General features: G+C 47.9%; 1 protein-coding gene across 2 annotated transcripts; it reads left to right on the top strand.

Moving 5' to 3' along the window:
• The first annotated feature begins 26,723 nt into the window (after positions 1–26,723).
• Positions 26,724–57,179, top strand: GRHL3 (grainyhead like transcription factor 3). 2 transcript variants are annotated; one of them, XM_075721921.1, is made up of 19 exons: positions 26,724–26,814; positions 27,905–27,972; positions 28,008–28,050; positions 28,736–28,814; positions 39,146–39,332; positions 40,039–40,100; positions 41,730–42,066; positions 42,367–42,446; positions 44,308–44,461; positions 45,259–45,370; positions 46,117–46,211; positions 47,885–48,043; positions 48,749–48,827; positions 49,242–49,375; positions 50,256–50,290; positions 51,005–51,093; positions 51,238–51,323; positions 52,471–52,535; positions 57,065–57,179. In XM_075721921.1, exons 4-19 carry the CDS (start codon positions 28,798–28,800, stop codon positions 57,177–57,179), a joined length of 1,806 nt encoding a protein of 601 aa, XP_075578036.1. In that variant the 5' UTR covers positions 26,724–26,814; positions 27,905–27,972; positions 28,008–28,050; positions 28,736–28,797. The 2 variants fall into 2 exon arrangements, with proteins under 2 accessions (XP_075578036.1, XP_009486302.2); XM_009488027.2 differs by lacking the exons at positions 26,724–26,814; positions 27,905–27,972; positions 28,008–28,050; positions 28,736–28,814 and adding exons at positions 38,408–38,505; positions 38,986–38,990.
• The last annotated feature ends 13,167 nt before the right edge of the window (positions 57,180–70,346 follow it).

Raw genomic sequence — 70,346 nt, 5'->3', positions numbered from 1 at the left:
CCAGTAACCCAAAAGCCAGGTCATTTCTCCCTCATAGTGCCCTTCTCAGCGGGTGGCTCCCTTGCAGGTACACTTAATGGAAACAGGCAGATGCAATCAGCCAAGTCATATATGTTTAACACGCTTCAAGGTGCGTTGGCAGTTCCAGATGATCAAAGCCTCTCTTGTGATGCAGTGGCATTGCCAGGGTGTTTTCTTTTAACTCTATCAGATAAGTTGAAAGAAAGTCAGTAGTCGGTTTTGATGTTGTAAGAAACCAATTTGGGAATGGTCAGAGACAGAAAATTGCTCCAGAGTTCAGTTAACTGAAAGGATGGGCATTGCCAAGGCTGAGAAGGGACTTGCACGTATTTCTGGTTCTTTTGGTGCTAATGTGGCCTGGTTTCACTTTCTTCAGTGATTTTACAAGTTCGCAGCTGAACTGGAAATGTCAAGTGTCAGTGATTTGAAATGGAAAGTCTTAATCCCTGAGAATCACCCTAAAATCTCCTCTGATGACCTAGCGCTATGATAAGCCTCCACCCAAGAGGATGGGTCTTCCCAGGCTCTTGTTATTTCTCTTTAGTGCTAATGGCAATTGGGCACACGCACCCAGCAATGAGGAAGTGTCTTCACCAGGTGCCTTTGTGCTCTTAGGAATGTGTTTGCATTAAAAATATATGTTTCTTACACAGATTTTTCTGTGCAGGATGGTGCAGGCTGTGTCTAGTGTTTAACTACCAGGTGAGGCAGGTGTGGTAACACGTAATCTTTATAACCCGGCTTGAGGAAAAACAGTGTAGACGTTAACTTCGGTCCAGCGAAGGTCCGGTGAAGTCCTGGTATGGTTATGACAGAGCAGAGGAGGTGCACTGAGAGCGAAGAAATGAGGCTGTTCATCCCATGAATCCAAGAAAAAGGCAGTCTGGTTTAGCAGAAAGGGCATCAGTCTCGGGTTTGAGCTGAGTTCTGCTCGTGGCTCTCTTGTGTGACTTTGAGCAAGAGGTGTACCCTTTCTGAGCACAGCTTGCCTTCCCTCTTGCCTCTTGTTTCTTAAGATTAAAACCAGCGTGGGTGGGATGTGTGCCACAGGCTGTGTGGTGGAGCTCTCGCGTTTGCTGGCATTGCTAATAAATGAGCAAAAGTGATGGTGGCAACAAGCACGGGGCGTAGCACAGCAGCTCTGAGAGCTCAAAGTGCTCCTCACCCACCTCCTTGAGAAGGTCCAAACTCCTGTCCTCCTTCCTGGCTGCCACTGGTCCATCATGGATCTGACTCACCATAACTAGAGACCCTCCTTCCCAGCACACCTCCATAGCAAGCTCTTTAAATCTGGAAGAAACAACTGTTAGTAGGTCTAATGCAGTCATTTTGCTCCAATGTCTGCAAGCCCTTTGCTTTCATTACTAAGTGTGTAGCTCCATTTGTGGCTTCTCTCATCTCTCAGCCCATTGGCCCGGCTCTGCTCCTGCTCTGATCTGCGCTGTAGGCACTGCTGCGTGGCCAGGTCAGCAGCAGAGACCGCAGCGCGGTGACAAGGCTCCTGCGCTGGCCCAGTGAGCCAGCCTGAGGACTCGGAGTAGGGCCCGGAGTTGGGATTTCCACTGATTCCCTGGCACGACGTGTGCGTTATGCACTAGGCAGCAGCAGCATCTGTAGAGAGGCAGACCTTGTTAGATGACATCTCTGTAGTTTAATGCACTAATTCAGGAAAAGCATGAGATTTTAAATATATGCACTTGGTTTGCACTACTTTTCTGTGTCTCCTTGTTTGAGAACATTTGGTGTTATACTCCCATCGTGTTTTCAAGCTTTCTTTTGACAGTGTCTTAGAAGTGTGAATTTGAAGTGAGCTACTTGAACGCCTTTAGATTCAGTTAGAGTGGTCCATACAGACTCAATTAGAATTAAAAGGGCCTTCTTTGGATTTACTGTAATTTAATTGAAAGTGAGTTCACATTAACTGACTCAGTTAAGGCTATCTGATTCTGAACTGGAGCACCTGCATGAGAATTCATTGCCCTTTTACTGACCTATTTTAAGTTATTACCATTCATGAACTCAAACTGATTTCCCTGAATTTCTGCCATGTGGACAAGCTCTAGGAGTTTCAGCATCAATCTGAAATTACTCCACTAGACCTCCAGTGTTTTTCATAGCCTTCAGCTACTTCGGAGAGGAGTGAGGAAGCAGTGAGCGGAGGAGGCTGTTGGTATGACCATTAGGAAATACCTCAAAAGAGCAAATCTTCCTTCACTGTGAAAGTAAAGGGACAGTTCCGCTGGCCTCTACGTCCAATGAAGCGAGTGGAGTAGTCGTTCAGCAGGAGTCTTGCTCAGCCTGTTTGAAGGCACGCAGGAGCTCTTGTTGCATCCTTCGTGAATGGAAGTCATTCTTCCTGGTTCCTTAAGGCAGGCAGGGATTTCCTAGCCCCGTCCTTTAGGAGCAGCCCGTGTCCCCGCTGACTCAGGCACGGTGTGAAGTGGCACAGCAGCACGCTGGTACTGCTGCCGCCAGACGTGTCTGCCTCACACTGCCCGGTCCCCAAGCCATAGCAGCTTGCATTAAGCTACGTGTATTCCCTGGTACCACCCAGCTGTGGGGTGAAGGTATGAAAAATGAGGAAAAGGAAAGGATCCCAACCTGCTAACCAGTCTTCTGGCCATTCCCACCTGAAATCCTGAGCCACTGGCACCCCAGCCTGCAGAGGCCGTTCCTGCGGGACAGGACACAGCTACGCACACCCTGCTGCTCTTTTCGACGTAGGTCCTGTGGGATCTTGTAGCAAATGGGCCAGAGCCTCTGCCCTTACCACAGTGATTGCTCTCTTTTCATGATGGGCACTGCTTAGGAAGCCCTGCGTCCCCCTCATAGCACATCCCTCTTCAAAATATCTCTCTTGGGAAGGGCAGAAGCTTTGTCTGATCTGTGGTGTGCTCATGCATGCGAAGATCTTCAAAAAGGCATGAGATACATTCCCCTAACATGAGCCAACAAAAATGTCACGTCTTGAGAAAATGAAATGAAATCTAATGTGTTATCTGTCCTGCTGGGCAGGCAAATAAAATCCAGCAGAGTTTTTAAGGGGGCCTCAAATGTTCAGTGCATGGGTGAAGTTCTTACCTTTCTTGAAAGGAACTAAGGGGAAAAAATCAGGATTCGGTGCTTTAATTATTTTTTTGTGGTGGGTTTGTACACACAAAGACAACATTGGATCTCTGCCCTGAGCTCTGCTTAGCCCAAGTACAGAACTGTGGCAGTTTAAACCTGCTAATGTTTGTTCATACTTTCCAGGCTGTGCTACATGACAGGAGAGTGACTGCTGACATCCAGGTGGGTTGGCCAGGGAGGTGCGAGTTATTTCAAACCTAGGAGAGTAACTTTGGCCTTTGCCAAGTGGTTCTGCAGGGAAAACTTCTGCAGACCCTTTCCAGTATTAGTTTATTGTCCAGCACAAAGCAGAATCGTACGGAAAGCACGGGAACAGCAAGGGCTGCCTTGCCGATGCCGTACGTGTCGAGGCACTGCCACCGCAAGGCAGCCTGGATGCTGACCATTGCTTAAGGGCTGTTACCATTACACGCTGCATTTTTATGGGTACAAAAGCTCGGACATGGCAAAGGGCAAAGAAAAGTCAGGCTCTGGGATGTCCTGTATTCTGCATGGGTCAAGGAGAAAAGCAAAAACCATTGGGTTTTCCGCCCCATTCTGTGTTTGGGCAGGTTGCCACACCCTCTCTGCGCACTACTTCCCCCATTATGTAAACAGTGTGTTAGTAAGAAGATTTTAAGGGAAAATAACTTTGTTTAAAGGAAGTCAGTGCCAAAGGCAAATTCACTTTGAATTTTCCCCCTCTTTTTGAACAAAAATAGAAAATTCATTTTTTTGTTGTTTCCCATTCTATGTGTTATAGATTAGCTGTCTTCTGGAGGTGAATGGGACTATTCGAGTCCTGGTTATATATTTGCTATTGCTCAGTACTCTCCAGCATCAGCCGTCATTTTTACAGGGTCTGCATAGGTGCCTTGAACTTGGGAAAGCTAAGTGTCCTTTTTACCCGTTTCCCGTAGTCACTGCAAAACAACGTGCGGGATTACAAAATGCCTAGCTGAATCAACAAACAGCAATAAGCAGTGCTTGACAATGCCGTCCGTAGAAGCCCATGACCTCCTCTAATTAATCCTCACTTCATTAGGCAGAAAGAAGGCCACTCATGGGAGCGTGGGTGTGATGAGGATACGGCCGCGGTAACTCCTCTCCCCGCTGCTGTGTGTTGGTTTCTGTGGCCCTGAAGAGACAAACAGACCCGCCCCGAGCGCCTGCGTGGGCTCGGCAATGAGCACACGCTCAGCAGAGTACTTTTACCATCACGTTTTCTCAACAGGGATTGAAATGCCTTTCGCCCATGGTTCTTCTGGCCTTCTTTAGGCACAGAGAGGAAACCGCTCTCCCTCTGGGGCAGGGGGACGGTGGTGAACCTCCGCCTGGGTGGACACTGCCGCAGCCTGCGAGCGCCGGTTTGGGCTGTGCCATTACACAGAGATGCTTCTTGCATCACGAGAGATCCCATTCCCTATCTTCAGTCCACGCCCTCTTCATCCTATTTAATTCTGCCCTTACCCAGCAACAACCATTTGGGCAGAAGACACCCTTCCTCGCATCTCCGCTCCCCCATCAAATGCTAGTTTGAAGCAAGGTGCTATTTTGCCTGCATAAAAAGTAGAGGGTCACAGCCTTCCACTGTCCCTTTCCTTGGATGATCTGACAACCCACACATTTCTGGCGTTAAATCTTGCCATGCAAAGGCCTTGGTAAACATCTTTGAGAAGAGAAACGTGGCACCGATCTGCTGCAGCCTTCCTCTAGCCTGAGCCCAAAGGAGACCACTCCGTGCTGGAAGACAGCTCGACCGGAGTGGCAGGATACATGAGAGCAGCCATCGGCTTGCAATGGGCTGTCTGTTGTGAAAGAGGATTTTTTAGCAGACAAACCTGTAGTTATGAAATGAAGTCTGCCTCAAATATAACAGAGGAGGATCATAGAGGCAGTTACTATAATTACTGCTAATGATACTTACACTTACCCATATGTTAGTTCCATATAAACCTTTTTCATTCCCTGTGCAAACAATGAATAATTAGCAGCCTCTATCATTGCCTTTTTAAGAGTTACATCGTGTTCCCTGGGACAAAGACCATCTCTTTGAACAGCACCTAGCACTAAGATTTCTAGGGCGTTGAGTGCCACTGTAATAAAAGCACGTCAAAATTGCAAGTGAATTCATTAAGATCAGTAGGGACAAGTTATCTGTAGGGCAAAACTGTTCCCAGTAGACCTTCTCATTAGCTTTTTATTGGTAGTGTAATTTTCTAGGGCGTTATTTCACATTATGGAGGAAATCTGTTTCAGGCTTGTTTCTTTTGCCACCGAAATGGTAAGGCGTTTGTTTAGGGGCTCTGATAGAAGACAGTTTTGCTGTTTCAGGGGTTTGAAGGGTTTTGGCACTCATCTGCAGTTGTTTCCCTATCACGTACCTTTCTCCTACCTCTGTTTTGGCAGTTGCTCAGCCTTATGTGAGTGAAATGTCTCTCTTAGCCTTGATTAGACATCAGGCATGCACTTGTGAAGGCAACATACAATTTTTCTTTCCAACATCAGTTTTCCTCCAGATAAAGTTGGATTTATTGCATAATAAATATGCTCACTGGAGCTAAGGTGAGTTGGTGGTTAAAAACAACTGTGGTTTACATCCCTTTTCAGACCACCAAAGCCCAGCCCTCCAGTTTGTGCTGATGCATTACCGCTGACAGCAGTAATTTTTAGTGACAGATACAGAAATGTCCTTAGGGAAAATACAATAGTGATGGAAGTTTCCTGTGGGAAAAAAACCTTTTTTTTTCTTCTTCTTCTTTTTTTTTTTTTTTTAAGTGCTTTCACCTTTTCTGTTTTTTGTCTTTAGGGACAGTTTCTTCACAGGCATTCGAAAGCTCTTGATCCCATTATTTTCACCATGATTTAAGGTCAGTCCACGTCTTATGAGGAATAATCAGTTTCTTTTAGGATCAAACCCGAAAAATTGTCTGCGCTTTCCGGTTGTATTGGATCTAAATGACAAGCCAGCTGTGGTCTGTATTTGTTGCAATCATTGAAAAGACCACACCTCTGTATGAAACATTGTCTTTTGCATAGCAACTGATACTGTGAGTTAAGCTGGATTGCACAATTTAGACTCTAATCTTGACTGGAAAGATAGCATCAATTCTGAGTCAGAACCATATTCTCCGGTATCTCAGAGACAGGATATTTTTTGCACAGCAAATGGCAAAAATTTACATGTGGGTAAATGTATTTAATCTTGATCCCACCACGCTGAGTGAGCCCTGGGTCAGGTAAGTCTCCCACTGAATGCAAATAGCTGTTTATGTGTCGCAGTCTGAACAAAGGCTGGATAGGGCCCCGATCGCAGGATCTTACAATCTAAGTGCAAAGGAAGAATTGCAGTAAACAAAGGGGAGGAGACTCGTAGGGGAGGGTGAAGGTTACAACAGCGAGAGATCCTGAGATTCACCTGTTGTTCTAAGCCATTTAGTTGGGTCATAGGCCAGAACCAAAAATTTTCATTAAAAAAACATTGCTAGGTGGTAACATTATACCTGCTTACATGATTTGTAAATCGCAATCGTGTCAGAGCACGGAAATGAGTAAGTAAATAACTGCCCACGTCTCAGGCCATATTTACATGGACAGGCGCAAGCAATCGTGCACCTCATCTGTCCATACCCTGACCCAACCAAATATGAAGTTGTTTCAGCCTGGAAGCCCATCAGCCTTACTAACATCACATGAACTTGTGCTAACAAGCAAAAACTTGGCACAGATATCAACCATTTTTTCTCTCAGTTTGTCTAATTGATCGGCATAATTTCATTAAACTCAAAGACAATTTTCTTGGCCTGAACGTAGCTTGAAATTTGTTGCTTTTGAGTCACATCTAGATGCATGAGTGAGTGCCCAAAAGCGTCTCTGTTTTTTCAGCTGTAGCAGCTGGTTTATAAAAGATAATGCCTCTCACTACAAATCTTTGCCTTGCTTAAACGCACCGTGAAATCCTGGTTCCACCGCCATCAGCAGGAGCGGTGGAGGATAATGCCCCTTGCTGCAAATCTTGCCTTGACTAAACACACTGGGAAATCTTGATACTGGTAGTTCTCCACTCAGCTTCACAAAGTCAGGATTTCTACTGTGTAGAGAAGTGTACTTTAATGTCACATCATGTCCTTAACTCTGACCTGAAAATCGCTGATCTTTTTAACTGTTTTGGCTCTTAGCCTTGATGCCATTCTCAGAATATGTTCTTTTAAGGAATATGGTGAAATGGGAGAAAACAATTAATTGATACATTTACTGACTTGCCTTTGAGTATTTTGCTACAGTAATGGTAACTATCACCTCTTGATAATAAGGTACGTGCATTTTAATGGGAAACTTAATTGCTGTTGTAGCAGTGTCTGCAATCCCCGGACCCGTGTGCTGAGTGCCGGACCAACTCAGAACAGAATGCAGTCCCTGTGCTAAAGAGAGTACAGCTGTGATGGTGTGTGTCATCAGTATGTTCACGTAGTTCTCTTGCTTCTCATCTGGAAGACTGTTTAATGATAAAATTCTTGGATTTTGTTTTGATCAGGATAGTGACTGAGATGTTCATGCTGTAATTAATACTTGTTTCTTTGTATTTGATTATAGTGTGCTTGTGATGTGAGAAGTACAAGGTTAATGGCACATGTAGCAATCCATTGTTTTGTTTCTGACTGGTGAAGTTGTGCAGCGGAAATGACAAACACTCATGTTGCTGTCGCTCTGTGAGTCTGGATTAAGCCCTCAACCGGTGTAATTGTCTCCTGATACAACAAGTAAGTTGTACTGACTTAAAATACCTCAACACCTAGAACCTGACTTGGGCCTTTTTTTGGAGACATTTTTAGCAGGATTCCCTAGGGTGTTTTTTTCTCAGCACACAGTTTGTTGTGGGTCCCATTATCTAAGTATCTGAATCATCCCTGCATTTTTAACAAGCTTACCTCCAAATAAACGAGTGCAGTAGAGGACCGATGTTATCACTGGATGAGATGAAGGTAAAGAGAGTTTTCCTCAAAGTCCTATAGAAAATCTGCGCAGAGACCCTGAGTTCTGGGATAAAGCTACAATCACCTGGCTTTCTTCCTGGCCATAAGGTGCTTTGGTCTCTGATCTGGGCGGGAGGAGGTGGAAGGACTGAGCCCGCTGATGGGGGAATACTACAGTTACTTTAATTGTGACAACTAAGTGCCAGGATTTTGATGAGGCCCAGTGTATTCATTAGAAATTGATGGTTATTACCATTAATAATACACTGAAATTAATTACTGGGAAGAAAAATTATGTCCGTGTTGATCCATCCATGTGAATGACAGTAGGGATGTCTTCTGTGGCACTTTCTTCTCTCACCATTTGTACTATTTTCCTGGAGGGACCGGGGTTTCCAGTTAATTCTCAGAGTGACAGTTTAATGTATATATCTGATGTAATTCATTCCCCTCTGCAGCCCCATCTCCAAGCAACAAAGCAGGAGAAAATAACCGCTCAACCACCCCCTTAATCCACTAAGAATAAAGGCAGAGACACTCTGAACTAGCCTGACAGGAATGATGACCGACAGAGCAAACGGCTGGGGGCCCTGGAGGGAAATCTGCCAAGCTTTGGTCCTATAAACCACCTAATCCCTTTGTATCTGGGCGCCTTTGGAGCTGCTGAAAGTGTTTCGGGGCAGAAGATGCTGTTGTGCCCGTTTGCTAGACTCTGAGTCCTGATGTCTGGGTTTTTAAGCTACTTATTATGGGGGTGCTGGGAGTGATATTACGAAGTGGCTCCGAGCCAGCCTAGGTCTGAGAATAAGGTTTCCTGGGAGCTCAGGTTTGTACTGCATCAGGACTGCAAAGACCATCATTCTTCTGCTGAGAAATGGATTCCTTGCAGGTATCCTCGGCGAGCACACATGCATGCGCACGCACATGTGCGTGTGTGTGTAGCAATGCCTGAGACCTTGTAAAAATGAGATTCTATCTGGACATGATAATTCACTTGAAGCAGACAGGAAAACTGAGGCAGAAGGACTTACCCTGTTGGTAAATGTTGAAAGCTGAAGTACTAGGCAGGAAGGAGGTTATTAGAGGAGTTCTTCCAGGATAATTTTTGGGCTCAATCTTATCCATTTTATTCAGAGTAAACAAAAAAGTGTGTGCTGATGAAATTTGCTGAGTCTCACCTGGACTTTATCATCAAAAGCAGGGGAGGGTCAGGGCATTCTACAGAAAGAGCCGTGTGACCTTCAGGACCAGAGCAGTAGAAAAAAGATGACATTTGAAGTACAAAATGCAAATTCATGCATTCAGGGACTAATAACTAATCAGCTATAAACAGGGAATGTTTAATTTGGAGATAATAAAAGAAGGGAAGGACCTGGGTGTGCTAAGTGATCACAGCAGATCTATGAGCTATGGGGACCAGGCAGAAGTAAAAGCAAGCTAAATGTGATACTAGGATGCACGGGGGGAAGAGAGTATTACTGGGGGAGCTAAAGAAGTACAAGTGCCCTTGCACAAAGCCGGGGAAAGCTTCATCAGAAATAATAGGTCCGTAGGTGCGGTCATCAGCTGTCGGTGAAAGGCAGATTGGCAGTGGGAGAGCTTCAGAGTGGGGGTCCCAGGACAACCAGCCTGCAAAGGCCGCGGTCGCTCACTGTAAATGTGTCGAGAGGCGAACACCGGGAAAATGAGAACTGTTTCAGAGGAAGGCCAATACTGACATAATAATCAGTGAGTTTAAAGCAGCCCTGGGTTGGTTTAGACTGACGATGAGGAGACACTTCTGCCCACTAGAGTTAACACTTTTTGGAGACGTCCAGCAAACTTCATACCCTCCCCGTGTCAGCAGACTGCCTGCATTCGGGAGGAAGAGGAGCCCAGACAGAACCACAGATCCAGCTGCCCAGTCTTTATCCACCAAAGGTGGAAATTTAAAATCGGTTCCACAGGCATATTATTTGACTGGCCAGCATAACAGTATTGGGTAGTGTGCTCCAGCTCAGAGTCAAAACACAATGGTTTGCCCTGCATTTTTCTTTTTCTTTGTGTCTGATGTGTTTACCTCTGGTCCTTGGAGAGCATCGCCATTGATTCGTTAGGATGCCGGGGCTGGACTCTCATCCGATGTCCCTTTTGTATTGCTGCCTGGCTTATCTGTTAGATGTCCTTACCAAATCAAGCCAGTGGCTTGTCCAGGGCAGTATCTTTTTTTTACCGTCAACAGTCGATGCCTGATATTTCTATGGATGGTGAAACCCCTACAGAGTGCACCTAGCTACTTGAGCAATGCTGTGAATGGGAGGAAAAATTCTTCCGTTGGCCCTAGAGGCCACCAGCTCATGCCCTGAAGCAGGAGGTTTCATTACCCCTATTTTTTTCCCTTGGGTTATATGACTGCCAGTGTTATTTGCAGTCATAAAATTTTCCAACTCAAGTTTGAAACCCAGTCAACATTGTTTGTCTCAGTCGCCTTCCTGCGGCTGCAAATTCCTTTGCTCTGCTATGCACTGGACACAGCTATTTCCTTTTAGGAGCCTGCCACATGCTGCCCTTTAATTTCACTCAGAGCCCGCTTTTTCCCACAGGGTCTGGCTGAGGGTGCTCAGCACCTCGCAGGATGGAGCTGGCTGCTCAGGGCTGGCCTTAATGTCAGCGGGACTTGAGAGAGAGACGCACAGGTACGGAAGGGAGTCACGGCTGTGGGGCAAATGGCCCCCCCCTTAGCAAGGCCAGGCTGGAGGAGCCATTTCCTTTGCTCGCCACCACAGTTCTCGTAGCAAAGAGCGCAGTTTTTGCAATGCCCTCCATAAGCAGGGCAGCCCCGTTGAGAGCTCTCTGAATCATCTTTCCATAGCACAGGCCAAGGAAATTTGATGGTATCCCCACCCATCTTTGTTGCTCTTTAAATGAGCCTTGTGCATTCAAAAGTCTGCAGAAATTGTGGGGCTCAAATAGTTTTATTTGTTCTTTGGTTCTAGATTTTTTCCCCAATGAGTAAGGATGAGAACTTCCTCTTTTCCTTTCCTTCTTTTCTTTTCTTTTCTTTTCTTTTCTTTTCTTTTCTTTTCTTTTCTTTTCTTTTCTTTTCTTTTCTTTTCTTTTCTTTTCTTTTCTTTTCTTTTCTTTTCTTTTCTTTTCTTTTCCTTTCTTTTCTTCTCTTCTCTTCTCTTCTCTTCTCTTCTCTTCTCTTCTCTTCTCTTCTCTTCTCTTCTCTTCTCTTCTCCTTTTCTTCTTTTCCTTTCCTTTCCTTTCCTTTCCTTTCCTTTCCTTTCCTTTCCTTTCCTTTCCTTTCCTTTCCTTTCCTTTCCTTTCCTTTCCTTTCCTTTCCTTTCCTTTCCTTTCCTTTCCTTTCCTTTCCTTTCCTTTCCTTTCCTTTCTTTTCTTTTCTTTTCTTCTCAAATGACTCAGATTCTTTCAAAATGAGACGTTTGCAAGCTCTGGGGCTATATGAAAGAATATGAAACCTTTTTATTTCAGAGAAAGAATACTATTGAAAGCAAAATCGTCTACAGAGATGCCCAAGAGTGGCTACTCTGGTAAAAATGGAAAGCACAAGTTGCTTCCGCACGACGTGGTATGTCTTCTAAGCCAGCATTGCCACGCTTTGTAGCAGATGTGGCAGGGAAGGGCGCAAGCTATCCTGTAGTAAATATTTTTCTGGAGTAAGCTACTTGAAAGGGAAGGCAACAGGATGCTGTATAGAAAGAAGAGATCCAGAGATCCAGGAATCCAAAGATTTGCTTCGCATCTGTCTCCTAAGTTTCTAGATTTAATAGAGGCAGGGACTGAAACTGCTGGGTAGCTCTCGTAGTGGCTCCAAGACAAAGCCGTGGTCTTCGGCGATAATCGCTTTCATTCTCACGCAGAGCGCTGAGTCTGCAGGGTAGCACCAGGGTGGGAAGAGGCTCAACACTTAATTAAAGGAAGGTGCTGGGTGCGCTGGGGTGGAGGCGAAAGCTAGCTCCCTGGATCCCTGCTGCAGCGCTACAGGTGATCGCGGGGCCTGCGTGAGCTCCAGCTGATAACGGTAGGAAGGCAATTACACACCTGCCAGTACATCTGTTACAAATAGCTCCAGAGGCTGATTCATGGGTTGGTTTATTTGATGCTTTTTTGTTGGTTTTGTTGGGTTTGGGGTTTGTTTGGTTTTTTTTTTTTTTTGTTCTTTTTTCTCCTGCTCCCCTTCTGGTAATATCAGTGAGGGACTGACTGAGTTTGCTTGCTTTACTGCCAGGAAGGAGGACTGCTCGGTTAATATATGAGCATCCACTCTTCAGAAACAAAATCTGTCAGCAATGCAGACATAATGTCAGCCACATAGAAGGCATGGAAGCATGTGAAGAATGGTGAATTCAGCAGTCCTGGGCTACCATCATCCTGCAGCAAGAGAAGGTACTTCAGCGTTTCCGGGCGGGCAGGCAACGCACAGAGCCCAACAGCTGCCGCATCCGAGAGCTGCGGCTGCTTTTGCTCTGCTCGGATCTCCCCGGGAATGGCAGTGCAGGCATGGAGTGGGGGGTGTTATGCCAAGTAGGCCTGGTGTCTGTGGAGAAAAAGTATTTCTGCTCCTCCAACACCCGAGGCTTTGCTTCTTATTGTTTCCCTCTTTGCTACTGGCAAAGGAGAGCAGAGGGGTTGCTCCCTCCTGCCTTCCTCTTGGCTCCAAGAAGGATTACAGTTACCTAGGCTGGTCCTTGCTGCCAAGCACCGAGTGCACCCACACTTGGATCGCAGGTGGAGAAGTCATTTTCCCCAAGGCCCTGGTGGTAGGGATATGAGGAGGGCTTCACCATAACTTGGAGCACCGGAATAGCACTAATCTGGCCTGACCTCCACTCTCCCACCATCCCAGCCTTTTGCCGTGGCAGGGAGATCCCTCTCTAAGAAGTTACTGCTGCCATGCAGCTTCGCTAGGGGAGTCAGGATCATCAGCCGTGCTGGGCTGGCATCTGGGGATGATCTGAGGCCAAGCTGAAGCAGAGCTGGCAAATCAGACTGAATCTGGCCCTGGTTCTTCCCCTGAAAAACACATAGTCATTGTCAAGGACATGCCATACTTCGTAGGAGCAGACTGTAACGAATGCTAGCGCTAAGGGGGTGTAACACAGGCAGAGAATCTGGCCTTTTTGTCTTCAGTGTGACAAGCACAAACAGAAATACCTGGGTACAATGTTTTTACTTTCATCAGGACTCTACAGATGTGAAGGGGCCCCTGTTAGATCATTTGCAGAGATAACTCAGAACATGTAAATAAATCCATCCCTGTCTCTCCAGAGATCCCAACTCAGATGTTGCATGCTGTAAACTCATTTGTAGCTCTCATTTACATGATCAGATGGGGAAGGGAGGCAGGTTAGTAACAAAGGGTGCAGCTGCCTGCCCCACGTACTGTCTCCAAGATCAACAGATTCCTTCACCCCCCGAGGTGCTGGAGTCTTTAATCTAAAGCTCCATGGAGATGCTCCATGCAATTAGCACCTATGCTTATTACTCCCTCTTGCTCCATTCTTACCCCAAAGCTCTCTAGATAAAAGAGAAGACTTTTAAAGCTCAAAGTTTTCTGTGGCAGTTTCCTACTTCTACTTCATGCAGTTTTACCCCGCCTCTCCCTACTCCTTTCTCCATGGCTCTGAGAATCTCCCAGGTTTCTTTGTGGTTTTTCTTTTTCACAGGAAGTTCAAACTCTCCTTTCCCTTATTAGGATTGTCTGTAATTCCATCTCCTACGCATCCCTCTTACCATCCTTGAGACTTTTTTCTTTTTTTACACACCTTTCTGCATCCCAGAGCCCAGCTAGTTATTATCTTTTTCCCCCACTGGGTGGCTGCTTATCTGTTTATTTGCAAAACTGGATGGAGGTCTTCTAAGAGGAGATATTTTCATTTGATTTCCAGCTGTTCTTGCTCTAAAGAGAGGCAGAAACTTAGCAGAAGGAAGATTTTAGGAGGTTTTTTCCCTAGTCCCAACCAGAATCTGAAAACAGTGTGGCAGGAATCAATAGTGATTGTTGTTTTTTTGGCTCCGCTGCTCTCTCATGCTGCGTTCCTGGGCAAGATGCTTCAGCTTTGAGTCTGTTTTCCCCAGTTATCAATAGACAGAATCAAATGGGTTGGTATATCTCCCAGGGATGCTGTAATCTTTAATTAGATGGTCCCTGTAGAGTACTTCCAATATGCAGCTTTCTGTGGCAGGGCTAACTGTTGCTGTCCAGAGAACAAATACGCTGGAGTAAATCCTGGCTCTTCCCAAGAGGCTAAGTAAAGGGTATGATATGTGCTGGAGAATCAATAAAGGGATGGGGATCAATTCTTTTTAACCACAGACTCCTAGGGGATTTGCACGACTTCTGGTGGGTCTGCAGATGGTAACTGAGAAAAGGAAGCTTATTGTCAGTTGGTTTAAACTGATTATATAGAGAAGAATGGAAAATTTATAGACATTCTCATCCAAAAAATGTTGAAAACTACTGATGGCTAGAAATGGGTCAACACTGGGGTGGAAGAAGTCAACAAAGACTTGCTCAAACTTTCATGTGAGTTCCTTTGTGACTGTACACCTGTGGGGTATTCTAGGGATGGGTCAGCTCCCAAGAATAATCCTGGAACTAGTGAATTTTAAGGAGCTCTGATTTTAATTCATATAGTTTAGTTTCTGTGGTTTACATCAAAAGGCACCAAAATGCTGGGAAAACCTCTGGAGCAGCCACACCTCAGTTTTGAGAAGGGCAGTTCATTCACACCTACTTCAGTCCTCTTCCTTTTAAGCTGTATTAATTGTTTTAATAAGCAAAACAGTTTTCTTTCTAGAGCATTCTGTTCTTTTAGCTGCTAGTCTCTTAAGCTGTGTCCCCATATCCTGTGAAGTTGTCCTTGTTTTTTCTTTGTCTGACTCCATTTATAGATTTTCATTGAGTTTGAGATGGGTAAGAAAGAACAGAGTTCTTGGAGTCCATGTAATTCTGTCACTGGCACATTCTCAGAGGTATTCACTGCTCTCGGCTCTCCAAATCCTACAGCTGTACACCCAAATCGGGCAGGCAGCCATGAAACTAGGGAATTAGGTGGCTAGTTACCTGATTTGCATGCACAAATTGACATCTTTATGTGCAAATGCACCTTCTTAGAGATGTAACTGGTGAGGTGTATTTATTTCATTTCTCTTTAACATATTCCATCAGTTTCTTCTGCCGCTTTCACTTGCTGCAAATTAGGGTCAATCCAATTAAATTGGTGCAGTTGCCTCAATGAAGACTAGTATGAGCTAAAAGAGAATTGAGTTTATTGTCTGTCGATGGTTGTCACTAGAGAAAAAAATGGGTGCTGGGATAGTTGACTTTGCTGCATATTTGAGATATTTCCCGTTCTGAGTATAGGAAATACTTGAACAAAGTCAACAACAGTGTAGTCAGCATGCAGTTCTCTTCAGATGCCACCATTATAGCTGCGTGTTGTGCTGACAGAGTGAATTCCAGATGGAGCTTGGAGAAGTGATGATTAATTTCCAGCAGTTCCAAAGAGGAAATTATACTCGTTAAATCAATCTAGGCGAATTTCAGCTCTTGCATAAAAGACATCCTAATTGCATTGGTGAATTCAGAATGAACTGCAGTGCAGTGTGCAGGAAGTTCACACATGCCTTGTACTATCATTAACGATTGCAAAAGAGTCTGAAATGTTTACTCACTTGGCCAATAACATGTTTGTGTTGTCTCGCTCCTTTTTTTTTTTTTTTTTTTTTACCTTATTTAACTGCAGTGGGAAGGGGGCAAATATATGGCCTCTGATGAAGCAGAATGATGCACTGAGTAAACTCTTGGCCGGTGTTGCTGGGTCTCGTTGCACCACAGCGGTGCAAGCCGAGCCGGTGTAAACTGTGCTGTTCAGCTCCAGTCGTGACACCAGTTTGCTGTAGCTGAAGAGCTGTGTCTAACTCTGTGCTTGGGAACATCAGTCATGGCTTGTTGTTATTTTCAGCCTGCCCTACTTCGCGCTGCCATTAATCATGGAGAGGTAGATGGGATGGCAGTTCCTTTTGTGGCGATAGTCACGCAGCTGTCGGCGTGCAGTCAGCCTGCGCGCCGCTTGCTTTCCACCGAACCTTTCCTTTCCCAGAAGCAGGGTCAATGAGACATTTAATTTATTAGCTGTGCAGGGTGATTTACTGGCATTAAATTAATATGAGTTAAATTCACAAGGAGCCTGTGGAGAAGAAAAGCGGCTAAGGAATGAGGCAGCCAAGTGTTTTGTGGGTCTGTGACTCAGCAGGTTGCAATTAGGCCACGCAGGGGAACGGAAGGGATGGCCACTGTCTCTTCCCATTGCAGTCTCGTTGGGGACAGCAGTGGGCTGGGTGCTTAATTCAGCCTGTCCTGCTTTGGGCACAGGCTGGGTGAAGATTTTCCGTCAGTCTCACTTATTTTTTCCTCCCTCTCTCTCTCTTACAAAATGGCCATGCTTAGGAAAGGGCTGGGGTGGAGTTTTGTCTGTGTCCAGGCTGAGTGCAGTGAGGTTGTGTGTGGTCCCTGTCACTTTATGGGACTTGGGTAAACACCAATTGCTTTGTTATGTGTTGAATAGGAAAGTTAGCCCCAAATTAGCACTAATGTGAGGTCATTTAACCCTTATGGGAGGTCTTTTGAAAAATCATAATAGAGCCATGCAGGAGTCAGGACAAACCAGTCACAGAGCCTGGCAAGGTTTTGTGCAAAATTGACAAAGTGCACTATTATCACGCTGAGACCTGAGACGGGGTCAAAAATGTAAATACTCCAAGACCAGCCGAGAGAAACTTTCCTCCTGCTGGGCTGATTATTCCTAAAACAGGTGCTGCTCCCAAATCCCCGTGCAATGGCTACAAGCTCCCCATATTATTCCTGCAGGGTTTCGGGCCAGGAGAATTAAAAGTGAATTGGAGCCGAGATGAGCGTCAGCATCTCTCAGTCCAGCGCATTCATTGACATAATGGTTGCTGGGTCAGGGCAGCTCTTCCTGCAATTTCGTTGTCCAGCCCTTGAAACAAGAGCTAGTCTTTAATTGCCATTGAAAATAACTGTGTGTGGCTTGTCTGGGACATGTAGCAGCCTGTGAGTGAATGGAAGCTCTTACAGGCGTGATACAGACACTGGTGTCCTCCTTTTTCGGGCAGCTATGGGCTAGGGATGGGCAGACATGTCCAGCCTGCCTTGTTCCTCATCAGCAGGAGCAATAGTCTCTGCTGGGCAAGACATCTGAAGTGGGGTCTGTATGTGTGGGGGAGTTTGCTTTCAAGCAAGGTCCACCCTGGGGGAAAGCTGTGGTGACCTATGGGACTACGCAAACTATCAGGGAGCCATAAACCTCTTGTTATTGGGGACCCTCATTTGCAAGATTTATTAGAGCTGGTGGTCAAGCCACAAAGGTGGGGTTATGGGAGAGGAGCCCGGTGTCAGTGGAGGCCATGGGTGCTCCTGGTGTGTGCTGGGTGAGGCAATGGGTGCATGCAGATCCCAGCCGAGGGAGGAGCGTGGACCAGGCTGTTGTAGGGTGGCACAGCTGGAAGGTGGGCACAGATAGCCCCGATGTAGGGCACAAAGAGGTCACAGAGTGATGGAAGGAGGCATGGGGGGTGTAACACGCTGAGCTGGAGGGAGGGAAGCGACTCAAGGAGCCTTGCTGCATGCCATGGACCGGCAAAAGCAGCAAGGTGGGTGTCCCTCCCATCCCCACTGCCACACAACCAAGTGTGTGGAGCCCTGGCTCTGCAGGGATTCCTTGTAAGACCTTGTGCTGGGCTTTTTGGGTGTCCTGACCCTGGAAGGGCCTCTGTGGCTGGGAGAAGGGGCTTAGGTTGGAAACAGGAGAGCCTCCTTCATGTGACCCACTGCGTGTGGCTTTAGGCTGGCAAGCCCAGATGTGCGGGCTGTACTGCGCAGATGCAAACAATTTGTGTCTCCGTTTTCATGGAGACTCTGCACTGTGCTGTGTTGCAAGGTAAAGGCATACCTCATGGCATAAAGAGAGGAGAGGTTTTCCCGGCTTCGTGAGGGCGCTGGGAAGATAAACCAGTAGAGTGTGGGGTATGTGATGGGATCAGAGGCCACAGGCAGACGGGGAGCAATCCAGACCCCCGGAGCTGCCAGAACCTCTTTGTCTGTGCACTGGCAAAGAGAAGAACTAAAGGCCTTAACCAGCTAGCTTTTTACAACATTAAGCGCATTTAAAGTTTCCATATGGTTTATGTCCACTTTAAGTCCAAAAGTCAGGAGAGAAACCTTGGTTGCTCTTTCCTGATGAAAACCTGATCGTACTTCCCTGAGTGCCAGCGAGTGCCGGCTCTCTAATTCCAGCCTTCCCAGGATGATTCCCCAGGTTGTTGTTGAGAAATACCTTTCTGCCAAGTAGTCGGCAGGACCGGAAGCTCCAGATACCTTCTCATCTGGAAAGGCAATCAGACAAAATGCCAAGCCCAGGGGGCAAAATTTCAGTCTTGGTGCCAGTCTTGCTTATTACATATCTGGGTTCTGCAGCCTGGTAGACTTTCATCATGTAATTTATTTGCTTCTCAACATCCCTGCAGTTATTAAAAGCATCGTACTCAGAACTGCCACCCAACGTTTCTCTAATTAGTACATCTGCCTTTCGGGGCAATTTTGGCTTGTTCATTTTACAGCTTGACCTCGGGCAGCAAATGGCCAGAATTCGATCTGGGTTCCTGTTAGCCAGGGGAGCTGCCTGGGGTCTTTAGGACACAGGAGATCACAGGGAGAAAGGATCTGATACTGCAGGGATGGGCTCTGTAGAAATGTCAGCCAAATGCTCAGGTCAAGGGGAGAGTCTCCAAATACCCTTGCCTGCACGGTGCCACACAATGTCAGCTTGCACCGCAAGACTCTGCAAAGGGCAGTTTTTCCTTGTGTGGAAGAAAAGAACAATCCACAATCCACAATCTCCCTTGGGAAGGCTCACAACGGCCCTGCACGGCCCCGTTTGGCGCTTGTCTATACTCAGGGTTCAACGCTGGCTCCAGACAGCTGGCTGGGCTCCCCAAATACCATCTCATATAGTGGGATTAAGTAGCTGGGTGCGAGGAGAGCTCCTTAGGTTGTGTTGTCTTTCCCATCTATGGTCCTCCCGCTCCTTCCGAAGCGTGGTTGAGGTGAAGAAGTAGTCTAATGCAATTAATCCCGTCGGCTGGAATGCAAAGGCAGTGCAGACCTAAGACAAGGAGTAAGCCTATCCCTGCCTACTCGCTGAGCACCTTCAAGTGCAAGAACCCAAATGGAGAGGCAGGTGGGCCAGGACGGAGCCTCATGTCTTGTTTGTCTGACCTTTTATTCAAGAATAGATAAAATATGTGTAAATTCTTTTAACAAAGCTTTCTCTGACCATCTGGCATCCTTCAGCTGAACGCAGTCTTCAGCTTTACCTTTCCACTGAGCTCTGAATCTGGCTGCTCCTGGGTCTGACCCAGATTAGATCTTTCTAGTTCATCCTAAAATAATTTCATTCTGTGCTGAAAATCAGAGCAGCAGGCACTGATTTCACTGGCAGTGATTAATCCTAAAGCCACTGTAGGAGCTCACAGGAAAAGGTCTCACTGTCAAGGTTATAAATCCTTCAGGTTCAGATGAAATTGTAGCTTCCTTTTTGTGCCTTTTTAGGACTCATCTGTACTTGGGTTTTGGCCACAAGTACCAATTCCGGCTCCAGCAGAGACACAGTTTATGCTGGTGCAGTATAATTTGTTTGATCTTGTTTCAAACTGGGGTAAAAATGCATTGCTATAAGTCACATCTCCACTAGTGGTTTGCGTGGGTGACTAGACACTCAGGGTAGGCAAATTTTTCTAAGACTCGCATAAAATTACTTACAGTACGGTCATGCTGCAAATCCCATGAGAGCCCCAGGGGTGGCATCTGTCCAAGTGCTTAGTGCGGGACTGCCCAAACAGGCCTCCAACTGGAACAGGCACAAAGGTTGTGAGAGGCAAAGCTCAGGCACACTGATGTGCAGCGAGCAGCGCTTTGGTCTCCTGCTTTCCATTTCAGTGCCTTAGAGACAAGCTATGGCAACAGATCCTCCCTGAATATCAATAACGAGTGCCGTTGCTGCTCAGACCCAGCATCAGAGGTTTGCAGGTAAATTCAGTTTGCCATTCTCCGGCCATCGGTGCCTGATATTTGGGTGCCATATAATGTTTGTGGGGAAAATATGAAAGTGTCAGCTTAGAAGGGAGGCTGATTCTCAGATGTTGAAGTAAAAGAAGATTGATTGATTGATTGAACAGAGCTAAAGCAACAGCTTGTTTTGTAATAGGTATGTGCTTCTTGCAGGAGGCATTTTCTATGAGTAAGGAAAATCCCCAAGCCCCTAAGGGCCAGCAGCCCTTATGTGCTGACTGCCACCCAAGACGTTCTTGGTGCATCTCTCTAAATGTTGCAAAACTACCTGATATTTTTCCACTCCACGGGACAACTGGTACCTTGCAGTGAACTTTCTGTTAATCCCCCAACAACAACCTGCCCCGAGAAGGGAGTTCCCCCCCCCGGCAGAGGCTGATGGAAAAGCAAACTTACCTACTGGATTTGCTGTGCAGGAAGGCTCATGGATTTATACATTTGACCTAGATGCTGGGCAATCTACAAAGGATCTAGTAAGTTCTTACAAGGTTTGGTTAGATTTGTTTATCTGAGAAGGTGATGCACTGATATGATTTGAATTTAGGTTTCATTTAAGATGGCAAGGTTTTTCACTGTAGATGTTGGGTTATGGCCTGGCGAGGAAAAGTAAGCAATATGAGCAGGTAGGGTGAGTCAGAATGAAGTGAGCCTGTATTTGGTATCAAATGTGATAGACAGGTGCCAGCTAGGAAGCAAAGAGAGCTTGCCCACTACCAGAGGTGGAGTAGATGGGTATCTCTTTTTCTTTCCCTCCTAAACTTCAGAGCCATGGGGAGGATGTTTGGGAGAGACGATGCCGGTGGAGTTTCAGGGCTCCTCCAAGCTGCCACGTGCCTGCTCGTGTACTGGAGCTCTGATAGGGAGAGATAAGAGCAGAGCCCTGGTTCCTTGCAGCTCTTGGTCTCTTTGACAGAGGAGTCAGCAGGAGATGGGCTGCGGTGTGTGGGCTCTGGCAGGTGGAGACCTGGTACCTGGCTGTGATCTGGGGAGGATACAGGTAATCACAGTTTCATCCAGGGGTGGATGCAGCTGCAGTGGGGATGGAGGAGGACTCTGCAGCTGAGGGGGGGCTGGAGCGGCTCAGAAGGTCCCATGAGCCCCTGATGAAGCTTTCCCTCCTGTTGCTCTGCTGCTGGCAGAGTGCTGGTCACAGCAGTGCGAGCAGCACCAAAGGGGAGCCAGGGAGCCACTGACTCCCTCATGCTGTCAGACAAAGAGGACATACTGCAGCAACTCCCTTCAGCTGTGCTTGCACCAGAAGATAAAGTCTAAAAGTTCAAATTTCCCCTTTCTCCAGCCCAGAACTGTCATTTTTACAGGAGGCTTCAGCACTGCCAGCTTTGCTTGGGTTTTGCTGCAGCACCCCACACACTGTGGGCTCCACGAATTTTGCAAAGGGGTCTTTCCTTTTTCCTTTGATGGCTGCATGTTAGCATGACAAAGCTGGAGCCCTTGGGGAGGGAGCAGGGCCAGTGCTGGGCCTGTTTGCAGGAGATTTTCAAAGGGAAATCCCTCCCTGCCTGTAAAGAGCTGAGAACTAGAGCTCCGAGTACCGGGTGCTTCTCCCACATGAGGTGGTTCAGAAGTTTGTGCTGTATTACCTGCGCAGTGTCAGCCATGGAGACGATAACTCAGTGACTTAGGCAGGGCCTTTGGCAGGGGTTTCCGGTTTTCTTAGTGGAAATGAGATTCAGTTCCCACAGTTGATGTACCAAGCCCCTGCCCAGCCTCGCTGCTTCTCCCCTCCCTCTGCGTTTGCCTTTTCATTTGAATGCTTCAGGAGCAGAAGGTGTCTCCAAACCAGGCTTGGGATCTAAGCACGGAATCCCAACTCCAGGGACAATTTTAGAGTCAAATCAAGATTGCGGAGCCAACGACTTCTTCCTCCTCTCTATAAATAATCAGGTCCAACAGCTGTCTTCTCTAGGTATTGTGGGAAAGTCAGCTCCTGCCAAAGTGCTGAGACAGAGAAAGGCAGAACGACTGCTGCTGTGTGCCAATTCTAGCCATCCCCAAACATCCCCTGGACCAGTATCCCATGACTGATTCAGATGAGTAATGACAGGTGTAGAACACAAGTGAGAAATAATTAAAATTTGCAGAGTGCTTTGATGATTCCAATACTGTCCGGCCTTAGCGCTAGTATGTCATGAGCCGTGGTCCTGCCAAACACAGGGCTGGCTTAGAAACCACAGGCCAGGTCCCTGGTAGGTGTAGGATTGGCTTTAAAATTGCTTAACTTTGTGGGGGGTGTGAGGGAGCTATTTTCATTTCTGTCTCTTCATTCCTGAGCCTATAGGGATTGTGTTTTGAGGCGTTTTGCAACAATCATGAAGGACAGAGATTCTTATGTGGAGAAAACTTTCACATGATCATGTGATTACAGGAAGTCAGGCTTTAAAAAGGCAACTAAATAAACTAATAAGAGCAGCAAGTATCAGCAGATTTGTGATGAAACCATGAAAGCTGGCAAACTTGAGACATTACGAGTTCCAGATGTTGCACACAGATAAGTATCTCTGGCCTGAGCTTTTCTAATTAGCTACAGAAACTAAGTTGTCACGTAAAGATGTCTTTCAAGGCTCCCTGAGCAGATTCATTATAGTCCGCCAGGATGGACTGATATTCATTCATAATATTTCCTTTTTTATTTGCTACTTAGGATTTACTAAATGAAATCCCATTTCTGTGCCGTGCTTAGATTCCAGTTGGAACTGGCATCTCTGCAACTGTGTGAACCAGGCAGACACCGGGATCCAAACACACTTCGTGCTTCAGCTGGAGTCTGAATCTGAGCCCAATCTCTGCTGCTGGGATCTAACCCACTGGCTGATAAAGGTAATTTATTCTGAGCAGCTTGGGACACCTCTGCCAGTGACATTTCCATATCTCTGCTCATGAAGGGCTGATTAATGATGAATGGAGTCAACTGAGGTATCTGAGACCAAACTCATCTCTGCTATAGCGTCACTGCCTGACATCAGATAACTTCCTGAAGGGAGGCAGCTTTGATCAGGCTGCAGCAGTGGGGGAAATGGTTGGGAGCATTACCTGATGTTTTGCATCTGGTCCAGTTTAAAAACTGTTTTCGTGTTTAAAAATAAGTTTCTCTCAGTGAGGAATCGCTGCGGTAATCACTGCCCAGCCCTGAGCCCTTCCTTGCGCTGCTGGCGTCATTGACAGCACCTTCTGCTCCTGGTGTGGTAATCACTCGGGGGGGGAAGTCAACTCCTTGTTTTTTTGTAAGAGGCAATGTGCTTTTGTGTTTCGAGTTGCATGGGTGAGACAGTTGATGGGAGAGAAGTCCTGTGAGTTAGGTATGGCTGAAGAGCTGCAGCATGTGCCCGCTGTTGGGTGCTGGGGTTGGAAGACAGAGTTTCCTTGGAGCCAGTCTGAAATCCCTTTTAAAGAGGACACAGTTTTCCTCTGTGAAACCTTCCCCTGACTCCTTCCCTGTACATATTTGTCACTGAGTATCACAGGAAGCCTGGGCCTGGGCAGCAAATTTGGCTGAAGTGGAGAACATCCTTGCGACATCTCCAACCAACTCCTTCCCTCTAGAGGCTCAACTGGCATGTCCATTCACCGCTGTGGGTTTCTTCCAGCTGGGTTTGGATTGATGGGTGTCAGCTAAATGCATGCGCTGGAAGTCAGCTCCAGAGTGAGAGCAGGGGACAAGCTCAGGTCAGAGCACGCAGAGAAAAAGTGAAGGTTCTTCACAAAGTGAAGCTGGCTGAGACGGTGGGTCATGTTTGTTTATTTAAACTGAAGGTGGCTGCCCTGAAGACTGTTAGTTGGGTCAGTTGTTTGCAACCCAAACTTGTTACTGTGTAAAAACTGGTAGAACTAGATAAAGACAAGAGGAATTTTCCTATAGCCCCTTGGGCTACAACAGATAATAACAAACTGGCCTGACTCTTATTAAAAAGACATTTAAACATCAGGTCGTGTTGTTTAGTGGTACTAGGATCCAGCAGAGCCAGCCAGCTTCCCAGATACCCTGCAGATAGACGTATTCACCTAACTGGAAAGCAGCTGCTGGGAAAGGGTCAGCGAGGGGTTTGTCTCCCTCGCTTGCTTCAGAAGGCAGAATTATTTTTTTCCTTTTCCTCATTATTACTATGACAATAGCGCTACAGAGTGACTTCTGTAGCCTCTGTTGTGCTATGTGTTGTACAAACAGAGCGAAAGGGCAGTCCTGCCAGACTAAGACTTGCAGCCCAAGGAAGTTCCAGTTCGGCTTTTTGTTCTGCCTTCCCAGGGAAAAGGCTCTGGGAGGCAGAGGGAGTCTCACTGGGAAAGAGTGTCTGGTCTGGATATCAAAGGTTTCTGCAAACTTATGTGGCACAAGCTATATTTTTTGCTGGAAAAGCACCTGAAGCAGCCACATCTCCCTTTGGAGAACAGCTCACTTTAACCTGCTTCAGGCTGCTTCCTCTTACTGTGTATTAATTGTTGAAGTGTTTTAATAACCTTTGGTCAAAGACAGCTGAAATTCCTGGCACATCACAGGACAACTGGAAAGGATGTTTGACAGCTGTCAGTGGGAAAAGCCGTGTATCCTAAAGGGATAAAAGCCCTTGCTTTGAAGTTTCTTACAAGTTATACAGAAAAGAAGCCAGACTGGGAATAGGGAATGTGAAACGACTTATCCAAGGTCATACCACAAATCGGTGGCGCAGGGAGAAATAGGAACATCAGGGTGGCACGGTCACAGGGCTGCGCTGCTCCTTGGGCAGCTCCTCCAGATGCAGACCCAGCCGGCTTCTGATGCGGCAGCGGCATCTGAGGGCTGGAGACCCGATGAGTGATGTTGTCCTCAGTCATGGAGCTGCTGAGCTCTTGCTAACGAAATGCAGCTAATCACAGTCTGCCCCTGGATGTTTAAAAAGGGTTTAACAATCCAAACACAAGAGCAACCCTGTTGCCTTAGAGAGGGTGTAGCTGTGAGCAAAATTTGGCCCTCTCTTTTAAACTTTGCAGTTTGTCTTGACTGCTGCATGCTTTATTTTTAGAGCATCATAAAGGGCTTTTGTTCCAAGGTATATTTAACAGGGGAGTGGAAGGGAAGTGGGAGGGTTTTGTGCATAGAGAATGTATCTCTTGGTCTCTTTCTTCTAACCCACCCTCTCACCAGATACTCTTGAAGGGTGGAGTATAAATGAAAAAAAAAAAAAAAAAGAGAGAAAATAATAATTAAAAAAAATACTGAAATCATAGTCAAAGGGATTGTCTAGGCGTCCAGGCCTGGAGGCTTCTCAGGTGCCATAAAACGTACATTATCACAAAAAAGACAAGGTGCCCAGGAGAATGGAAGAGGCAGGGCAAGCTGGCGGGTGTTGGAGGCCGCGCGGTGCCCAGGCAGTGCCGGCTGTCCCTGCTTCCCACCGGGACACAGCACACCTAGACTGGTGTGTGCGTGCTGGCGTGGTCCTGGTCCCCCCTCACTGGCAGAGGCGTAATCCTAACTCAGGAGAGGCTCTCAGGGTCCCGTCTGTGGGAGCGTTGGAGATAGGGAGTCGGTCACGTTTTCAGCTGGCCTTGAAAATGCGTCTGAGAGAGGAAACTCAAGCTGCTGTTACCATAAAGACGACAGACGTGTTACAGGCCCCACAGTACTGACGCGAAGGGGCTGGTTTCTGCTCTGAGCGATCTTACCGAGGCGCCATAATTCCTGGAGGCTGGGAGAGTGCCTCAGTGCTGCGGGTAGGCGCATAGCTAATTGCATAAGAAATAAGACTGTGTGCGAGAACAAGCACGCATCTTCTAGCTGGCAAAGTCTCTCAGTCCACCATTGCAGTAGGATCCTCGCAGGAAAAAGACGAGGTCCTGGATCAATGGCCGCAAAGCCAAGAAGAAACTTAATGCTAAAAACCAGAATTAGTAAAACTGAGAGACACTCCCAGCTGTCCTTTTGGAGTCCCAGGGAATTTGTTCAAAGGAGGATCTGTGTTTTTGTCCTTTCTGCCAGTCCTTCCCAGCTTTCCCAAGGGACCTCGTGGATTCTCAGGCAGGCTCCAGACACACTGAAGCAGGACAGGGCGTGTAGCCTCGCCGGCGACTGGCAGGCAGCACCAAGAGCCTGGTGAGCCCAGACTGACCCTGGCTGTCCCCGCTTCCACCCGAGCTGGGGCACGTGAGCTGCAAGTGCAGCAGGGGTGGGCTTAAACCCCCAAAGGTAGAAACAGGGCTTTGTCAGCAGCATGCTGTTCCAGAGCTTAGCTCCCGGCACGCAGGAGGGTCTGGTGGCTTCTTTTTTCCCCTGTCCCCGATCGTAGAGTGTCATCCCTGCTGTTCTGCAAAAGGCCAAGTCTGAAAACCTGAAGGTTTCCATCCAGAGGTGGATTTGGCCTGGCCACGGTGGCACTGAGGCCCGCAGGGCACCTTCCGCTACAGCAAAGCCTGTCACTGCTCAGCTTTGCCAGACACATTTCTCCCTCTCTTCTCTTTGACACAGGCTTTTTCCTGCAGAGGTCAGAATCCCGTGCCCTGCCGTTCCCCTGCATGGTCTGGCTCAGCTAATGTTTTCTGCTCCTTCACTTTTGTTGCTGGAGTCTGGTAAGTCTCACTGAAAGGTTAGAAGAAACTTGGAAATCCCCTAAGGGGATGTTGCTGCTCTTTGCACTACCCAGAGTCAGTGAAATACTCTCTGCCTGGATCTGGGTAAAGGACAAGTACCCAGGACTACGACTCTGGTCATCATGAACTGGGCGAGGTTTCCTTAATTCAGAGATATAATCAGAATATTGATCAACTAAAGCCACCACTGCGTAAGATTTGTGCTTTCCTTGGCTGGATAGGACATACTTGTTCTTTCCTCCTCTTTTTTTTTTTTTGTACTCTCACCACTGCATGGCCTCTGCTATGGCATTGATTCTGATCACCAGCCCTCATTCAGCTGACTTTCGGGTATTGCTGTCCTCTGCTGAACAAGGTCTTGGCAGCTGGTGCTCTCCAATGATCCCCAAAGGAGTTTGCATTGCTCCAGACCTTTGGTTTTCATTCCCAGAAAACAGACTTTGTCCAGTCCCTAGGTCCCTGGCAGGCAGGAGTTTGCACAGCAGAGTGGAGGGTGATAGTTGCTGGTTGGGTCAGGCAAAGCTCAGCCCACCACGTCCTTATCGGCCAGTGCAGATACACCACGGTCATTCTTCCTGCGCTCCGAGCTGGCCGTGCTCTGAGCCAGAAGCCATAGAGATGTTTGAAGGGTGTTGTACCCAAATTAATATGCTCTGTCTTCACATCTGCCTGTGTAGACATGCCTTATGCCTGCCTGAGTGGGCTGGGAAGGCCATTTGCCACCAAGGTGGGAGAGCTGAACTTACTGTTATGTGAGGGAAGACTTAACAAGCTTTCTTGTATTCACCTGCTGGTGCAGGCCGCTGAGTGGGACAGATTCGGTGAGTGAGACAGGGATGGGGGGCGAGAACGAGTGGTGAAAGCCTTTCTTTTTCTCTTTGTTTTAAGGCTTGTACCAACTTGTCTCATAAAATCCTCTCCTGCCTTCCAAATCCAGTCAACATGAGTCACCCGCTGAGCCCATCCTTTGCCTCCTCATTGCAACACGGATGACAGAAACCATCCAACAGGAGTGCTTGAATCCATGATGAGTTTTGTTCTATTGCATAAATCTTTTCCCCGTTTACAGGTGAGTTGCTACAGAGCTATTGCCTGGGTGGTATTCCTGCAGCCGGTTCCCAAACGGCGTGAGTCTGGGCTTCCCGCTGCCGTCCCCTGTGTGCTGGGGTAAGGCTCGGGTCTGCGCTACAGAAGGCAGGACAGCGTGCGCAAACGGTACGGAAAAAGGTTATCCTGCAGACCTGTTTTCCTTATCCGGTGTAATACAAAGATTCCCTGAACCAGTGTATTTGCTGCATGTCTTGGCATCTGAAGTTAGGGGGTTTAAAGTTACTTTTTTAAGGGCGGGGGGAACCACCTACGGAGACTTTTTGGAGTGAGCAGCTAAGAGAAGGTGAGAAAAGGAAAGAAAGGGCTAGCCTGTCAGTACAATTAGCATGTAGGAATGAGAGGAAACGAAGAGGCTTTTCTTCTTCCCTAATTTATTCCTTTATATATATGTATGTATTTTCGTCTGTATATTTATATATAAAGAAACAGCAAAGGACAAATCAACCCCCAGATTCATAAAAATGACAGCTATTTGGCATCGCAGTATATGGAACACATCCACCAAACTGAAACTAATTATCACGGAGATGAATAACTGATTCCACTCCTTTATCCTAGCCTTTTTCCCCCAAGGGCTTTTCCCTCCCCACCCTCGCTCCCTCCCTGCGCTCCCTGCTCGCGGCCGGCAGGCAGAGGGTTACGGGCTGCACCTGTCTGGGTGTACCTGTCCCACGGCACCTGTGCTGCCAGCCAATCCCCGCGCCCTGCACGCCGGCCTGTCAGCAAAATACCTGCGCGCAAAACCTCAACATAAATCAAACACTTCACAGGCAATGTCTGTCTTTAGCAGGTACTAGAAGAGAGAAGTCATCAGAGTTTACTGTCTGCAAAGATTTGGAAACGTGGGGGAATATGTCTAATGAACTTGAGTAAGTAGAGGTTTTTTTCCTATTTACCCACTCCTCTCTGTAAAGGCTGAGTGTTTCTTCTGAGCCTTGTTTAAGTGCTTTGGGTCTGAATGAATTAGGCTCCTTGGGTTAATCCTCCTGTCCAGCTGTTTGCAAGTGGAAGTAGAAGAACGGGATGGGAGCGTTTTTCAGACTTTCTGTTCCTCACTAACCTGTTGCTGCTCTTAGGAGGAATCACTTCTTACTGTTATTTTTTAAGAGTTGTTTAAGATCGGGATCCTTTTTTTTTTTTTCCTTTCTTCCCCCCTGCCCCCCCAACTAAAAGTTGACACATAGGGTTTCTGTCTAGAGGCAAGTCTGTTCTGCCTCTATCCAACAAAATCTAATATAGGCTACAGTGATTCTGTGGTTGGTTGGTTGTTTTGTTTGTTTTTCCTTAGAAAATACCTTTCAGAGTATTTATCAGTTCTGAATGAGTTTCTAGTTTTTTGGGGACAGGGGTTGTTGTGTGCTGCTGGTTTTTTTTTTTTAAAAAGTAAATGGATTCACATTGTGATTCTGTCAAGTAATTATGATTGATTATATTCTTTTATTTTTTAAACAAGAAAAAGGACTTAACATTTTGTTGGTCCTGTATAACTCTTGCTTCTAATTGCGAGTCCTCAAAAATATTTTGGACTTTGGATTCTGATGGTATGGATTTGCACAGCGTACCATGCCTCGCACCTCTGGAATGAAAGCAAACAAATGTCATATTGGTATGACATGGTGTAGTAAAGGCTGGAGGAATATTGAACAATGGTAGTGAATGCTGCTGTCAATCCAGTCTTAAAAAGCTATCTAGGTGGATAGCCCTATATGAAATAAATACATATAATAAAATATATCAAGAAATATATATCCATATATACATCTGTGTACAGATATGGTGCTTCAGAAGGTGTATTTTGAAAGAAAACCACATGCCTGTATGTGTTTGCAAGCCTGACAGAGGAGTTGTGACAGCTAATCTCTTAATTATTAAGAACTCTGAAAAGGTGCAGCACTAATTATTATTTTATGTAAATGCTGGGATCTGTATGCTTGGATCGATTAAGAATCGGTGACTTACATTTTCCCTTTCTGAACTCTTTGGGTAACTTACACTTGATGCTTTTTAAACTTAAGAGTCAGGCCATGCGGTTTGGTCTCAGAATGCTACCGAGTGTGTGTGTGTGTACACAGCGCGTTGCAGAATTAGATTGATGCATTACTAATTATGGACTGGGGCATTACGCTACCTGATGAATTACATGGTTGCTTGACTCTTCTCTTACTAACGGGCTGTTAACCCCTGTGCCTTTCACATGAGAAAGGGGGAATTGATGGGAGCAGCATCCCTTTTGTGATTCAGATCTCAACTCCAGAGACTGATAAAAATGCAGAGGCTGCTGCCCGCTCTGTCTGCAGGACAGGTCTCGGGATGGGGCTGTGTTTGGTTACCGGAGGTAAAAGGCTCTGCGCAACGTTTTCCTACAGATTGAACCTGAGGACACGTTTGCAGATCTCTCCGAAAATTTCACTTTAGTTCACTAACCCCCAGCTGGGGGGGAAAAAATTCCCTCGGGAGTGCAGACAGCGGGTGTAGCAGCTCCAGGCTGCTGATGCCTCGTCAGAGGGGCAGGGGCAGGCACTGCCAGCTGGCCTGGAGACCCTTCAGGAGCACCAAGGGCCTGGAGTGCCTCACCCGAAAGCTCCCCAGGGGCTGACGGGGACGTGATGGGAGATAAGGGAGCTGGGAACCTCGTGGTACCAAAGGCATAGCCGAAAAGTTCAGACAGCTTGTGGGTTTAGGGTGAGGGGAAAAGGTGTCACCGGGGAGGAGGAACCTTGTGAAGAGCTGCTAAAGCCCAGCATCTGAGCGGTGGGGCTGTTACCGGAGCTGTTATCCTCTGGTTAATCACCCAGGCCAAAGTCATGCAGGGTGTAGCTTTGTAGACATCAGCGGACGGAAAGGGCTCTCGGGAGCAGTACTGAGAGGATCTGATAAGGGCAGCAGTGGGTGTCTGTGTGTCTGGCGCAGGCATTGCTCTTTGTACAACCCCCAGGACGAGCTGAGCGCAGGCGGGATGGAGCTGAGCTCTGAACGTGTGCCCAGTCGGGCCGATTCGAAGGGAGCTGCGGTCTCCCCATGGACTGATGCTGCCACCCAAAATAACAGGGAGAATAATCTCGTCTCTCCCTTTGCCACTTTAATTTCACAGAAAGGACTGGGAAGAGACTAGCGTGGCATGAGAGAATGAGATGTTTTGCCTATTATAAAATATTCTAACTGATAATTTCCATAGTCTTCTAAACTGAACTTACGTCTAACTCTGCAATGCGTGGGCTTGAAAGAGTTAACCAGGAGTTACTCCCAGTTGTGGTTTTGTGGTCGAAACCATGATCGCCAGAAGCAAATTTTTGTCATGCATAAGGTGTGTTATTAAAACTTGAGTTATGCTCCTGGTGAATGAAAAGTTAAAGCCCTTTTATAAAATCCTGGCAGTAAAGCACACAAGGGATAACCATGCCGAAGCAAGGTACGCTTTCAAGGGAGACGTGGGTTTTACTTCAAGTTACGTAAAGAGAAAGAGAGATTTGTAAATTAAAGAAACAACAATCAAATAACTGCTATGCAATTCACAACAAAGGAGTAAAAGCCCTCTGAATAAACTCTAGACTCAAAGCGGAGATAAATCAACATTTACATAGTATCTCTGCTTTGATGCTTTGGGTCACATTTTCAACTGATTGGTACATCGGTATAATTCCAGAGAAATTTGTAGAGTAAAGACAGTTGCACTGATGAGGATCTACTCCTGTTTTGTTCGGTCTGGTGTTTAAATCGTTGATCACTGTAAAGATTTCATCCGAAAATGCGCTTGCACTTGCATTGCACCTGCAAGCGCTTCAGTTCAGCTGATTGGCAGGAACACTGCTCCTGCTCCGTGCCTCGGATCCTCGAATAGCATGTGCTCAAGGATAAAGGCAACAGCTGAAAAAGGCGTTCATCAGTGGAACTGATGATACAGCATACAGTTATATTCTGGCTGGGACTCCGTTGCTAATGCCCAAGTTTCAAAGGCTTGGAAGATAAGAAAATGCGATGGCTTGGTTTTTGTTACTCCTTTAGGCGTTAGGTTGCTCTGGCTGGTAGCTGTGATAATGGTGTGGGTGAGGGTAGCTCTGATCCAAAAAGGGTCCTTGTCCCCAGGGTGTTCACAACCACAAGTGTTCAGAGGAAAAGAGCAGGCGCCATTTACCAAGGTACTTGATTCCTGGGTGCCAGCCACCTGCTGTGTCAAGTTTTTATTTCATTTCATCATTCTGTCTTTGCTGTCTGAGCTGTGATGCTTGCTCTCCAGAAATGTGTTGTTTAATAGGGTTGTATCTAGAATGGGTTGAATCGTATTTGTTTGGCAAAAACATTGTTTGAAGCACATTATGCTATTTTTTGTTTATTAAACAGCAAAGCAAAAGGCTTGCCTGACCTTGGGGGACACGTGTTCACAGGATACTCTGAATCAAAATACATTAGAGTGTACATACAGAGTACGTCAGCCAAGTACATTACAGGAGATCTGGGCAGCTGAGATCTGGCCAGCCTGAAAAGTCCCTCCAGGATGGGAAGAAAGAGGACCCTGGCTGTATCTCCCCAGGCCTGCAGGCAGTCCAGAGTGCAGCTGAGGAAGGTACAGCCGCCGCCAGACGTGGGGCGGGGGTACCCTGATAGCGCAGGGGAGCAAGCTGCGTGGTGTAAGTCGCGTCAAGTGTCCTGCCCAGACACACGCTTCGTGTCTCCTCTTGGCGAGCTCACTGGAGGATTCACCTCACCCACCTTCAGCAGGCTTAAAGCCAGGTGCCAAGTTTGTTAGCTGACTGAATTTGCAGGCAACAGGAAGAGATCAGCACATCCCAGCCTAAAATGGGAGGACCAAACTGTCCCGTTGGCTCTCAGAGCGTGTAGGAAGCCTGAGACTCAATGCATAACTGAAGTGGCAAACCTCCCGTGAGGTTAATATTAATCTCTGCTCTTACTACTTTCTTAAGTGAGTGCTGAGGTTCACGCAGAAGTGTATGTTACTGCAGGATCCTCTGATAGGATGTGATGAGCAAAACTGGGCTCTGTTCTCAGTCTTTGGGCCCTGCTACAGTACGAATAACCCATAATAATTGATTACTAGATTAAAACCAGATGACCTGAAGAGCAGTAAAACAGAAACAAACTTTGTCGCAAAAGATTGCCTTATTGCTGCCATTGTTTTTTTTTTTTTAATCCGGGTCTTGTAAAGCTGTGAATTTTTTATTTTTTCATTAAAAGCCACAGCTCTTGGAGTCAGTGAACATACGAGAATTAAAAAATAAAAAGCAAGTAGCTAGGTTTTTGGATGTGGAAGCTGGGGGGAAAATCCATAAGCACTGAAAGCAAAAAAAAGATAACTGGAAGCACCTAAACTCTTGGAGTTATGAAGGTCTTCTCATCATGTGTAATCTTTCTTACAGTGTTTGAAGGACTGGGAGCTTCAATGCAGTGTGCGTGCGTGTGTGTAATGTGTTGGTGGAGATGAAGGTTTGTGTTCATGAATACATGTACACATAAGGTGTCCTTATCTGTCTACAATGAAAATAAGAGAGTGAAGTTTATACCAATATTTCAGATGTGCCAGGTGGTGGCAGATGCTCAGTCAGAGGCACTGTTCGGGGCCCATTTTTTGTGTCCCCCCTTTGGAGGCAGATCACCCTGAAACTCGGAACACCTCAAAACTGAAGCATCCGACATCATAAACTGCTTCTGGAAAAAATCAGCCATAATTCCTGAACTGCAAACTAATTCTGTGCTGTAATTTGTTTTGTTAGGCAGGGAAGGCACTAAAGCACGAATCATTTGTGAAATGTGATTGTGTGGGTGGATACCTCAAGGATGATGTTATCGGGTAAAACACAATACCAGCTGGTGTCCCCCAAACATCACTCAGCACTGAATCGGCCCATGGAGCCCTGCAGGCTAGAAAGGCAGGAACCAGTCCAGTGCTGGGGAGGTTTATAGCAGAGGTTCAGGTCTGGTTCTGTTCTCTCATCTTCACTGAGCAGCCTTCAATAAGCCATTTTGATGTCAATCCCCATGCCTCAATTTCTCCTCCTGTGATAATAAATAGCTTCAAAAGCGGGGGGTTAGGCTGGTGTAAAAATGGAAGAATACTGAGCTCACATCTTGGGTTTGCGGGTCCTAAAGAGCTGTAAGTAACCCAAGAGGGCCAAGAGACAGGCAAGTTCCCTGCATATTCCCCAGGTAGCGCCTGCCCCTGGAAGGTTTGTCTGGCTCCACGACGCTTTGGATTCAGCCTACAAACCGTTCCAACTGGTTTCAGCTCCACAGGAGAGTTGGGGTGGGGGATTCAGTCAAAGAGCTTGGCAGGGTTCTATCTCCCCGAGTGTCAGCACGACGCGCATCGCCCCGGTCCCCACCCTCCTCCATCCCACCTGCGGGGACGCGCCACACCTTCCCCGCTGTGCGGCCGGAGCCAGCTGCATCTGGGTGGTGCTGAGCACCGCTGGCTTGCGTCGACGCCGAGGACTCTTAGGGCCTTTTTGGGAAACGGGAGCCATTTCTCAAAGATGCTCATGATGGCCCCTTCTTTTTCCATCCCAGCCACCGCACGTTTCTGCTCTGCGCTTACTAAATGCAGGTGGATGCGCTGTTGTGTGCGTCTGTGCGGGGTCTCTGGCTGGGTGCGGTGGGTTAGCCTGTCTCACGGGCCACCCAGGCCACGTGCTTCCAGGAAAGAGAGAGGCTCGCGCACTGTCTCTGTGGGTGAAACGGAGCTGAGGGATGGCTAGGAAACATCTAGCTGTTGTGCTGAGTTCACATACTGCACTACCCTGAGGCTGGTCGTGCTGCTGAAATGCCCCTGAAGACAGCCAGTGACAGAGGCCACATTGTTATCCAGCTGCCAGAGAAAATATTTCAATCCTGTAGGCAGTGCAGGTCAGGGTCCATGAGATTAGTGGTCTCCTAGGCCTTTGACGCCTGTGGATCGACGCTGTATTGTACTGGGCATCTGGGCAATGTTTTTCATCATTAGTCCCTGCGTTTGTTACGTTTCTTGGTGTGTTTTATTTTCCTGGTTCTGTCTCTGTCTGGATTTTTGCCTGACTCTGTGAATGGGCCTGTGACAGTATGCTTACGGGAGGCTGTACTGTCACATTGTCTTCAGATGTGCAGTTCGGATTGTTTGGATTTAGTAATGAGGCCACGTTGTGGGATGCTGTTCTTCCTTGGCAAGGGGGCCTGGTTTACAGGCTAAAATCTCTACCCCAGCAAGCAGTCGTGGTAAATGCTGCTCTTCATCGGTCCTCCTCTCTCGAGTGTAGTGTTGATCCTTCCCCATGTTACTGATAAGAGGCTCTTGAGGAACGGCAGGGTTATTTCAATAGGGAGGTGATTGCAATGCGCAAAGCCAGAGCTAATGAAAGCCTCTGCACGAACTGCCTGGGGTATCGCTGAAGTCCCGCGGGCTGGGGTCTTTATTCTGTGGCTTTGAATTCCTGTTGCTGGTTGCCATGGATTTTCTGCTCCTTTGACAATGTGATGTTTCTCTGTAGCCATCAGCATCTGGCATGGCTAATATTTAGGTTGGAGGCCTAATCAGTTATAGGGGAGAGAACAAAGACAAGCAACACAAAGCTTAAGGGCCGGCAAAACCACCCACTGAAACCCAACAAAAGGCAAAAGGAACACAAATGTTTCTTTCCTGCTTGGCTGATCTCCCCACCTAGACCCTTTGGGCATATTCTCCTGTTTCAGCATAGCCCTGAGTGTTTATTCATAGTCAGGAGTCCACTGTTATGGTAGACTTGGCAGATAAATAGGGGAAACAGAGATTGGGTGGGATGGAGCGGGGAAAGGGGGCTGGTATCACCTTGCGTCAAATTCTAAGCTGTTTGGAAACAAATAGACTGCTCCCTTCCCAAAATCACACACTGCTTCGCACATGACCCCAAGGCTCCAGCGGGGTGAGTGTGCACACAAGAAGGGAGGCCGCCGGTCCCACGTGTTTGTGTTTCACCCCCCGATCCTCGCTTTGTCTGAGCCACTGCACCAGGGCAGCTGCCTGCAAAAGGAAAGTTTGTTTTGCCAAACAGAGAGCAGACAGTTTGCAGTGGACAAATGTGGCATAGCCGCATGGAAAGGGCATCACAGGGAGTGATGAAAGTAAAGTTCACGTGTGTTTGGGTCTGGACTTGGGTGTCTCTTTCCTGCATCTCCGCTTCACAGAGTTGCTAACGCTGAGTTGGAAGTAGACTGTAGAAGCAAACTGACACGACGGTATGCTGTAGCTGCATGAACTGAAATGCATCTGATGTCAAAAAGGTGCCTCTAAACACATCATCATATCGGCTTATCTCCTCAAATCACCCTCTGTCTTCAGATAATGGTTAGCCCTGTTGATCTTCTGGAATATGGTCAGAGCAGAGCAGACGTCTCTGGAAAAGTAGGATGGGATGGAGTTTGCATTACATCTCATGTGCAGAGCTGTCCTAGCTACAGAGTTTTGTCTGAGGCCTTTCACCCGGCTCCACTCAAATATATTTCAGTGACTATTAGGGATGATATAAACTCTGGAAAAGAAACAAGATGGAATAAATGTGCAATCCCCATCATGCTGCCTTTGTCCAAGTCCTCAGCTGGGTGAATTGGTGCAAGCTCACTGGGACCAATGCAAACTTGTATTCTTCATAAACTGGACACAGCCACAAGTGGTTGAGATCTCAAGGTCCCCCCTCAAGTTCCCTCTGCCTACAGATTGCAGACCAGGTGATAAAATGCTAAAAAACGTCAGCTACTCATGCGTACAATGGTTGTGCCATGCCAAAGTGACAAGGCAGGGAGGCAGAACAGAGTCATACAACAAGGAGTGCTTCAGTTGAGCGTGCAGGTGAGGGAGAAGAAAGCTCCAAAGCATTTTTCCTTGTAATATCTGCGCTTTTTGAAGCTCCTGAATGCTTTGTTGCTACGTTTTACCATGGTGTGTTTATCTGTGTTGATTACAAGTGATAGGAGCCGAGTCTCACCCTGAGAGCAAGCTCTGTTGCTGCCTATTCTTCCTTGAGAAGATCGGATTGAGAACGGGTGAGGATTCCTGTCCAGACAGGACTGAACAGCCCATCGCCAAGTCGACAGCAGTGAAATCTGAGTCATGCCGATTGCTCGCCTTGGAGACAGCAGCGGCACTGAAGGGGAGGGAGGGCTGCGTGAGAAACGCTAAAGACAACGAAACTCGCAGAACACCTGGTGAAGTTTCATGCGCGGGGTGAAACTGGTGTTAGTGCATCATCCCGACTTGCGAGGGAGAAGAGGAGCAAGCTCAGCGTCTCTGTTATAGCAGCGCGTGATGGGAGATGGCGGTGGCCGGAACCATAACATGGAAGCAGCAGCTGTCTGTACCAACCTGAGCTCAGGCGCCTGCCGCCACGCGAGCGTGGAAACCAGTGGGGAATTGGGTGCCTCGGGCCATTAGCAGAGCTGTTAGCAGCTTCTCTGCTGTGCAGCTCAGATGTGGAAGGACTCTGTGCAGAAGCAACAGATTCTTTAAAAAACAAAGGTGACGAGGACAGCAGAGGCAGCCCGTGATGGCCCTTGTGCTGCTCTGGGAGAGACTGTGTGCCATTACAGGGCTGCCACTCTGCTCAGCCAAGGAGAGCTCTTGAGTTTGATCCAGGAGTGTCACCAAAACTAGCCATGCATGGTTTATATGTGCATTCCCTGCTGGACATATGGCAGCGTGAGGGATCGGTGCATGTGTAGGAGTGAAGCCATCTCGGTTGAGCTGCCAGGGAGGATGGACCAGCATCTGTCACCCTGACCAAGGTCTACCTCCGCACCCTTCCAGTTTCCAGCCCAGGAGCATCCGCTGAGCACCTGGTTTTTCACCCCGTCAGCGTGGGCAGCTCACGCCAAACGGGCTGGCAGTATCTGTCGTGGTTAGCAATAATTGGGAGTTTCAGAGATGCCAGATTCCTTTCAAGAGGAATTACTGTTCTCTGAATGATTCACTTAAAAGTCTAGCTCAGGACTTACTATAAACATATGGAGAGTAGCTTAATGGAAATGACATGTTCCTTATAAAAGTGCCATTAAAATGTAGCATTCCTTACCTAAATTCCTGTAGGTTTTCTTTGCCTTTCCATAAAAAAATCAGCAATTGAGAAAGTTCTGCTCTTGGCAACTTTGGAGATTTAAAGAAATCCTCCTTCTTATAATTTTTTTTGAACTTCTTCCGCTAATAAAAAACAGTCTGCCCTTCCAGGAAGTTTCCATTTTGATGAAAAAGTAATTTTTGTCCACAAAGCTTGTTTTTTATGATGAGTAGTATGAGCTGTTGTGGTGACACCATGTACACGTGGCTGAAGGACGTGACAGGAATATGGCCACTGATTCATCTTCTCCTTTGAGCGGGGTGAACCTGCAGCACGGAGCACGCAGGGAATGCGTGGAGGCGCTTCTGTGCTGGCTGCTAGTAGGATTTGCTGGAGGAAAAGGAAAGATGACCAATGTTTGGGTAATTAAGTGTCTGACAGTTTATTAACATAAGATGGAGAGACCTGGAGAAAGTGCCAGAAGAGAGGACAGGCAGGGCATTATTTTGGTATGTTGCTTCTCAGCTCACGTAGTCCCATGAGCCTCACCTTTGTCAGGAATTTTTTAGTGGAAGGGAGGGTGTTGTGATCGGCTTGTCTGCTTCCCTCTAAGTAAAATCATATACAAATGATTGAAAAAAACTAAGTTAGATTGAAACTAAATTTAAAACCATGAACTACAGCAAAGAAAAATGACAGGGTTTGGTTTCATCTGGGTAGGTCAAGTTCTCTGAACGCTGAGCAATCACTTACATTTGTGGGCTGCACTGGCCTTTAGCTCCAAATTCAAGGGAAAATTTTGCGAAGTCTCCTGGTCGTGTTGCATTCAAGTTGCTGACCAATATCCCACCTTGGCGGTGCATGATCTGGCTGGCTGGTAGCATGTGCTTGCTGTGGAAGGAGCTCTTGCAGATGATGTTGAGGTGTTTTGCATCCCTGGGGCAGGAGGAGGGAAGCAGAGGTACATCTGCCTCTCTGCATGGCCCCACCACAGAGACTCTGGCCTAATTTTGTGCAGAGCTACAAGCAGAAGGATTGGTAATCCCAAAGACTCTGGAAGTTAAGGACTAGGAAAACATCCCTTGTCTATTCCAGCAGTACCTTTGGGAAGCCCTTCATGTGTTCAGCTGAGTGGCATGGAAATTGCTGTGGAAAATTAGTATCCTTCATTCCGTTTCCTCTGTCTGGCTCAGTTTTAGATCTGTGCATCTGATGAAGAACGACACCATGAACTTCCAGAAATTCCCCTATACCAATGAAGATGAAGCCTGGAAAACCTACCTAGAGAACCCCTTGACTGCAGCCACCAAAGCTATGATGAGGGTGAACGGAGATGATGACAGCGTGGCTGCTCTGAGCCTCCTCTATGACTACTACATGGTACGTTCCCATTGGGGCTGGGTGTCTTGGGGGAGTTTCTCCCAGAGGAGAAGCGTGAAGGTGAAGTAAGTGCTCAGCAACCTTAGGAGGGAACCCATCTCCTGAGCTCTCCGTGTTGTTTATGCAATGAACCTCATAACACCCTCAGGCATAGAGTGCCACTATTATCCCCTGTGCACAGATGGTAAACTGAGGCACAAAACACCATTATACTGTAGAGAGAACCCAGAACAGGGTGGAAAGCTGAACCTGGGTGTCTTGAGTCTCAGCCTGGTGGGTTTTTTACCCAACAGCTTTCATATAAGAAACAGGAATGCTTTGAGAGACAGGGAGCTGGAACAGCTAGGTGCTTTGCAGATCCTAGCATCTTTATTTTTCCAGTGTTGCTGTAGGATGGGGCTTCAAGAAGTGTGGATATGATTTAGCCCTAATTGAAACCAATAGGACTGATGTTCCCATTCACCTGGGTGTTTTTGAAAGTCTTTCCCAGAACAAAATGATGTGGCTTGCCTAAGGTTACCTTGGGAATCCACAACAGAACCAGCAAGAGAGCCCAGGTCTCCTGTGTCCTCACCCGGTGTTTATTATTCACCCAGTGTTTTATCTATGAGACTTCACTTGCTACACAGACAAGGCTAATTTTGCTTCTGTTTTCCATTAATAAAAATCTAACAATAAACAAACTCTTTGTTCTGCCTTGTTCTAGGTCCCAAAGGAGAAGAGGATTCTTCCATCTGGTATGATGGGACGCAATGAACTAGGAAAGAGGTTAGCTTAATTTTTTGCTCTCTATAGCTGTCTAATTCTCCTGCAGCTGCTTGCATGCGTGATGGGTCTCTTAGCTTGCATAAAATAGACATCAAAGCACAGTGTTATTACCAACAACAGTACAGGTTATTAACCCTGAGACATACATTAAAATTCTTTAGGCCAGATCCCAAGCAGGTATAAATTGAGCTACACCCATTTACACAACTGAGGATCTGTCTAGCTGTGTTCAGAGGAGTTGCACTGATTTGCAGCAACTGAAGAATTTGTCTTTATTTCCTACTTTGTAGCAATTAGAAAGGGGAAAGGGATTAAGCATTGGCAGCAAGAAGGGAATGACCAAGTCCTCTTCCATTCACTAGGCTGATAAGGATTTCTCTTCCAGTTGCTTCCAGTCTCCCAGAATTCTCTTCCAGTGACTCCGATTTGTCCTTTGAGGTTTTCAGATAATTAACTATTAAATTAATGGCTCATTTGCCACTACGAGTTCAGTTCCCCTTCCTGGATGCTGTGTACTTTGGCAACCTTTTCTGGTTGTCTGCTTTTAACTACTTGACAGAATGAGCCTCTTGAACGATACTTCATTCCTTCCTCATAAGTAAGCTGAGTTAAGCTGTTTTCTCCCCTCTGAAAGGCCACTGTATTCTGGACAGTGGTGTGGGGTTTTTTTGTTAACTATGGAAATTTCAGCACATACCTGAAGGTGAAGCTCTCGAAGCAGAGTGGGTGGGAGCTACTTGTTCAGCTTTATTTCCCTTGGGGGTGGCTCATGCTGCCAAGAGGTGTGCGGGTTGCTAATGTGGGGGTTGGTTTGTTTTCTGAGCGTTGTAACAGGGGCAATAAGCCACCTTTCCCAGCTCAGCTAGGGCTGCAGAGTCAGCAGGGTCACAGAGTCACTGCTGCAGAAAGGACCAGTTCTTGGGATGCTTTACAAAGGGATGGTTTCTGTGTGCGAGAGGAGTGCATTTTTATACTTGTCTTTATCACTTGATAGCTCCTATACTTAGTCTTTTCTGCTCTGAAGTCTGGGCCATACACCTCACTTCCAATACTGCAGCCCTGTCAGTTTTTCACTGATCTCATGTTCTCTGGGAGTTTTCGCTTCCTAAGCTCCTGGAGTTTGTGAATTTGCAAGAATCAGTTCTCCTTAAAAAAAAAAAAAAAAAAGAAAAAGAAAAAAAGACATTTCTAAAATATCAACTTTTGGTGTCAATGAGCCTTAAAAAGACTAAGATGGAAAGACCACATAGCTGTTATCTTTCTTATCATCCCTGCTGCTCTGAGCGTTTAATAGCCTAAATAAAGAAATAATGGATGTAGGTCCTGGATCTGCAGCCCCAAACCACGTCTAAGCCATATTCTCTGATTCCATGTGATCATCCCTTATCTGCTGGGCACCTCTGGCTCTTGCTGATTGCACTGAGAGGTGTGGGTGGAGATCACCCATGGGGCCTGTCAGATCTCCCATATCAAGCAGGAGACGTACACAGCTGACTCAGGGTCACCTGGCAGCTAGACTGTGCAGTTTGCTTCCCAGCAGCACATCAAGGCACTTGCTTCTTGCTGTGGCAACTTGCTGGGGTTGTCCACCCTCTGCCCTGGTTTGAGACAGGACCATTTCTCCACCAGGCACTGCCACGGAATGGAGTACGACCCAGAGATCGCATCCTTTGATGGCTCAGCCCATCTCATGAAGCTCTTGTCTGAGAATGTTTCCATGACCCAAGAATACTGTGAGCCACAGAAGAAGAATGGCTTAAGTCTTGAAGGCGTCCCTACTCCTCACAAGCCAGCCATGCTTCCACCAGGCACTAGCAAGCTGGATGCCACCCCAGACAACTACATGGTCCCTCCAGGGGATGTGTACGACAACAGCTCATTGAACTCCCTCTTCGAGACCATCCCCGTAGCCCCACCACAGCAGAGGTGGCAGCCAGACAGCACTTTCAAAGAGGATCCCCAGGAGGTCAGAGCCGTTAGTGGGTTGCATGCTGGCAGTGCAGCCCAGGGGGTACTGCATGAGGCTGTCTCTAGTTTGGGGCTTGCTCAGGCTGGAATCAGTGGGAGCTTTGCTTTCGCGTTAGAAGCTTGATGCTGTTTCCATTGAATTGTTGGGGTTTTTACATTGTTTTTGGAAGTAGGATAAGGCTTTGAAATGAGGGTCCATGTTTTATCCATGGCCTCTGTTGTAATGTCTGGGAGAAGGTGGATGGACAAAGCAATGAAAGAATCTACTTTTGACTGTTTTGTTTCCACTTGTCTACAGTCGCTACTCTTCAGTGATATCCTCAAACCCCAGCCAGAGCCGCCTGGCCCCGAGAGTTATCCTGCAGATGGTGTTAAGAGGTAACTGCCAATCCATGGTCTCTGGGTTTCCAGTGCACTTGGCTGCATTCCTTCCCTCGCCCCAATGCCAGTCTTGACAATGACCATTGCAGACTTACAGATCTCATGCTTTTGCAGAGACACGTTGTGTCCCCCTGGTGTCTTAGGAGCAAGTTGCTGTTCCATGACTTTTTAGACACAAAGCAGTGATGGATTTTAGTGTTTGTAGGAGGAAGCAGAGATTAGGGTTTGAAATGTTTTGCTGAAAAGGAGTCAAACCCAATCTTAAATTCAAGTTGCTAGGTGGAGTTGTGCCAGTTCATGTTTTGAGCTTGAGGTGTGTGGTTTGGACTGTATTCTGTTGGCCAAACTGGTGTAAATCCAGTGCCGACTGCTTCCACTGCTCTGGTCACATCTCATCAGCACCTTGACCTGCACGAGGGGAGATGTGGCACTGAGGTTTTCCAAGTGAGGGTTTACTGTGCATTACAGCCCCTTCCCAGGGAGCACTGCTTGGTTCCCGTGTTACAGATAGATCCAGGTGGCTGCACCATCTTTCCATAAGCTACTTGGAATGGGGTAAATGACAGAGAAGATGAGGATGACAGTTGATGAGGGTGACAAGCAGCCTCCTCCTAATCTAAGGTTTAGGTTCTCACTTTGGGTTTAGCACTGTTAGTCAGCCTTGATTTTAGAAGGCACCACTGCCTCTCATTCCTAAAACATGCGAGAGGTTTCTTCCTCCTTTCCACCCCTCTCTCAGGCAGAGCTTTTCTGCTCTAGGTACTGCATCAAACCTCCAAGTACGTAACATTATTCCACCTCCCACTTTTTATTTGCCTCCTGAGTCACCTGACTCTGTGACTCAGCTGTCAGACGTGGGGATTTTCACACAGACAGCAGATCGCATTCTTGAGCGAGAGGCTTTCTGTTTGCTGTTTATTTGTGCACTAAAGTTCTCTGGCTCTCCTGGCTCTAGATAAGAGGAGCTGCCAAGCCTATCTTCAGAGATGGCATCACAGGGGAGGTGGAGCAGGAAGAAGAGATGGGTTGGTGACTAAATAGGAATACGATGATCATCAACTCCAGGGCACTTGAAGGGTCTGTGTGAAGGCTTGGGTACAGGTGGTGGCTTGCACAGATCCCTCACAGAAGAAAACAGCTTGAGCTATAGCCTCATGGTTTGAATGCTCACAGGTGCTGGTGAATGCCCAAGAGGAGGGCTTCTTGAAAATCAGGCTCTTCCTTTAAATTTGCCTGTCAACAGTGATACCTTCCTCCGTGTAACACTGCAGATCTTTTCTGTAAAGATTAAAGTTGCTGCCCACCAGACAGAGAGTTCAACAAGTTGGGCTTCTAAGTCCATTTTTAAGCACCTGGATAAACAAGCAGACGTCAGTGTCCTGCAGGTCCTCCTGTTTCCACAAGACGCATTAGGACACAGTTTTCCTGTGTCAGCCATTTATGGGTGTAAATTTGGAGACAGGAATATGAGTTTAGGATGTTTTAAAAGTCTCATCACAGGTACCTATTTTTGTTTTGGTTTGGTTTAGGCTTTTGATTGTGCAATGGTTCAGTAGTCATCCACAGAAAAATACTGGTTACAATACCATACAGGGTTTTTTAAGCCAAAGCCAAAGGGTAAAATGAGGATATCTGAGAACTGCTGCTCCCCAGGGTGTTGGGGAGGATCAGTATGTGCTGTGCTGGGAGGTGCTCGATCACAACTGTAGGGGTGTGTGAGATGGGGAATAGGGCAGAGACTCCTGTGTGTACAGTGTCTGTAACCTGTAGGGACGGAGACTTGGATGTCTCTTGTTTTGCTTTTGGAGTGAAACAGCAGCGTGCGCTTATTCATCATTCTCTCTTTGTTCCATACAAGTGACTTTGAATACACTCTGGGGTCGCCCAAAGCCATTCACATAAAATCTGGGGACTCTCCCATGGCCTACCTCAACAAAGGACAGTTCTATCCCATCACGCTGCGGACAGCTGGAGACAGCAAATGTTTACACTTGTCCTCAAATAAAGTGAAGGTAAGAGACAAGCTGACAATTTTGCTGACACATGCTGTAATCAGACATCCAACAATTGTACTGGCCTGGGAACAGAGCTCAACATGAAGAGTAATGGCTTTGTGGCTCATGTTGGCTTAAAGCAATGAATGGGATGGATTCAGTCATAGCAAGCTAATCCTCTGATGCACAGCAACAGCCTTCATGTTACCTGGCAGTTGAAACCTTTCACAGTAAGGTCAGGGATGCATAAAAGGCTTCCCTAGCTGATGGCTGGCTGGGGGCCCTGGTGGGAAGACTTCTGAGCTAGAGAGAGGTTCCCCGTGTTGCTCCTGGGATGTGTGGCCAGGCCTCAGAGCCACCCCCGACACTAAGCTGAGCTTGCATTCCCTGCAAAGAAACCTGGTCCTCCAATCCTGAGTGGTATTTAGGGGCTAGACTTTGGATATCTCAAGACTTACAGGATTCCTGAAACTGAGAATGTCTAGAAAAAGACCTTTTAGGCTGTCCCAGCCTAATAACTTGCTGCAGCACTGCTAACATTCCTCCAGTGCAGGATCCTTCTATGCCTTGGAGTCAGTGGGAACTCATGGGCAGTGCAATTAGGGGGCATATAGGGCATCTCAATTTTGCTTCTGGCTCTGTTGCTGCCTGCCTGCATGACTGTGTTCAAATCCCTTCCGTTGTCTGCCTCAGTTTCCCTAGCAATAAAACATTAACAATGACACTAAGCTGGACACTGGATGGAATGGGCAATGAGGGCACCAAGCATCAGCCTGCTGTGTGTACTAATATGGGATATCCTTGCTGTGTTACAGAGTGTTGTGATGATTGTTTTTGACAACGAAAAGATCCCGACGGAGCAGCTCAAGTTCTGGAAGCACTGGCATTCCCGCCAGCCCACAGCCAAGCAGAGAGTCATTGACGTCGGTATGAGCAGGGCTGTCTGATTGTGATGGTTGGGTGGGCTCGATAACTTCTAGCACCATTTTACTGCATTTCCAATACACAATAACACAGTTGAAGCTCCAGAATCTGGCTTGGGGGAAAGCAGGGAGGAGCAGGCTGATCTGCTGGCTTCGGATTCCTTCTGGCTGAGGAGCTCTTGCAGGTTTAAGATGGTGTTTGCCAAGTGTTAGGAACATGCACTAGGAGCCCAAGATACATCAGAGGAGAGCCTCAGTCAGAGAGACAGAAACTGCTAAACTATTTTGGCTCTTAGACATGTGACCTATGGCCTCTTGGAGCCTAGGAATCTGGGCTAGAAAAGGTTTTGGTACTGCTTGTCCTTCTCCACTGCCACCACACAGGCTTTACAGTGTGTTATGCTGGGCCAGACAAAGGTTTTGTCCGTTCAGCTGAGCACCTCACTGAGCACCTTGCAGCTCGGAGCGAGACACACAGTTGTTTGAATTTAGAAGCAATCTACATCGACTTTGCCTAACATCACTACTCAAATAGCAGTCACCAGCCAATGTCCTTGAGTGATTTCTGGCCTATCCCTTACATACGCACACTAAGGTTTATCCCTTGGTATCAAGGATGGCCTCTATTATATTACAAGGCTTCTTTTAGCCTTGGAGTCAGTGAGGCGCAGGCTTTTGAGGAGTGGAAAGCCTAGGGAATGTAACTAGTTTTGCAGCCAGAGTATAAACTGCTTCTCCATTGCATTTCAGCTGACTGTAAAGAAAACTTCAACACAGTGCAGAACATCGAGGAGTTAGCCTACAATGCGCTGTCCTTCGTGTGGAACATCCACGAAGAAGCAAAGGTACAAACTGCTTGTGGAAGGGATATGGGAAGCCTTGGTCCACAGCAAGACTGTAGCCTCCTTTCTGGTGGCCCAGGCACGCTCCCCCCACTTCTCAGCTGAAAGACAGAGAGAGTTTCAAATCCAAACAATTCCATTCCAGTGGCCCCAGGTAGTGTTTGTCTGCCAGGACAGTGAGGAAGGACACCATGCTTCTCTGTGTGTTTAAGCATTGCCATTAGCTAATAAACACTCTGGGTACACCCGAGACTGGCTCAGAGATGTTTTTTTAGTGCTGATGGATAACTCTGAAGAAAGCCTTTTGCAGCAGGCAGCCTAGATCAGGGCTCTACTTACATGTAGGTGAAGCCTATTTAAATAAACCACAGCTTAGGAAACAAAGACCCTGCTTTCAAGGCAGCATTTCGATGCAGAAATGACTGACCACCCTTCTGTGGCTTATGTGCTGTGGAAGGGAGCCAGGCAGGTCACAAGATCCCTTTTGACCTTAAAATCTGTAAAGCTTATATCAACATCTTTCCAGCTCTGCTGTCTCTTCTGCATGTCTTCAGAGTCTCTCCTTAACACTTTGTATCTAGTGTGGATTGAAAGGAGCATATGAAAAAAGATGAGGTAACCAAGAAAAAAAGAAAAGCATAAATACCCCATCTCTCAGAAGCTGGTAGCTTGGGAAAACTCTGGTTTGCTTTGGGATTCTTTTAGCCCAAAGGCGACCTTGGTCTTTTACAACCCAAGAGGTTAACAAATGTCTTCAAGGCAAAGTTGTCAGAAATGGAAATATGTCAGGTATGTGGCAAGCCCTCAGGGGCACCTCAGCAAAACTGGATTTAACTCTTAGCAGAAACTCTGTACATGCACTGGCCTGGGGCAGGTAAAGGTGAGACTTCAGAGAGCTGCGAGGGCTGGGAGCCGCGACAGGAGGGGTCAGGTATTTGGGTCGTCTGTAGCACCTGTTACTTCTCTTCTTGCAATTAAACTTCACACCACAGTTAAGTGGTTTTCTTTTCTATATATAGGTACTGACTAGATCTGCTGTTAGGTTTCAGGGCTGAAATCCTCAGCCAAAGCCCGGCTGAGGGAGCTGTGGGAGCTTCACCAGCTGCAAATCCATCCCCAGAGTTCAGGGGAAATTTCAAGGTCACAAAAAAGGGTTGGTAATTTGGAGATACAATGTGGATTATGTCTGTGCTCAACTTTCCTTTAAAAGTTCCCACTGGAGGTAACTCCATCCTGAAGGAGGAGTAGTAGGATAAAGGAGACCAGTGTGTGATGAATATTTATTTAACTAGCAGCAATGATTTGTAATTCCTGAAGCTGTAGTCTCGCCCTCCTCCCTTCCTCCAGGGCATTGCTGTCTGAGGGTCCCTTGTTCAAATGAAAGATCAGAAATAGCAGCAAGAACATCCCCAGGCAGACTTTGCATCTCCTCTGATGCTTGCCTGAGTTGATGGGAGAGGATAGCCTAGGTGTTAATAAAGAGATGGAGAGCTGCAGTAGGCGTGGGGGGAGACTGCACAGGTGGGAAACCAACAGCTCACATGCTTGGCTGACGCTGGGAAGGTTGGAAGGATGTCTCAGGAGCTGCTTTTGTTCCTACCCACTGTTCTCATTGCTGTTTGAGAATAACGTTTTCAGCACCAACAAGCTGTATCAATCTCTGTTCCTATTTGCAGGTATTTATTGGGGTGAATTGCCTGAGCACTGACTTCTCCTCCCAGAAAGGAGTGAAAGGTGTCCCGCTCAACCTCCAGATTGACACTTACGACTACGGCAATGGAACCAGCCAGCTGGTGCACCGTGCCGTCTGCCAGATCAAGATATTCTGCGATAAGGTAGAACATTGCTTTTCCACCAGGTTGTCCAAGAGGAGTTTTAAACTGGTGGCCAGTGATTCCAGGAGAAAAAAACAAAAAGGTTGTGAGAGTCTATGTCGTGGTTTAGCCCCACCCAGCAACTAAGCACCACGCAGCCGCTCGCTCCATACCCAGACAGTTCCCGAATGAATTAACTCTATCCCAGCCGAAACCAGGACAGTCTAGAACAGCCTGGAGGTCAGGGCTGAGGAACAGAGATGGTTAGCCCCCTCAGCTGAGTGAGACAGGACAGTGGGGATGTGTCTGCACTGCTGGGGCCTTTGTAGAACAGAGTCATTAGAAAGTTATCCCCATATCAGACCTACGTGGGATTGTGCCTCATAATAAACTCTCTTTTTGACACATTTTTAAATAGCAGAAGAGATGAGAATCTCCTTAGAGGTTCTTCCCCAGCCTCAGATACCTTCCCATGGAAAAATTTCTCAGAGCTATTTTTGTCTGCATTTTTCATTTTTAAAAGCAAATTTTGTTTTCTTTTTTTGATTTATAAGTATCAGAAAGTTCTGGATGGCCTGTATCTGGATGGATGTCTCTGAGATGAGCATTTCTGAATAAAGGCTGCCTTTACCTGAATGTGCTTACCTCCCAGAGATGGCCGGTAAACCCTCTCTGGCCAATGTTAGAACTGTCAGTGTTCTGATTTTTGCCTTACCTTCCCCACAGGGAGCAGAGAGGAAAATGCGGGATGATGAAAGGAAACAGTTCAGAAGGAAAGGAAAATGCCTGGACTCCAATAACAATGGTCAGTGCTAGTGTTTGTTACCTGATCCGAAGCATGTTGAAATGCATGTAGAAATGCATGTTGAAATGTCCGTTAACTTCCACGAGATCTGGCCCTGGGTATTGCCAAGGCTGATGAAATCAGCACCATTCAGAAACAGCTTGTCAGTCAGGTCCTTGCCTGGTCTCCTACCGAGGCTCTCAAAGCCCTTTGTTAATACTAACCAACCTTTTGGAATTGTCTTGGGGTCTTGGCCGGGAGCCTTCCCTAGGGGAGACAGCACTGGGCAAGCCCTGAAGACCTGGTTCTGCAGGGTCCCGTCTTTTTTCTGATATTTCTGTTGGGAGACCTTGGGCAGGCGCTTTCCCCTCTCTGCATGTAGTTGCCTCTTCAACTGCCATCTGAACTGAGATGAACTGGACTTTCCATCTGTAGGTCTGAAAGGCTGTTTGCTCTCTGGCTTCAGAGGGAATGAAATCACGTTCCTGAGGCCAGAGACTGACCTCGAAACCCAGCCAGTCCTGTTTATCCCCAACGTCCATTTTTCAAACCTGCAGAGGTGTGGCACGGTAAGTCCCTTCAAAAAACAACCAACCTGTTGCCCTCATCTGTCACCCTCATCATTTCCAAACTGATCAGTCCCCCAGACATGACTTGTGTTATGTAAAAAACAAAACCAAACCACAATTATTCTGTGGACATGTGGTGAACTTGAAGACGTAGCTGTCAGGAGTGGCCTAGATAGTCATGCAATAGTGATGAGCAAGATAACCTTTCCAGGTTCCTTCCAGCCAGATATTCCTGTGGTTTACAGGTATCATCTGCAGCTTTCACGGAGGACTGGAGCGGTAGCAAAAATATCAGCAGAAAGTAAATTATAGAAAAATGCGACCATATCAGACCCTGCATGTGTGGGACATCTCTCACTTGTCCTCTGCCCTTTTCTGTCCCCTTGAGCCTGAGGAAACCTAGACCCAGCGTCCTTCAGAGCTCATCGGTATTCCCTCAAGAAACAACTGTCTCTGTCAAAAAGGGGGAAAAAGCCATCTGTGACAGTCCTGTAGCATCCTAGTGCAGTGGCTGCTGTACTGATGCATCAGCAACAAAACCAGGGACTAGAAGAATCTGGTTTACAACCAAAGAACTCACTGAGAAACTTGGTCCTTGATCCCCAGCAGGTTATGAGATTTGACCTGCTTTTGGGTCTAGCTAGATATGTGTTCAGGTCTCTTCTAGGCAGAGGAGGAGAATCTACATAGGCTCTTTACATCAAGTTTCATTTAATCTAAGAAACACATACAGATGTGGGTTTAATTGCATAGCAAAAATGATGGACTGGGAGGAGGGAAGTCATGTTTAAAATGTGCCCATGTTGCCTTCCCCCCAGCTTCACTGGCACACAATGATACTGTGCAAACTAAAAGATTGATGTTTCCTTTCCATTTCAAGGTGCTCCCTCCTGCTGTTCCCAACTCTGCAAACAGGTAAGGATGCAGCAGTTTGTATCTCCCATCCATCAGCTGCTCTGTTTCTTTGGGTATGTCACGGTTGTTTGATATCCATAGGTAGTATATATCTACAGGTGCAAAATACAGCACAGTGTCTCCCTGATGCCCTTGAGTGTCAAAATATGTGTTAAACTTTGGCCTAGAATGGACTCAAGAGATGCAGAAACACAGACAGATTTCTTTCCCTATTGGCCGCTCCAACATGAGTCTGGTCCATGACTGTCCTGCTGTTTTTATTGAGGCAATGTTTGAAAGAGGGGAAAAAAAAGATCTCAGAGCTGTCACTGAAGGGTTCAAGTAACCAGAGGCAGATACTGCTGTAAAATAAACTGGAACGAAGTAGAAATCACACTTGTAATGTGTCTAGAGTGGGGAGAACCAGTATTTACCCTAGGCTTGATCCACTGTCTGGTGATATCAATAGAGAAACAATGACATGCAGGTGCAAAAGGCTTTTGCTTATGATGTGATCCCAAAACCACTGCCTGCACTCACTGATGTCCCTGTATGCGTTAGGCAGGAAGTTGCAACTCTGGTAGATGCTCTGCTGCCATAATTACAAAACTGATATTTAATTGCTGGATGTTTGTTGGAGTAATTGGTTGTTCAATCAACAGTTCAATCACTGGAATTGTTTTGTTCACTGCTATTGTTCTGTCCTCTTGAAAGTACTGAATTCCTTTTGCTTAGGCTGCCCTTAAAACGGAGTGGTGCCTCATTCACAGATGAGTTTGACCCGATACCTCCAAAGCAAAACAAGGAAGAAGATCCTCAGAGAGGTAACCGCTGGGATGGGAACTCCTCTTGAGCGTAGCATCTCATTTGATTCAAGTAACCTTGGATCTTGAATTACACGAGGCCACATCACTCTGAGAACATGCTTTAGAGAGCCCTGATTCAGTGCTGTGCTTTATCTCTTTCAGTCTTGTTGTACGTGCGGAGGGAGTCAGAGGAAGTGTTTGATGCTCTCATGTTGAAGACACCAGATCTCCAGGGCCTCAGAACAGCTGTAAGTGTTACCAAAAAACTGTGGCACGTGAACAAACTGCAGATAAAAGGGCGATGGTACTTGGTGTATAGGAAGCTGGATATAAGACTGCTTATATCTCATGTCTGCTTTCTTTTGAGAATGGAAATGGAAGTTATGAGTAGCAGGTGAATTCTGCCCACAGCTCCTGGCATGGGCTGTGTGCTGTTAGTGTTGCAGCGGGGAAGAACACACCTTATGGCAAGATGTTTTGTTCAGATCATAAGTCTCCTCTTGTGACAACACATTCATATTTTCCATTGTAAAGCACCCTTTCCATTCTCAAGGCTATAGATGTGCAATCTGCAGCCAATTCTGGCCTCATGCTGGAATTCCGTGTTGTGTTTGAGGAGCACACAGGCATATTTCTGGGATGATTATCAGCAGCATCTCTGATAACCCACCTCTCTTTGGAGATTGCTGGGAAGGAAACAAAGAGTAAACCTCCCAGATTTGGGGTGGCTTTATGGCTGCACTTTAAGCTCTGTTGGTTTTACAAACTTTTAAGAACAGCGAGTTGGAAAAACGTCAGCACAGAGGATTCTTTGCCATCTTCTCCCTCCCCCATCCCTCACTACAAAGAGTCAAAAACCTCTACAGAAGAAAATGCTTGTGAAAAAGCTACAAAACTCCTGTCATCTTAAGACCGTAACTGTACTTGCCTAGGTCTGCCAGAAAGCTTTTTGCAGGTCAGCTAAAACCTAAGCGAAAGCCGCAGTCAGATGCATCCTCAGCAGACACAAACACTTTCTGCAGTTTTTCTCACCTTTGGATGCATCAGCAAAGGAAAAGCTCATCGCTCTCTGTGCCCAGCAGGTTGAAGCATAAAGCCCCAAACAGGCCAGGGAAGGAGAGAAAGAAAATGAAGACTATTCCCCAAGGTTCCTGGCCTGGCAGTAGCGGTCAGAAAGAGAAGCAAGGCCAAGCTGCAGCCTGCCCATCTGCCCACTGCAAGACACAGACTTGTTCAAATTGTCCTGCTCAAATCATTGCTTCAGCCCTTTTTCCCTGAGTAAAAGGGAGGGGGAATCCTTTGCTGCTGAATACCCCTGGCTTAGTGTTATCTTTGATTTTTATAATAGGAATTGCATTTTACAAGTACAAAGAATTTCCATGTTTTCTCTCACAGATTTCAGAAAAATATGGGCTTCCTGAAGAAAGCATTTATAAAGTCTACAAAAAATGCAAAAGAGGGTAAGCTAATCTCTCATCTGCTTTTATGCTGTGCCTCTAAAACCCCGTTCTCTTTGGTACCTTGCCATAGGCTGAAATAGCATTTTAACAAGATAATAAAAAGTAAAGCCATGTGAGTCTCTGCTATTTGGAGCATATAAAACTCAGATCTTTCTGGGCTTTAAAGATTTGGGATAATGCTTGTTTTTATTATATTTGTTTGGAGTGTAAAGTCTCCCAAGGAAAGGAAGTTGGATGAAGGAGGAATTGTTTGGGTAGTTTAATGGGTGATCCTTTGTGTCTCAGTCTAAAAGCCTGAGGTTATGGAGAACTTATCTTACTGCCATCAGAGAGGTATAAATGTTTGCTTCTCCAAACCAAGTTCCTGAATGTCCCTGGCTCCGAAAGAGACTGTTCGCTGCTGGTGGAGAAGAGGGGAGATCTGAAAGGGGAGATTCTGTTCCCAGCTTTGCCATCCCATCCCCGGACCAGGGAGGTGGTCAATAGGAAGCTTCACGCTCCCTTTGGGAGGCGATGGATCAGACCCTTCTGGGTACGGGTGGCTCTTGTGCAGCCCCAGTACAGAAATGCAGGTCCCACTTGAGACGCTTGTCAGGCGCTGCAGGGAGACAGGCATAGCTCTGCGGGGGGTGACAGGTGAGGTTTGCAGTAAATCTGAAATTGCTTCTCAAGTGATTTCAGCGTGGTGTTTATTAGTGACCGATCCATGTGGATCTCCCCTGTGGCTGAGAGGGAACGGTGCGAGTTTGCGTGAGCTGAGGACCAGCCGCTGAGTCTTCCATGGAGGGCAGTGGTCTTGATGTGGAGCCAAGCACTACCTTCAGAAATGTTTTCTGGACTAAGAACTCCCTCTGGGTTGTCCCCGTCTCCGGCAGTGAGTTTTCCCTTCAGCTGATGGAAAGGGAACGACTCATAAACTCCCAAGCTTATTTTCATAAAGCTAAATCCAGAGCCCTTCTTGCAGAGCGAGCGAGATATAATCAGGCTTTGCAAGCAGCAGTGACTGCCTGGGAGATGAACTCATTGTTGTTGCTGGCCCTGGTCCAGAGTTTGAGCACAGGGAGAGACAGGCAGAAAAGCAAGGCTGATGACAGGTCCCGCGTTATGCAGCCCTGCTGTTCTCACTAGCATGGCCCCCCAAAGAGGTCCTCTGCGTAACAAAACAAGGGAACAGAGGCCTTGGGAGCTGAGGGTGAGTCCAAAGCTCTGCTTCTGCATTTGCTTTCTGGTGACAGTGAGGTGAGAAAGTCCTAAAGCTCCTTGGATGGGATCTTCCGACTCATTTGGTGTCACCATAACTTGATCCCCATGGGACTTAGCCCGTTTGCTTCAAGGGGAGCAGAGCTGAAGTGAGGCTTGGAGGCAGCTGCAAGGTGGGAAGGGGAGAGACAGTGGTTTCTCCTCCCTGCTGTGATGTGGTGTCACTGAACTGGGAAGCTGTGACAACCCCCTCACCTCTAAATCCACAACTGAGCAACCTTTCCCCACTGAGGAGGGTTTTATTGTCCTAATTTTAAGATTATGGATGGACCATAGTGAGGTATCGGAATTTGTCAGGAGGCTCTTCCACCTGTTCCTGAACTCAGGGCCCTCAGTGCTGTCAGATGCTGCCCATCCACTAGCCCCAGAAATGGAAATTTTCTCCCCAAAGAAAAAGAGCAACACTGGCGGCCTCAAGAGAGGGCTTGTCCCATACACCTTCAGTCAGAGGCCGCCTCAAGTCTGGTCTCGAAGAAGAACAACCGCGAAGGACAGGGGTGGTCAGTTTATTATTGCAGCTTCAGGACTGAGCCAAAACTCAGGTGTGTCAGCTGTGGTCGTGGCTTGTGATGTGGCCATCACAGGTCATCAGGCTGTCATCAGACAACAGCTCCACTCGGGTAACTCCAGCTTGGGCTGGAGTTTTCTGAACTGGCTGACTGTGAGCATCTGCGCGGCCAGAGAGATCCGAGCTCTGATGAGTTTGCAGGTGGACCAGGAAATGCCACTGCTTCAGGGGAGAGGCCACCTATACTTTGTTTTGCTTTAGTTCATTACTTGATCTGATAAGTAGTGAATGTTGTTTAATAATGTTTAATAATGATTGGGAGGGAAAACAGGCAGATGTCTGTTCCTGCCTTTAATATTAACGTAAAGAGGAGAATCAGATTGTACATCTGCAACACTTGGACTTGGCAGTGTTAGGTTAACGGTTGGACTCGATCATCTTAAAGGTCTTTTCCAACCTAAATGATTCTATGTCCTTGCCATCTATTCCCCAAAATGGAGGAGCAAAAAGGTATCTAATGAAAAGAAAAGGCAACACCTGGAAATTAGATTTAAAAAAAAAAAAAATTGACACCTAGTTTAACGAAAGCTGGACATGACTGACGCCATAGGTTATTGCTGAAGCGTGGGGGACGTGCAAGATTTTCTGCAGTCTGCTGGATGGCAGGGTCAGACACTGTTTCCTGCTCCCCCGGATTTAATTTTCCTTTGAATAATTTTATCCTATTGCTCCACCCTAAACAATCCTCTCTTGGTAATTACAGCTTGAGGGTCAGATCTTCATCTGGTGTAAACTAGTGAAGCTCAGTGGTTCTTACCTGGATTTACAGGAGGTGAGGACCTACTGTCAGCCATGGGCCTTAGTGCGATGAGCTCACTCAGGTGAACTTCGTCTCAGGGTGACTCAGGAGCAATAATAAGTAATTTCGTATCTTGGTGAGGTTTGGTCTAGAAAAACAATACAGGGCTCAGATTCCTAATCAACACTCCCTTGAATCTTTTGTGGTTGAGAAATCAGATGGAAGCACAGTAGCAAGAGGCACGGGTGACTTCTCTGCCTTCCTGCGCTAAGATAGCCAGAGATAATCGGAGCGGCTCTGTTGCAAGGCGTTTTGTGACAACCCACCCTGGGGTACCCACACTGTCCCTCTGGGGGCACCCGTCGGAGGCCGGACTCCCTGGGATCCAGGCCTTGGGGACCTGGGCCCCTGGCCGCCAGGCAGCCCCGGCACCGCTCCTGCCCAGTGCCAGGAGGTGAAGGTTGTGATTGATTCACCGGGAAGACGCCTGGATGGTGTCGGACCCCGTGTCGCAGCCTCCCCCTGCGCGGGGTGCGATGCCCTTCCCCGTCTGTGCCGTGACAGAATTACCAGGCTGTTGGGAAGGTGTTTTATGCGCTGCTGAAAGGCAGCGCGGTGTTGAGCCCTGCGACAAAGCTGACACCAGCGCAGACTGGACATGAGGGCAGAGCTCCCACCTTCACCTCCCAGTTTTGGGCATGCTGGGCCAGCCGGCCCGTACGCGCTGCGATCAAACGGGCAGGAGCCAGTCGCTGCAAGCTGGCGTGGCTGCACTGACCTCCGAGGCATTCCCCGGAGGGACACGGGGGCCCCGTGTTTGCGCTTGTTAAACTGTTAGATTTGTTAGATGCTCAGCCTTTTCTTTTTCTTGTTTTTAATCTTGGCTTGCGGAGCATTGCACAATTAATGCTATTGCCCCATTAATGACCCCAGCAGGAACCTGGAGGGGATGTGCTTTCTGCAAAGAAAGATAATTTGTTCTCTTTGTTTCCTCCAAACAGTTACAAATTTCACATCTGATTTATGGGAGCACAGTGGGGTGATGCAAAGCTGCCCCATTACTTCCATTACAATAATGAGGGGCTCTTGCCTGGCACAGAACTGCAGCCTCAGGTTTAAATCAGCTGTTGAAATGTTTCCTTCTCCCCGTGTCTCCGTGTAATTGATTCCAGGTCAGAGGAGCTGTGTGATCTGCAGCAGGGTTGGAGGTGTGCCCTTGAGCGCGGGGAGGAATCTGCCGCCGGCTGGCCCTGCTGGCTGCGACGCTCAGCCTGCCTGCGTGTGTTCCTCGCAGAAAGGGCTCGCAGGCAACGCTCAGGGCATGTCTGCATGGGAGGTTGTTCTGGATGGGAGAAAGGCGTCCTGTTCCAAACCACTTCCAACTACTCCCAAAGCAGTCTCGGCTTGTTCAGAATAATGCACCCCTAAAAGCACCCAGGCAAGAAGCGAGGAGTGAGCAATTCTGCTCTAAATTCACACCCTGCCGTAATCCAGATTAATTTGCCCGTGTAGCAAATGCTGGGCCTAGGCATGTCGAGGGTAGAATTGCGAAAAGCTCTGTGTGTTCTGTCGTGGCTTTAATTAATTAATTAATCATGGCTGAGCCCCTCAAATTGGGTAAGGTGGACGCTGCAGTGCCTTCTTGTGCCTGCCCAGGGCTGTGACTCCCGGAGCAGCCTGGCAGCGGCCAACCCGCCCGGCTGGCAGGCAGGGAGGAGCGCGGCTGCGGTAACGCGACGCTGCTCGATAACGGGGCTGTACAGGCAATTTTTAATGGGAATTTTGTGTGGAGGCATTTCGGAGAGGGCCACCCCCACGTCACCAGGCTTTGTCAGTGATGTTATTCCCAGTTCACGACTGGGAATCCTGAGTGTGCGGTAAAGTCCGGCCCTCCCGACTACGCCGCTCTGCAAAACCTTCCGATGTGCTGCATCTGACCCAGCCGTTCTCCCTCTCCCGCAGGATCCTGGTGAACATGGACAACAACATCATCCAGCACTACAGCAACCACATGGCCTTTCTCCTGGACATGGTGGAAGCGGAGGACAAGTTCCAGATCATCCTCAAGGAGCTATAAAGAGCCGCAGGCAGCACTTACTGGGACTTCTCTCAAAGCCGGCGAGTTCGACCCAACAGAACTCAGCCTCAGCTCGTTGCCGTTACTTGAATACACTGCCTCTGGGGAGGGCCCCGGCCTCGCGCTGCCGGGCCGGAGACTGCTTGGAAGATCTGTTACCGATGTGAACACGGAACTTCTCTCTGTTGAGTTTATTATTATTATTTTTTATTTTATTTTATTTTATTTTATTCCCTTCTGGCGATGGGCCTGACCTTCTGTTTCACAGCTGGGAACACGAAGCTACACTAACATGGCTGCCAGAGCCTGGGCAGGGGCCGGGGACCGCCTCTGCGCGCTGTTTGCCTTGGCCCGTGACCGATCCAGCCCCAGGCTTTGGCTTCCTCCCAAACCATCGGTCGTGCAGAACCTTCAAACCATTTCCAGCAGGGCTGAGCCCAGCTCTGAGCTCCTCTCTGCCCGCAGAGACTTTCACAGATGCATTTAAAACTCACTGTTGAACGGACACTGCCCGCTCCCCCGCCCTGCCGTATCTCTGATTGTAAATACCACGAAGGCCTCCATAGCCCTTGTTTATACATTTCTGATGTATTGTTCCTTTTATATTTTATATATGTATAAATATGCATTGTTTTATATTTGACTCAGTACGGTGACACAGAGCATTTCAAACACAGGCTGCTTCACATTTCTCCGTGAACTCCTTTTGTAACTGTGTTGTTGGTTTTGTTGTTTTGGATATTCCATAGTAATAAAGGTTCAAAGACGGAAAGTGAACTGTTTTCACCCAGCTCTCGAGGTTGGAGCTGGGAAGGGCCGGGCTGGAGCCGGGGCAGGGAGGTGACCTCAGAGGCACAGAAAGGAGCTGAGGTTGGTTTTGCGCCGCACGCTGCTTAACAGCACGAGGAGTTTGTCCGTCTGAACTGTCTCTGCGTGAAGGGGTGAGAGGCAGCCTTCTCGTCTGCAGCTGCCGCTTCCACCTGTGCACGCGGATCGGCGCTGGGACTCCTCCTAAACCCTCCCGCACGCTGGGCTCTCCCTCCCAGCTCTGAGCCGGCTGCTGCAGACGTGCCGTCACGGCGCTGCGGGCGGGTGGAGGTTACTGAGCAGTTCTGGGCACATCCCTCTGATGGAGGGATTACGTTACACGGGTTTGGTGAAATTTTTACGCCAAGTCAAAAAGAAATGCCCTGGTTTACTCCTGCTCACAGGAGGAGCGGCTCAGCCTCTCTCCCTGGCGAGGCGGTGTTACCAGATGCCCGGTCGCGTACCTTCCGCACGTGCCGCGCCGGCTGTTCAAACTCCTCACACCTGCTACCTCTCACCTGCCCATCCTTCACCCCCACGTCCCCTGTGCTACAATTGTCTGCAGCTGCTTCCCATTTAGGGAAAAAGATGTCGGGGGAGCCCTGCATTTTCTCATTAACCTTCTGACCAGTGAAAACAGGGGGCTTTCCTCCTCCTCTCTTCTTCATCCTCTGCTTTTCCTGCCCGTGTCGAAGAGAGATGCACCTGAGTCCCGTGACTGGGGGAGAGAGAGCAGCTCTGCTCCCACTGGGAAGGGGGGTTTGAAATGTTGAAACGCATCAGGCTGGTGAATTTTGGATTACTTAAGTGTTGTTATCACGATGAGGAGGGCCTCGAAGATGAGGCTCAGATAGGTTTGAAGGCTTATCAACCTTAGAAGATCTCTCCCAGCGCTCTGCACTCCTTCATATCATAAACTCCTTCTTCAGCAGGATTTCTCTGATTCAGCGTTAGTTCTGCAAGGCCATACCAACAGTCCTGCTATAGCAGAATTTCAGCTCTGGTTAAAAACAGGCGCACCAAGAATCCCCCAGCGCCTGGCATCGATGGCTGTGAAACCTACGGGTCCCCTCGTCGCCCCGATGCATCCGGCAGGCGTGGGGGCTCGGCTCTGCTCAGGGAGAGCTCTGCGGCAGGACTGCCCGCGCTGCCTCTGCCGGGCTGGTCCTGGGGAGGGGGACCCGGTCCTGCCTGACCACGCCGACAAGCGCCAGCTGCCGAGGTAAGAGCAGAGGTTTCCTGCGGCCTGTGGGAGAGGGAGCACCCTTAGGGACGGGGGTAGGTGGTTCGGAGGAAGCTCCGTGTCCTCCACGCCGTCGGAGAGGCCTGAACGCGAGGAATCGGTACAAACAGCAGCTGGACGGAGCTGGGCGTACCCCCATGGCTCGCTCGGGGTTTCTGCACGGCGCCACTGCGCTCCCCGAGGAGCTGCCATGGCTGTGGCGAGGCTGGGGCCTCGGGGAGGCCCCGGTAGCGGAGGCAGCGTGCTCTGCTGCGCAGCATGGATTTGGGAGGGCTGCAGGCGGCTGGGTTGTTTTTTTGTGTGTGCACGCAATATTATGGGCTCCTGGTGACCACTCATCCCTCAATTAGTTGCTCTAAAAGTCCAATTTTGGGGCTGATTTACTACCAGTGTAAACACAGCGCTATGAGTCTGATTCTCTTCTCAGTTACACTGGTCCAACTCCATCAATTCTTGTAGCATTACTCCTATTTATGACAGCAAAAATCGTCTCGCATGGTAACTTTCGGTTCCCAGCAGAACAATGATGAATTTTGCAGGATTTTACAGCGGCCCTTATGAACCTGTCTGAAGTTTTGCGGGGTGAGAGCCGCCCTGGCCGGCGCAGTGCGTGTCTGCACTGCACAAATGACTTCTCCCGCTCCCCCTCCGCTTTCCGTTCGTGGGACAGAGGTGGAGAACCGGGCACTTTTTCCGTGCAGGTTCTGGGTAATCCTGACTTTGTCAGGTTTTAAGTCACGGTAACTCCACTGCGTGCAGGGCAATGCCGGTTGATTCACACCGGCGTAAGAGCAGACACGGTCACCGCCCCCTGCCACCCCTGCCCAGGGTGGGTGTTTTGCTGACTGGCTCAGTATCGTTCATCCCTTCCAGCAAAGGCGAGTTGCTGTAGAGGTTGCGTAAAGCAGAGCTCCCAAATATGTGAAAGCATTCTTGACTCTTTGCCCGGAGCCCACCAGTTCCTTTTGAAGATTAAGATACGAGTGATGAAGGCGATTCACCTCTGAGCGAACAAAGGTCGTGTGAAAGTATGAACCCGCTTGTGTTTTGCAAAGGGCTCGCGCTGACAAATGAGAGCGGCTTCCCCTGGAGTGGAATCTGCTCTGGACAGTCGGCAGCTGGTTTGTGCTGACTCGAGTCAGAAATGCTCCAGTCAACCAGCTTGTAAACCGTCCCCGGCGGGCGCGCGGCCGAAGGTGTCTGGGCGCACGCAGCCCCGCACCGTGGAGCTTTGACGCGCGTTCTGCACGGGCATCGTCCTTCCGCTGCGCCGAGGCCCGGCGCTGTGTGGCAAACCCAATGTCCAGGCTCTGGAAGAGCAAGCGGCAGATTTGCCCGCGCTGCCCTGCTCGTGTATTCCTACCCCGATAAGAAAGGACGCCCCGCCAGCGTAGCATCTCCTGTGGGCGTGCTCAGTCTCCAGCACCCATTTTCTCTTTGGTTTATCAGATGAAAGCACCAAGAGAAGGTTTTTTTGCAATGCCGATTAATCGTAGTAATTATTCAACATCTACAAAACCAGAAGCTTTCGATCCCCTTTAACAATCACCTTCCAATGTACAGTACCAAGGAGTGCTAATGAGCCGCTGAGCTACCGGCCAGCCGGCCGCGGCACGCCGAGGACGGGGCTGCTCGCCCTCTGAGTTAGCGCGTGCTCTGCGCGGTCGGACACGAGTCCCGTTTGAGGAGCCCGGCTCTGGGGGCCGGGTTCTGCTGCTCACGGCGCTGGGAGCCGCCTCCTGCCGCAGCTGTAGGTGAAGGAACGCTCCCCGAGTGCTCTGGGTGAATAAGCGCCTGCAATGACAGAGATTAAAAAAAGAGGAGGGGAAAAAAAAAAAAAAGAGAAACATAACAGCATGTGCGCTGAGTTGTGCAAGAGCTCTGGTATCCCCAGTGCTGGGTGGAGGGCTCTGCTCTTCACTTCTACAAATAACACCCAGTTTCTGTGTCTTTTATTCATGCTTATTCATTCCTTGCATCATCAACCAAGCAGTGAGGATCTCGGTGTGTGGTGTGGTTCTCCATCGCTATAAAGGGGAAAAACAGCATCCTGTGTTTTGTTAGGACACCCACGCGCTGTGTTTGGAGATGCCCTGGCCCGGGGTTGGGTATCGGAGAGGATCAAAGACAGAGGAAAATGAAACTCTGCCTGCATCTGTTTTGCAGCATGGAAAGCCTTAAGGAAGCCGGTGAGGGTCCCCTCTGCTCTGCTTTCTCACTATTTCCTGGGGTAGTTCCTTGGATTTGTGTAACTAAATTTCTGATCAGCGAGAGGGCTACTGAAACCCTCCGCCTGTGTGAACGTCCTGCTGTCTTCAGCTGGAAAGTGAATTGGCCGCGGAATTAGAGTTTAGTGCTAACGTTTGGTGTGCACAGAGCTCGGTTTAGCTTTAGCCTGTCGAGGGTTGTCTTGCTTGTACGTTGGACTGTGCCTCCTGTGCGAGGGATTACCCAGAGCTCCTGGAAACACCGAACAGCCCAGGCATCACCAGCGGCTGAATAACCAGCCTGAATAAAGCTGCTGCTTTGTACCGGCCACGGACTGATTTAACTGCGAAGTATTTTGCCCCCCTGTAGTTCCGCTCGTTGCGGTAAAGCGCAGAACAGTTCTGTGCGCGTCGTGCGTTCCTGTGGGCAAAGGGCTCAGGTCACCTCCCATGACTGGGAGCTTTGATCCAGTGGAATTTTCTTCCCCTCTTTTCAGGCTCGAGTGGAAAGATGTGGGGTCTTTTCTAGCAACAGAGCAAAGACTACATGGATGGCTAGGTCTGTGGTGATGGTGTCCCCTTGTCCTTTTCATGTGGTGTTGCATGGGTTTCTAATCAAATTGGCATAAAAGACTGATGGAAATGGAAGAGGGCGTTCCTCCACCATCTGCAGAAGGTATTTCTAGTCCATTCCCTTCTTTAATCAGTTTGGTAACCGTCCTTAACAACTGTGGGCCAGATCTTTGGCACGAATAAACCATCCTAGCCCTGTTCCTTTAACTCAGACGGATTTACGTTGGCTGGGGCCCTTGTCCTAGCTTAGTCAGCAGAAGAGCTCTCGGGGAGCTGGCATGTTGACGCGGTACGTGGCAAGTCTGGGATACGACCTGGACGTGGCTCCAGAAAAGCCCATCGCCCCATTTGCGCTGCCGCGAGGGCTCTGCAGAGCCTAATGGCACCAGCGCGGCCGGTGCAAAATCCGCAGCTGGGTAAGTTCGAACGCCAGAAATAAGAGCAGTGTTGCTATTGTCTGCTTCGCCAGCCCTTCAGTAACCTCCCAGAAGGACTTAAGAATCTGAGAAGAAATAAACAGGGCAAGAAATACGAGTCTGACTAACTGAAAAAATAATGTTACTTGCGCCTGGCAACAATTAGCCAACGGGCACTGAAGGACACGGCCCGCCCAGGCTGAGCTGAGCTCTGCCTCCACCCCGTGACGAGCTCCGCATCCACACAGTCGGGAACCGCTCAGCACAAGGAGGCTGCAGCAGGATTTGTCCCTGCATCCTCCTCTCTCGTACCAGCGCCAACGTCAGGGTCAAAATCAGGCACCGCTCCTCGCCTGAGCTGCGCCTTTGCCGTGGAGGAGCAACGCGAGCCGTGCCCGCTGGCCCTGCCCGGAGGGACGGGCGGCCGTCGCCCTGCGTCAGCGTGCTGCGGTTAACCTGCTCCTCGCGGGGGGTCCCCCTCCCGATTCACCAGGCTTTTCCCGATCGCAAGCTGCAGGCTGTGTTTCTTCGCCCATTTTACTCAGCTTTACGTCGGGAAAGCTCCGGCGAAGCCTATGGGGACGGGGCAGCCAGGGGGGTATAAAACCGAGGAGCCCGTGCTGAGGCGCTCCGTAACGCTGCTCTCCAGCTGGGGCCGGGGGCTCTCTCTGCTGTAAGAAGCCGTGCCTTTTTTCCCCTCTTCTCTCCCTGCAAGTGCTCCTCTCTTCCAACCAAAGAGAAAAATATTGCAGGTGAAATGTCTGTTGTACCAACAGCCAGAATTACGCGATAGTTCTGCACATGCACCAGAACTCACTGAACCTGTTTGTCAAACGCACTGACAGTCAATGATACTTTCATGGCCTTTACGTTGCAAACACGCTTTTTTCAATCTTGCCTTTAAAAATAATATTGTAAAATACGGATGAACAAGTGGGATAAAGAGCCTGTAGTCCAGACTCCAGTGCTGCTTCTGCCACGTGCTGCTGTGTGGCCCTTCGGAGACCATTCAGCCCAGACTTGCAACGCGAGTAGAGCACCTAAAGGTGTCAGGAGACGCTATGCTCTGATCTCACAAGAATTTAGACCCTTGGTGCTCATCAGAAACCTACTGTGCCCCGTTCGCAAAAGGTCCTACGCGCCACTCGCCACCGAGTTAAGTGCCTTTTAGAAGTGGTGCGTGTCTTCGGGTGTCCGCACGCCTTTGCAGGTGGGCTCTCCTAATTTCTGTGCTTCATTTTTTTTCCTGTTGAGCGGGCAGTAGCGCTGTCTAGTCACATTCGTGTTTGGGTATCTCTAGTAGTGAGAAGCACTTCAGAACAGTTCTTATTCTTACCTGGCCCAGGGAACCCTTCCTGCGAGCCGCGCTCTGTCCGTGGCCCCGTGCTCGAGACGAACGCAGCACTTGAGCAGCCCGGCTTTGCAGAGCCTTTGCAACCCACCCGGTCGTGCTGCCCAGGCCCCGGCAAAGGCAAATCTTTACAAGGCGGGATGGCTGGAGCAGAGGGAGTCGAGCAGAATTTCTGCCTGTCAGGAGAAAAAGAGATTGGAGGAACTTGTCCCAGACTGACGGGGTTTTATGTCTGGAAATAAAAGCTGTGCTTTCTGTCAAGCGCCCTGGGGAGGTGGATGCTTTATCCTCCTAAGCCAAAATCTTTGGGTGATGATCCGGGGAAAAAAGGGTCCAATTGCAAAGCCATAGACAGCCCGCTTTGTTTATTGTAAATACCAAGACTTGCCCGTGGTCCAGCCTCTGTAGACCTGGCTGCTCAGCTACTCCAGAGCCAGAGAGCGCTGAAAGCGACAGCCAGGCCAAACGGCTCCGGCTGGGAGTTCCTCCCATTCTCTCCCACTGACTGAAACGGGAGAGGGAGCAGGCTCTAACCCCAGCAGTTGGGCGTGGAGTGTTTTTGTGTTTTCTGATAATACGGACTGGTGATCTTCTCTCCTCATATTTAATTTGCCCTTTCCTCTAGCCCTCTGTCCTTATCAAATGCCACCTGGCATTGCTTCCCTCCCAGCCTACAGCTTCCCACTCTTTTTACAAAACCCTGTTATGAGATAGAGCTGCTGAGAGATGTAGTAAAGATACACCTGTTGGGTAAGGAGAGCCGTGGGCTTTCTCATGTTCTCATTCTTTTCCATGGTCAGGAATTTATTGTTGATCTTAATCTTAGGCCAGGCAACGTCACTGCATGGTGACAATAAATTTACTCAAACAATTTGTTGATGGGCAGATTTATTTGTCTTCTCATAAGGATACCGAGGGGGAGGAGGGCTTGGGAGAAGGGAGTTTCCTTTCATGCCTTTTAATCTCTTTGAAACGAGCGGTAGGATGGAAGACGTGGGAATGGCAGCTCTGGCTTGAAGGAAGTACTTGAAAGTTTTACAAGGCTCTTTCCAGCGTTAATTCCCAGCCTTAGCGAGGGCCGAGGAAATGCCCAGGTTTTACCCATCGGGCTCCCTGAGCTGCTGCGCAGCCACCAGCATCCCTCACCGTTCCTGCCCGGTGGTTCCCAGGTCTGAGTTGCTACACCCAGGGTGCTCCTCGGCGTGAGATCGGGTGCGGGCAATGCAAAAGAAACAGAGCCCCGTGCTTAAAGCCCCTGCCTGGGATGTGGAGGATCTTCTTCCAGGTCATGTGTGCTCTGGCTTCTTGCTCTGTACCATGGGGATAAGAAATTACCCCTACATCATCAGGGTGGTGCAGTATTTAATTACTGTTTGTAAATGTCTGAGAGATCAGCTGATAAAGGAACCTCTGATACACTGCTCCAGGGTGTTATCAACCCACACTCCCCTGCAAGGCAGCGCACTGTAACGCTTCCACCTGCGAGCCAGTTCCTGTAAACCTGTGGCAATAACTGGCCGCGTTGGGCCAGGCGATGCAGTGGGACACTGCGGGATCACTCTGCTGCCTGACGTATTTTCATATGTCCCATGAAAGCGGCACGTCTTCCAGGCTGGACTTACCTGAACGGTGTTTTCTTTGCTTCCTCGGTAGGTTTATGTGGCTGATACATTGCAGGCTCTGGAGTAAATCCGTCCAGCCTTGCTAGGTGGGACGTCTTTGACTCGAAGCAAGAAGTTGTACCCTTGGGAGACACCTTGATGAGGGAATCGTTGATGTCGTAGCGACCTACAAAACAAACAGGAAAGGGATGTGAATGCCAAACAAGGCCGCAACAGTGGCACTGAGGAAAGAGAGTGCATCCGTCAGTGAACGTAATAGAAGGAAAAAGAACCGGTATAACAGGACTGTGTGGGGAAATCACTTCTGGGTTTAAAAAGTGTTGTCCTGGGCAGAGCTTGTTTCAAGGGACGCTGATAAGGCAACACTAAACTTTGTCCTGAGCATAGGAACAAACGGAGGTATTAGCAGTTTTAAAGAATCAAACAAACAGGAGGAGAACTCGCACGTGGTATAACTTGTAAGATAAGCTACAAAGCTGCGTGCCCTCACGCTCCAGGTCTCCAACCTGACCAGGCAGGGGGCCAGGAGTAGACTTCTTTGGCCGCTCCAGTGCTGTGGAGCTTGGTACATTATGCACTAATGTGGCTTCTCCTGAAGCCTCTGGCATTTACACGGAGCTGTGGGGTGTTCTAGCGATTCCTCACGGCTACTCAAAACTGTCGGGATGGTTTCCGGACGGTTGTCTCAGCAGAGGTTCAAAAGGACCTACCCACAGCTCTTGGAAGGGAGACTCACCAGTGTCCTGACACCGGGTTAAATCTAACGTGCCTTAAGAAGCTCAGAGTGACCTGAATTTGTGTGCAATGGTGCTCTGCACCCTGGAGAAACAGAACCAAAATCACCAGCAACATCCCTCCTCCCAGCTCAAGGCTCACGTACATGGAGAAGGCCATTTTCCAGATTTTTCCAGATTTAATCCTCTTGTGGTTTTGGACACAACCACCGTCTGGCCAGAAACGTTGTTGCTTTGCTTGCAGAAATCCATAGAGGTCCGTTTCAGAAAAAGAAAAAGGGCTTGGGAATGCCTTTCAATTGACTTTACCTGTGGGTAATTACCAACAAAGGAAAACCCGTATTTAAAATCCAGTTGTCTCCATTGTGTGTGATTCTAATGATAGAGCTGTAGGCAGTATTAGGGCCGAAATCTGGGAGTGCTCACCAGTGGTAGGTAGGTCTCTTTGTGACTGCCCAGCATGTAAAGGTTGCATTTACACAGACGCCGAGGACTTGAAACTCTTGCAGAAAATGTGGCTTTGTGTGTTTAACTGCTGTCTCCAGACTTCTCCGACGTCAGCTCTAAGTGTCCGGTTTTGTTCAAGTCACCGCGTGAGCACCGGGTTTGAGATGGTGCTGCCAAGACGCCAAAGGGGCACCTGCGTGGCAGCCCCTGGAAAGGGCTACAGGGAAAAGGCGATGTCTCTGCGGCCGTCGCTGCTGGGACGGCAGGGTGGGCTGGTGGCTTTGAGGTAAGGATGACCTGAAGACTCCGTGTTTCAGCCCGTTCAAGCCTGCAGGTAACTGCTGGAGTGTTTGTGCCCTCCCGCACCAAGCTCGGTGTGCAGCACTGTTACGCTGCTAGCGGTCCCCGAGCTAATTAACTTGGACGGAGGTGCCAAAAGTCCCCGGAGGAGCAGGTCACGCCGCTCTTCTGGAGCGCTCAGCTCCCTGCTGCAGTCACTGCTCTGATGCACGCTGCAGCTCTTCTACAAAATATACAGAGAAACACATCTCATCCACAGCTCCTAAGGAGCCTCACGCTCAAAGTGAGAATTGCTCTCCTTACAGAGTCAAAAAAACTAGGGTGCCAAAGGTTATATGAGTTACCCAGGATCACAGAATAGATGACGGTGAAATGGGACAAAGGGGAAGATTCTTCAGATTCCCAGGACGAAGCCTAACCTCCTGGAACACGCTCCAGGATTTAAAGCTTTGTATTGCTGGCTGCTGAAATCAATGTTTTCTAACCGGGCTGTAGTTAGAGAAAACATCTAACAGGCAAGGCTAATTCACTGATGTGAGTGGAAGAGTCCAGTTCACGCACAGGAGCGAGGAGGTAGCAAGAAACCTGCATAAAAGAGTCAAACATAGAAAAACTGATGCTTTTCCCCTGGTTTTTTTTTTCCTTATGTTTCCTGTATTCAGCTAGTGAAATGCCTACAACAGTCATGATGTTTAACTGGCTTTATTTTAACATAGGCTTTGGTCCCAGAGCTTTGAGGGCAGCCTGGGTCACTCTTCTTGTTTCTCACTCGTTTTTTTTTCTCCAGTATTCGTCAACTTTCAGCTGTTGCTGCCTCAAAAGCAGATCTTCCAGTTACGAGATCAAAGTTCCTTTTTGCCTGAGTGGGAGCAGTGACCATGTAAAAACTGCAGGATCTGGCCTTCTTTTTCTTCTCAGATGTCTCTTTGTCTATAGTCATAAATTATCAGACACTGCCATCTTTTAAATAGATAGTTTCCTGTTCTGCTCCTTGTAGGTTAGATATTATCTCCTACAGTAAATCATGAGTCAGTGATTAATTCAAGAAGGCCGTTCCCAGAAGCAAATTCTTACAATGTTAAAAATAATATGATGCGAATCCATTATAGTATGATATAGAAAATAATTACGGCCTGCAAACTAGTTTAATCAACTTAGAACATGCTGGGGCAGATACTCAGTCAGAGTGAGTCATTATAAGAAAGTTCACAGTCTTAGCGCACAGGCTGTGTGAGCGAACATGATTACCCCATGTCAGCTGAGTCTCGGTAACTCTGTACGTGTGCTCTTTGCACACCCAAATTGTGAGGTAAGACGTGTTTGTTTAAAACACCTTTGCTGATGTTTAAACTGTATCAAATTACTTTATAAAAGCATGAATTGCTTCAAGAACACGCATGCAGCCAGTTAAGATGTCTCAGCTGATGAGTGGCAGCTTATTAAGCTTATTAAATTGTGTCATTTTCATTCTCTCTTAAACAGCTATGCAGAGTCATCAAATATTGTAAAGAGTCAATGTGCTCTGCCTCACCGCGCAGTGGCTGTACCTTGCATTAAAGTGCAGTTTAAAAGGGGAGAGCTCACTAGGAAACACCCGCAATGCAGGCATGCTGTGCAGAAAAAGACAAAAAATAAAGAATATTGTTGTTCTCTAAAGAATAACAAAACAACCCAAATATAATCACAGCTATAGCAAGACACCAGTGAAGGGACAGGAAAGTCCATTAGCAGTGCGTATGTTATTATAAGCTATCTGATAATTGTCAATGACACTTTGTGTTTTGTTAACATCTTCCATATCTCAGAACACGCTCTGAATTCCTGCGGACTAAAGCTTACAACACCCCAGTGAAGCCTGCTCACCGTGGCATGGGTGGAGAGCAGCAGGCACAGAACAGTTAAGTGACTTACACAAGGGTGAAGCAGCAGGAGGTTCGGGAAGTGAACCTGAAGGCCAGCTCCTCGGCTGATAGGCACCGGCACGGCTCCGCAGCAAGTGGAAGGGCACAGTCCATGACATCAGCTGTACGTACGCAGGCCCGATTCCCAGCTCTGAGGTTGAACCTCAAAACCCGGTACCTGTTAAACACGTAACATTCGCCTGCCTTGAGCTTCTTGGCACAAGTTCCCTATAACCACCCAACGCAGGCTGGATTTCTGGGATGAAAACTGACGGGATGCCATGGGGTCTTTCAGTGTCAAAGCCAGTGATGCGGCAAGGACAGGGGCTGCTGCTGTCCCAGGGCCAGGGATCTGTTCTTCCTCCCTTGGTATCGAGAGTTACTGCCCCATGTGTGCTCAGGGTTGGGGCAGCTCAGGGTTCGTCTGCGGCACGGTCAGAGGTGAGACAGCAGGTTGGGCGGAAATACCCGAGCTCGCTTCACGCTCGTTCGTTTAGGTGCTGGTGCCAAGCTGCCCACAGCGGCACAGACCTCAAAATCGTCGGGCACAGGGTAAGTGCCTGGCGCAAAGCTGCGGGCTGTTGCAGCTGCCCCGAGCGCCGTACCCAAACTAGGTAGGTTACAGCTAGTTCTAGTGTTTTCTGTAACATCAAACATCACTTCGCAAGCATTACAGATTAGCTGTGCCCCCGCCTTGTCCTCCCTTCCAAATGTCCTTACATAGCGTTGATTTGGTACTGGAGCGGGGATTTTCTCAATCTTCCTAGCAATGGGTTGTTGAAACATGCTAGAGTTTCCCTTGCTAAAGTCTGGCGCGGACCGAAAACACGGTAAGATCTTGTAGGCATTTGCAGCTGGATAGCTGGAGATTTTCTCGCGTGCAGTGCATGGAACCTGGAAACAGAGGGAGCAAGGAAACTGTCAGTAGCTGTGCTGGAAAGAAACTGGGAAATAGCTGAGGCCTGGAATTTACCAAATGGCATTTTAAAGGACAAATCACCTTTTGCATTTTAAGAACAGCAGAAACTTTGCTATACAGAACTGATGGCGGCAAGTTCTATGAAATGAAATGGGGGCAAGAGCGACTTTTTCAGGTACTAAGTTTCATTGATTTCTTCTTTTTGGCGTGGAGATGCTCATCAGCTTGCAAAAGAAACCTTAAAGACAACCTTTAAATTTTGTCTTAGAGAGAACAGATCCTGAAATTATGCACTTCAGCTGCGGATTTCAGATAGCTTAGTACAATATTCTAAATGAGTCCATAAAGTGTGTGCATATGGATCCTTCTTTACACTTTGGTAACTTAACAACAGCTCTGCCAATATTGCTTGAAAAGGTTCATGCAAAATTAAGAAGGGCCACCTCTGGGTGAGACTGAGCAAAGGCAATTTCAGCCCTGGTAGAAATTTAAAAGGTAAAAGCATATGAAAAAGCAGCTTAGAATAGCTGTTGGACTTCCACCTTAATTATAACTGTCTGACAATGAGAAATGATTTTCCCTCTTGGCTGGATTTTGGAAACATCCCAAATACAAAACTAAATGGGTATTGCAGAGATAGTCAACAG

Source organism: Pelecanus crispus, chromosome 16 (assembly GCF_030463565.1).
Source record: "Pelecanus crispus isolate bPelCri1 chromosome 16, bPelCri1.pri, whole genome shotgun sequence".
Taxonomy (NCBI): Eukaryota; Metazoa; Chordata; class Aves; order Pelecaniformes; family Pelecanidae; genus Pelecanus; species Pelecanus crispus.
Note: the sequence above shows the minus strand (reverse complement) of the source record. Positions and strands in the feature narration are given on the sequence as shown.

Excerpts from the sequence above, each read along its gene's own strand:
- GRHL3 (XM_009488027.2), top strand. The coding sequence starts at position 38,464 with ATGTTGCTTCTCAGCTCACGTAGTCCCATGAGCCTCACCTTT. Across the intron at positions 42,067-42,366 it reads TCAAAGAGGATCCCCAGGAG|TCGCTACTCTTCAGTGATAT; the intron begins GTCAGAGCCGTT and ends ACTTGTCTACAG. Across the intron at positions 51,094-51,237 it reads GGAAGAAGATCCTCAGAGAG|TCTTGTTGTACGTGCGGAGG; the intron begins GTAACCGCTGGG and ends TATCTCTTTCAG.